The 52877-nt window shown below is 42.9% G+C and overlaps 1 protein-coding gene and 1 long non-coding RNA gene across 2 annotated transcripts; both read right to left on the reverse strand.

Moving 5' to 3' along the window:
- Window positions 1-2055: 2055 nt before the first annotated feature.
- Window positions 2056-37457, reverse strand: LOC127629616 (pannexin-1-like). The gene is made up of 6 exons (XM_052106741.1): window positions 36923-37457; window positions 30125-30249; window positions 7239-7447; window positions 5625-6126; window positions 5164-5317; window positions 2056-3173 (listed from the first exon to the last, which is right to left on the reverse strand). The coding sequence occupies exons 1-6, from the start codon at window positions 37104-37106 to the stop codon at window positions 3097-3099; spliced, it is 1251 nt and encodes a 416-aa protein (XP_051962701.1). The 5' UTR covers window positions 37107-37457; the 3' UTR covers window positions 2056-3096.
- Window positions 37458-41767: 4310 nt separating this feature from the next.
- Window positions 41768-42758, reverse strand: LOC127629618 (uncharacterized). Its single transcript, XR_007968786.1, has 5 exons — window positions 42664-42758; window positions 42361-42411; window positions 42238-42282; window positions 41914-41978; window positions 41768-41823 (listed from the first exon to the last, which is right to left on the reverse strand). It is a non-coding gene; the product is annotated as an uncharacterized LOC127629618 (long non-coding RNA).
- Window positions 42759-52877: the final 10119 nt, after the last annotated feature.

Below are 52877 nucleotides of genomic sequence, written 5' to 3' on the forward strand. Positions count from 1 at the left end.
ATCCACCAGGGGAGGTGCGGCTGTCGTCCATTAGAGGGTGGAGGAGTAGCCGAGGACCAAGCTATGTCCTATCGGAGAACGGCTAGTAAGTGTTTTTTCCTCTCTCTCTCTCCCACTGCCACTCCATGTTGGCCTTTCCCTCTCTTTTTAAAATGTTTTGTTAATTTGGCACGATCGGCGTTACGGCGTGTAGGTGCCACACTTTTTTGGGGTTTCCATCCCCTTGTCCCCTCCCTCATCCAGGTACACGGGGATTACCTGCCGGCTGACAGGACGGAAGGCACACCCCTGCCTAGGGAAAGGGGGGGGGGGGATGTACGTCATGTCGGGGGCTCCCCGGCCTGAGAGAACGAGGTAGGAATGTGGCAGAGCGGAGGGAGGGGCCGGGATATGATTCCGCACACCCGGCCCCTAATCAGGCTACTTAGCCCTCGAGAGGTATAAAGGCCAACCGAAGATGGCAGTGCGACAGATAGAGAGATTTACGGGCAGCTGTCTGACACCTGTTTGTGTGTTTTTGTCTTTTAGGTTGAGTTTTATATTAAACTTATTTATATTTATATTGTCAAGCCGGTTCTCACCTCCTCCTTTCCCTGTTTTCCCTGAGTTTTGGACATGTCACATGGCCCAGCTGAAATGTGTTAAAATGCATATGACCAGTATGTTTTGTGTTGTCATTCTGATTGCATTCACTTACAGAAAAAACTAATTTTCACCACCCATTCTCACTTCCAAGGAGTCAATTACGGATGCTTTTGCAAGAGACCTGCGCCTCAATATGTAGATGCAAAAGCAGCCTTCGGCATCTGTTTCCTGACACGGCCATCGAGCTCATTCCTCTAAATGAGAAACGTTTTCGTCAATAGACTGACATGAAGGGCATTGGAATTATTTAATCATGAAATTATATGTTGGTGTACAATTTTGCCATCATGACATAATATGAGTAGTGATTTTGTTTTTAATTGAACTCAGCAACATTCACTCATGGTGGATAAAGTTTAATCAACAACATTTATTAGTTTAATGGGTAACACTTTACTAAACTGTTCCGTAGTGTTAACATTACTCAATGCATTAGGTATCATGAACTAACAATGAACAAAATATTTTTACAGCATTTATTATAAATTAAAATTATTATATATAAAATGATGATATATTTATTACTAACATATTATCTTTGTTAATGTTAGTTTATAAAAATACAATTATTCATTGTTAGTTCTTGTTAGTTCATTGTGTATTAACTAATGTTAACAAAAGCAACTTTTGATTTTAAAAATGTATTACTACATGTTGAATTTAACATTAATCAAGATTAATTCATGCTGTAAAATATGATGTGGTGGTGGCGCAGTGGGCTAAAACATATGACTGGTAATCAGAAGGTTGCCGGTTCAATCCCCACAGCTACCACCATTGTGTCCTTGAGCAAGGCACTTAACTCCAGGTTGCTCCAGGGGGATTGTCCCTGTAATAAGTGCACTGTAAGTCACTTTGGATAAAAGCATCTGCCAAATGTAAAAGTAATGTTCACTATTAGTTCATCTTTTTTAATGTTGTTAACTAATGTTAACAAATGGAACCTTATTGTCAAGTGTAACCGGTTAATGTTTAATCCGTTGTTTTCTGTACATATTCTGCCATGCTGAAGTTTTGTTATGGGTGTATACCAAGTCTTCTGATTGCTTTTTAATTTAAGGCTACGTCCACATTTATCCGGATACATTTTTAAAAGGGGTTTCATTTTCGAAACATTTTCCATCCATACTGCCGTTTTCCAGCATTTTCCAAAAGTTGATTGTCCACACTAAAATGGAAGTTATTTTATAAAATTATAAGCTTCAAATTTCTTCATTTAAACCCCCCAAATTCTCTCCCATTTGCATCCATTGTAAGTGTCTCACTGTAACCTATATTTCTGCTTTTTTTTAAAGGAAAGGAGTTTACTTTTGTGGTGATCAAACATTATGCCACAAATGCTGTTGATTGATCTTAACTTGTATTGACCAGGAATATTCAAAGGATCTAAACATTTACACATGCGCACACAACTTTATCAACTTTAATTTCAGAGCACATAGAGACATACAAAGCACAATGTTTTCAGGCATCTTTGAAAAAAAATAAAAATACAAAAAATCAAAACAAAAATCAATGCAAACAAAATGACAACATCGATCTCTGCACCACATGAGACAGTTGATGTAGCTTTTCCCATGATTTTTGTCACACAATCTTCTAATGCTTATTCCTATTTTGTTGTTTACAACAGCTAAAACACTGAAACTGACAACTGTGACCCAAGTGAACCACAGCCCTGTGAATCCACATTCAATCACAGATGGCCAAGGTACATGAAAGCCAAATAACTCTTCTACTGAACATCCATTACAAGCATGACAGCATATCTCCTTCATGGATTTCATCATTCATGTACTACTGATTTATGTCCATTATTATCATAGAAACCACATCATGATATTCAGTTTTAAAAAGCTGTCCAAGTCAATGCAGCATTCTGTAGGTGCTTTTAACTGACGAGTTGAAATGATGTGCAAGAATGCACCTGAACATTTCACTAACTGTACATTTTTGTTACTAAGGTGATAAAATAATAACTGTTTAAGCCATATAGGTAATTATCTGCTGTGCAGTGTTACTATTAAAAAGTACCATAAAACTGAATTATAAATATAACCTCTCTGCTATAAATATAATTGAAGTACTATGAAACCCCAAAATACAATTTGTTGGCATTATGTTGTATCACTTCTGACGCTCTCTATACACATTCGTAACCTTGACTGTTATTACAGTACATGTGAGTTTTAGCTTTACGACATCAATTTCAATTAAAGCCAAAATCTGTTAACTCTGCATGCACACACCTAGGCATTCACGAATAGTTCTGAGTAAAGGTTGTGTCCTGAGAAACGTGATTATCCATTTATGCAGGGAAACTGCAAGAGGGTGATTCCTCTGTCCAGTCTATTCCTCTTCTTTTTCCCCCGAAATGTATTTCTTTGTCTTTTCCAGATATTGGGAGCCTCAGCAGGATGCTGGCAGTGTGGTCACCATAGAAACAGCAATTCAGATCACTCTCTGGCGAACAACCTTCTCATCTTCACACTTTCCAAAGCTGTTCTCCTCCAGAAGCGGCAAAACCTCTGGGAAAACACATGGACACAATCAGATACAAAATACATAGAAATAAATGGAATCAGATAAAGGACTAACACTTTCATTTCTTTATCTGAAACGCACCATTTCTCTGGTTTACATCATTAAGCAGTTCATTTTAAAAAAAATTTACAAACCAACCCTCTACGGACAAGTTGGAGAAAGAGTCACTATTTGCTCGAAAATATGTTTTTCCAAACCCCTGCATAGATGCTGTAAGAGCCTATTGTTCAATTCTTTAATGATACATTTTTTGTGCACTTAAGAAAATTGCTAATTCCAGGAATTTTGTAGAAAGTGGCATTCTGAAATGTCATGTAATAGAGAAAGCTGATTTCTCACACAGTTCAAGTGATTAAGAGAAAGCAGTTTAAAATACTAAGGTTTCTCTTATAGAATGCAATGTGGCCATGTAAATGCATTAGGAGCATTATTACAGGTTTTTGAGGAGCGCATATAAGACCAATTACAAATGTCATAGGATGGAACCCAACAACAAGTCAACATAGTGGTAAGAATTCAACATTTGTGTGAGTACAGTGGGAAAAGCACATACACTATAAACTGTACCCATTTATACACACCTATGTAAAATATTGTTGGTCCCTCATGTCCATGTATATGCGCTAGTATGTCGGGGGAATCCCAGAGTTTTTAGTAAGAGGGAAACTCCACTATTGCAGCGCAATTCCACTGCAGGTCACAATGAAAAGTGAAGGAAACAAACACAGAAACTACTCTGGAATATCTGGAAATGAAGCGACGCAACGGAGAATAAAATAGTAAAGTATTCCTCGGATGACATGTTTGTTATATATACACACACAAGCAACTGTGGAAAAAGCAACTAACTGAGCCACATATTTACAGGAGTAAAGAGTACACCACTTCTTTCTGAAAAGTTTTTACATTGAGTGTACATTGAAATATATGACAAGCATTATAAATATTGTTATAGTGTTATATTTCTGTCTTATTTACTTCACCTTCACCTGGATCCTTTATTTTAGTGTAACAATAAAAGTGCACTGCAGTGTCAGTGTATATGACAGTTCACCATGTTCCTCATTACAAAATCTGGTGAAACGATGTCATCTCCTCTATTTCTGTGATTTTTTTTATCTGTATAATAACTTGCATGAATGTGTGAACCTGCAGTACTTCTTTTTCAAAAAATGTTTATCATCAGCCTCACGCATGAACACAGAACAATGCGTCATCCTTCCACTCTGACATGCACACAGACACATTCATTACATTAAATCACAGCCTTTTTCGGTTTAATATTCACGTTTTGTTTTTCACCAAATCACAACATATTGTAATTATGATGTTATTGTTTATTTGTGCAGGCCTGTAGGATCATGAAATTAGTCTAATGACGTGCTCTTTAGAAAACATAGTGGAAAAATAAAAAGTGCATTAAAATCATTGGGAGCAAAATCATTGAGTTAGTATTCTATTTATCACCCAGCCCTAGTCACTACTAATGAATCGGAATAAATTCTGAATCGCAATGACCTTGTGCAGTTAAACCCCAAAGGACCACGATTAAATAAATTAAATAAATACTCTGCGCAACACATCCTCACGGAAAAATCAGTGTTGTTCAAATCATATGAAATCATATGAGCTGGGTCGTATGACTTTTGCAACAATCAATCAGGTGACTCTCGCTTGTCTCCTCCTAAAACCCAACAATTACTTTCTTCCATCATACAAAACATACTCTTTACACTTAAGATTATCCTTACACCTTTAATGTAAAAATAAGTTTCCAAATGTTGCCTACGATACATACATAAAATACAGCTAGGACAAAACTAAAGGATTTCAATGAAAACTCCTTGAGCGTTAGCACAGGTACCCTCAAGAACAAAGACAAACCAACCTCATGCTGTAAACTGTGATTAAAAAAATCTTATACATGTATCAAATAATAATTAACCAAACACACACACACATACACACACACACCTTTCAGCTCTGTGCCATTGCTGTTGGTGTTGGAGGTTTCCCGGTCTTCAGGCGATCTGCCATCCACCATGTCTGTTTTTACCTGTCCAAGAGTTTGCAACAACAGCATAATGTCCAACGGCTCTTCTCCATCCCCCTTCAACAGTTCTAACACCTACATACACGGACACACACATTAAAATATTTTTTTTCTTTGTTACTGTAACATTCTTACTTAATTGGTTGCACTTGCACATTCAAACCAGTTACACATTAGAACACAAAGACACACACACACACACACACACACACACACACACACACGTGTGTGTAAAGTAGGTACCTTTTGGCATTTTTAGACATAATTTAGTCTTTAAATTAAGCTGTTTTCGTGGAGGCCTCCTGAAAGTCCCTACAATGTAGGTAATATTTAAGATCTTTCCCCAAATGTCCCCAACAAAGACAGCAAACTGACAACACACCTTCAAGTACTTGTAACTCTTCAGCTCACTGAGGTTCTCCTCCAAAAACAGCAAATATAGAGAAAGATCATCCCAGGCCAGCCTCTCAAATTGCATCACCCCTATCGTGGGCAGCATCTCATAGGGCTTCAAGAACCCTGTGGCCCTTCTGAATGGAACCAACATGGCATACAAGCACAATGGCAACAGCAGCAAATACAGACACAGGTTAATGTAGCTCAGCAGCTGGAAGATGCCAACGGCAACTAACTTGCACTGCATGGCCGCTGGTACTGAGGAGTCGTTTATAACCACTCCAGACCGGATGTCGCATTGAAACTCGTCCGTGATCGAGAGCCGGATGTAATAGCAAAGGTAGATGCAGGCTAACATGAGGGCCAAGAAGGTGACTCCACGGCAACAAAGGTATCGGATCAGAAGTCCACGAGAGAAGCGTTTGGTCCTCAAGTACTGTTCCACCAGAGGATATCTAAAACAGCTCTCAGTAAGGTCCAGCACAGAGCTAAAGAACAAAACATAACAGTGTTAGCATAACGGTATTTAAATGTCATATGGTTAAGTAAGAAACACTTATGCATGCATTCAAAAACAGAAACAAGGAGTTATTGGATTACAAGTAATAAACTCAATAGACCGCATTTGTGGCATAATGTTGATTATCACAAAAATTAAGTCGGACTTGTACTTCTTTAAACAAAGCACAAATTGAGGTTACAGTGAGGCACCGACAATGGAAGTGGATGGGGCCAATTTATAGAGGTTTTAAAGGCAAAAATGTTAAAATGCATTATTTGAGACGTAAAGATGTTTAAATATTCTTATTTGTCGTCGTTTAAGGGTTTACAAGTCAGGCAACAAAGTTGTAAACTTAGATTTCCCATTACAAAGAAAAGGTTAGTAAGCGATTTTATCACATTAAATCATGTTAACACACATATTGTTTACATGTTGTGGCTATACTTTTGAAATAGTGAATATTTTAATGTTTACTGATTGGCCCATTTACTTCCATTGCAAGTGCCTCAATGGATCCCAGATTTTTGCTTTTTTTAAAAGAAAAGAAAGGACACATCAAAATACATTTTTTTGGTAATTGACATCATGCCACATATGCAGTCGACTGAGCTTCACTTGTATTGAACCCGGAACATTCCTTTCAACTCTTTTAACATTTATGTATGTTGGTAGCCTGTCAATTGAAAAAAAATTCCATCCAATAAGCTACAATATGATAACCCAAAACACAATGCAGTACACCAAAATTATTACTTTATTGAATTTAATTAAAGTTCAATAATAGAGTAATTATTGTAGATGCATTACTGTCCCATTGGTTAATTAATCTGGATTAGCCATAATGAGAGATGATGGTAAAAACAGAGGAATTGATGGTCTAAAAATGTGTTTTTGCTGAGAAAACTGGCAATGAGATATGTATGGACACATACTGGTGGCAGGTTATTTTGTAAGAGTCAATAACTTTTAAACTTTTAACAGCTATTTAACCACTTTGTGTAAGTATTTTATGTGGGTATGTAGCAAGTATATCTGTGCAAACCCAAACTCAAGTAGCACTGTTTGTCATTTGCAGAGCTCTGTGTGTGTGCTGTCCACCTTTGTGAGTCCACACGGGCTGACAGAGAATCCAGTGCTCCTGTAGTGTGAAGGCGTTTGGCCAATTTGATGGCTCTGTTGTAGGAACGGTCCAGTTCTTCCATTATAAAGGTCAGATCAGATGAAAGCTCAGGGGCTCCCGTGAATCGCCAAAACAAAGCTGGCACGTACGCCGATATTGCCACCAGCAACAGGATATAAGGGAAAAACTGCAGAAAGAGAGGGTTCATTTTACAGGAAATTAATGTGGTATGTCCTGCAACACATTTATTCTTTTCTTCCATTTTGTGAACAATTTTTAAATGAATGTGCATAATTTCTGTACCACTTGCGATTCCAAAGGGAAAATATGGCTGGAAGCAGCAATTAAGGGGCCAAGTACATCAACCATTATTAGGCACAACAATGGTAAAAATGATTTTAAGCAAAATGGCTGAAAAACCATGAATATTATCAATTGCAATGAGACATAAAAGCTTACTAATTTTGAAGAACAGGTGGCACTGTCACCAAATTGATATGGTGTGGTCAAGATGCGGTCATGATGACACAAATAACGTTTCATGTCAATATGGCAAAGCGTTGCCAAGATAGAGCCTAAAAACCATTCTGGCACCGTGCCATCAAATTCATTGTTGTATTAAAAACAGTTTGGTCCATTTACACGAAATCTATAACTTTTTGTCGGCATGGTCTGAAGGTGGTCTGATTCGATTTTAGTTCAAATCTGACAAACGCTCTAGGAAAGTTTGAAAAAGTATGTTTTTAACAGATTTCAAAATGGCGGACAGGAAGTTCGATCGCTCATGGCATAATTGGTATCCACATTCTCGGCATGACCCATGGAATCTACCAAGACTGATTTTATGACAACAGCACAAGTAATCAAAAGTTATTAGAATGCTATAAAAATTTGGTATAACTTTGTCCCAAAACTTTGAGTACCTTCAGGGCATTGTGCCAGTGACATAACGAGATTTGTAACGATATGTCAATGTGTTTGAAAAATAAAGCATTTCACAACAAAATTCAAAATGAGCAACACCTAAAATTATTTGGTATCATTTGACTCAGCACAGAATCTAACAAGACCAGATTTGTGATTTTAGGTGAAACAGTTCAGAAGTTATAACCAAAATATAATAATTTTTCATATCTCATAACCACTAGGTGGCGCTGTGCCGAAACTATGCAGGTACCCTCAGGTCATATTTGTCATAACACACACCAAGTTTGGTGTAAATACGCTAAAGCATTGCAGAGATATTGCCTCACGTCCGCTTTGGCGTGCTCGAAGTTGAATTTGTTTGTGTGTTATTCGAGAACTGTTTGACTAATCAACTTGAATTCCAAATTTTTTTGTCAGCCTGGTCTGTAGATGATCTGATTACATTTTCATGCAAATCGAACGAACGTCTAGGAGGAGTTCGAAAAAGTAGTTTTTCGAAAAATTCAAAATGGCAGAAAAATTTTCAAGATGGAAAATTCGAATTTTTATTCTAGCACTACGGTTCAAATGTTATTAGCATAAATGTGTGAAATTTTGGGCAGTTGGTGCTAGAGACTGAGTAAAAGATTCCAAATTTGCTCCAATTAATGCTCAGACTGTCCTCTATATGGGCGGCCATAGACTCAAATGGCGGAAGAAGAAGAATAAAAAAAACTCTAACGATTACAACAGGTGCCTACGCACTTTCAGTGCTTGGCCCCTAAATTTGGCAAAAATAATGACTGATGTTTTCAAAAATATTGAAGCCGGTGGAGGCCAAAACTGTATTGAGCTATTCAGGTTGAAGTTCAAAAACCCTGAAGAGAATTTGAAGTTTTGAGCCACAAATTCCCTTGGGAGTTTCCTATGGGTTTTTATAATATCGTTTTAAGTTGTATAGCGCTTCACAACGCACATCGTTTGAAACCAGCTTTACAGAAAAATATGCTATAACCGAAAATTAACCTGTAATGTCTGTAATGCTAAAGTCATCATTGTGCAGTTTGATGAAATACATTTTTGTAGATTAGGGCTGGGTGATTAATAAAATTTTATTTTCAAATTACGATTTTGGCTTCCAACGATTATGAAAACAAGATAATCGAGATAAAATAATTATTGTGCCACATTCCATTTCGCAATGAAACACGTTAAAATGAATATGAAGAGTTATAGCTTTAAAGCATCCTTTATTAAAGTTCAAATAATGAGGAAGCAGGTTAGGAAAATAAACTCTGAAACTGGCATTTCTCTGCGGTCATGAGTTGCGTGAAGTGACCGTGGAAGATATTGAATCTTCTCCCGTCTGATGCACACTCTGGTGCGGGGATGCTCATCGATTCGCGCACGTTTGCTGCAGCTAGATTATAACGTGATTGCTCGTGACAGAGTAAATCATAATATATGTGTCACATTCACTGTGTGTATCTTATCATGAAGAAAAGCATCAAAACGCAGCTCTATTAAGAAGAGAAATTCGTTTTTTGTGAGTTCAAGATGGATCGCAGTGAACAAAGGTGAGAGTGTTGCCCATTATACACTGGAAAAAAATTCATTTTTGATTAGTCTTTTTTGGCTTGTTTTCCAAAATAATATCTAAATCTCCTTTAAAACAATGTACATTTACTTTAGGAGCTATAGGCCTACTGCAGTTTGTTATCGGAGAATGTTGAAAAGGAATCGGTTACTAACGTAACCTCGGTTCTCTCTAGATGAGGGAACGAGTATTGCGTAAGCTAGCTTACGCTACGGGAAAGATTCATCTTTTCTGAGATATTGAAGCCAAAAAATTATCCTTAATTTTGTATCCATTGTCAACGCAGTGCGGCAGCTGCAGACCTTGAGCGGGCTAGCTAGTGAGCTCATTGGTTGCTCTGCGGCAACTGCTGCAGCCTATAGACGAGCTTGGGCGAACTCGCATCCAATGAGAGGCGTCCGCGCGCTCACTGCATCAAAGCCCGCCAAAAAGGGCATGACTAGAGTGCATATAAGCGTAGTTCGTAGGCTGGAACCCTGGTTTTCATTGAATGAAGCAAAAAATCGCTCGTGGCGCGAGCATGGCCGGTTACGCAACACTCGTTCCCTCATCTAGAGAGAACCGAGGTTACGTTAGTAACCTATTCGTTCTCTTACGAGAGGTTCTCTCGTATTGCGTAAGCTAGCTTACGTTACGGGAACCCTTTGTCAACGCCGTGCGCGCCAAGCATCCACTGCATGAGCCCCAGGGAATTAAGGGGGACCCGGGGGACCCCTTGTGAGTGGGGAATTAATATTTGGCCGGCAAGAGTGCAGGCCAGTGTGTGTGTAGTACATAAGCACATAGACAGAGCGGCGGTGCCGGTCTGTGTGGACTGTGTCCCATTAATGCAGCTCACCAGGGGAGCTGTAGCGTATTAAACCGCTAGCAGTTTAGCCTACAGAGCGGGTACTTACAGATTGTAAAATCTGACAAAGGTGGAGGGGGAAGCCCAGCCCGCTGCCACACATATGTCGTGAATGGAAATCCCGCTGGACCATGCCCACGAGGAGGCCATGCCTCTAGTGGAGTGAGCCTTAATGCCTAGCGGGCATGGTAGGTCTTTGGTGCGCCCTCCGAACGAAACGAAAAGCTGCTCGGAGCTTCTGAAAGATGCGGAGCGCGCAGTATACAATCTCAGTGCTCTGACTGGGCAAAGGAGATTGGCGTCGCGTTCGCTATCAGATGCTGGTAGCGCCGACAAGGAAATGATCTGTGCTCTGAAAGGAGTACCGACCACCTTGGGGACGTAGCCGTGTCTAGGCTTTAAAATGACCTTGGAGTCACTTGGTCCAAACTCAAGACACGCAGCGCTGACAGACAGCGCGTGAAGGTCTCCCACACGTTTAACTGATGATAGGGCAGTTAGAAAAACAGTTTTAAGTGAGAGGTGTTTCACATCCACGGATTGCAGCGGTTCGAAAGGGGGGGCTTTCATAGCTTCGAGAACTATAGAAAGGTCCCAGATAGGAACCGATGGGGGGCGCGGAGGGTTCATCCTTCTAGCTCCCCTGAGGAAGCGGATGACCAGCTCGCTTTTACCCTGTGACTGGCGCGCAGGGGTTCAGCGAACGCCGCGACGGCCGCCACGCACACTTTGAGCGTGGATGGGGATCTGCCCTTATCCAGCAGCTCTTGTAAAAACACGAGCAGCGGCGACACCCCACATGTCCGTGGGTCCAGGTCTCTGTCGGTGCACCATTTTGAAAACACAGACCATTTTGACGCATAGAGTCTTCTCGTGGAGGGGGCTCTAGCATGTATGATGGTGTTTATTACGCCTTCTGGCAAAGCGACGGGTAGTCGTTGATCACCCACGCTGTAGCGCCCAGCTCTGGGTGGGGATGCCAGATCGTTCCGCGAGCTTGCGAGAGGAGATCTGCTCTCACTGGGATGGGCCACGGCGCTGTCAGTGACAGCTGCGTAAGCTCCAGGAACCATGTTTGATTCTCCCAGCTGGGCTATGAGGAGCACCGAGTGGCGCTGCTTCCTGATCCTCTGCATTACCTGTGGCAATAGCGAGACGGGAGGGAAGGCGTAAAGCGGGCGGTTGGGCCAGTCCTGGGCCAGCTGCGCCTCGCTCGAGAAAAATATTGGGCAGTGAGAGTTCTCTTCTGACGCAAAGAGGTCTATCTCTGCTCTGCCGAATATGCGCCATAACGTCTGGACTGTTTGAGTGTGCAGGGACCATTCCCCTGGGGGAATATTGTCTCTGGACAGTCTGTCTGGGCCGTCGTTCAGGTGGCCTGGCACGTGCGTCGCCCTCAGCAAGCGCAGGTGGCGCTGGGACCAACTCAGTATGCGTTTCATCAGATGGAAGAGGTTCCTGGATCTCACACCGCCCTGACGGTTTAGATAGGATACCACAGACCTGTTGTCCGAGCGGACCAGGACGTGGTGACCCTGAATGATCGGGAGGAAGCGCACGAGCGCGTACTCGACCACTATCATTTCCAGACAATTTATGTGAAGGAGCTTTTCCTGAACTGACCATAGGCCAAAAACCGGAGAGCCCTCGCAGACCGCGCCCCAACCCGTGTTGGACGCGTCTGTCGAGATGACTTTTCGGCGAGACCCAAACTGTTCAGATGACTGAGGAGAACTGTCCTGTGGGACAGAAGCTCCGTATGTGACTGGGCCAAAATCAGCCAATCGTCCAAATAGTTCAGAATTCGCAAGCCCTGACTCCGCAGGGGTGCGAGCGCCGCATCCATGCACTTCGTGAAAGTACGGGGTGCTAAAGACAGGCCGAACGGAAGGACGGTGTATTGATAAACCTGGCCGTCAGGCTGAATCTCAAGAATGGCCTGTGACGGGATTTATCTGAATCTGAAAGTATGCATCTTTCAGATCGAGAGAAATAAACCAGTCCCCTGGCGCACATGCGCGAGGAGTTTGCTGGTTGTAAGCATTTTGAACGGTCTTTTGCAAGCGCTTTGTTCAAAACCCTGAGATCTAATATTGGTCTGAGGCCGCCGTCTTTCTTGGGGACAAGAAAATAACGGCTGTAAAACCCCGACTCGCTCAGGGAGGCGGCACTCTCTCTATGGCCCTTTTGCACAGAAGGTTTGCTATTTCTGAACGAAGCATGCACGCTGCTTCCGTGTTCACAGTAGTTTCGAGCCGCTCTGAAGCGAGGAGGACGGCGATCGAACTGTAGCAAATAGCCCTGTTTTATTGTGCTTAACACCCATTCGGATATCCCTGGAATATCTTCCCACGCTTTGAAGCGTAATGTTAGAGGGTGAGTGGCCAAATCGCTCTGATTGCTGCACACAGCCGCTGAACAGAATGTGTGCGCGCGCTTACTGTGCTTATGCTGGACTGCTCGCAGAGAGCATGGACAGGCTGTTCTGTGAGTGACTTCCCGATTGAGGTGAATGGGGAAAGAGTCACGTCTGTTAAGTGATACGCAAGCATAGTCACGGGCACGGGACTTACATACAGAGAAGTGTTTGCTGGCCGTGTGACAGAGCGGGCAGAGAATGGGCGCACGCACGTATTCGTGAGTGCATTTATTGACTCTAACACTCGAGTGGTTCGTAACCGCTTTTGAGTGTGCTCTGATGGGGACACGGAATGTGTAATGCTTGTGTGTAGAGGTGAACACTGGATTGTGGGCACATGTTCTACACATAAGACATGTTTGCTCTCTGGTATGGACACGGGATGTGTAATGCTTGTGTGTAGAGGTGAACACTGGGTTGTGGGCACATTTTCTACATATATGGCATGCTTGCTCTTTACCAGATTTATTTGGGTCGCCGTGAAAACGGCGTTTGAGCTGCTGAATCTACCACTGTAGTAGCCTGAAGGAAGGGGACTGACAGGGGGCGAAGCTTTGAAGGTGGTCCGGCCGCAGCGGGACTGATCCGTCGTTTTGTCAACAAAGCTAGGAGGACTTCGGTTGTTCAGGTTTCAGCGCAATTCTAGTCCGAGGCCCGCGGGGGGGTGGCGGTCTGCGGCGGCTGTCTGAGCGCGATCGAGGGCGGCCACCCTGTCGACGCTGAGAAGTCTGGCTTTGTTGAGCTGGGCGCTGTGAAGAGGCTCGTGCAGGAGGCTCACGTGGGTGGCCTGCAGAGGAGCTAGCGCGACGAGGCAGAAAGAGATTCATGGCTTGTGTGGCTTTTTGGACCTCTGAAAACCGGTCAATGATACCACTCACCACGGCGCCGAAGAGACCGGATGCAGAGAGCGGTGCGTTGAGGAACGTAGAGCGCTCTGCTTCTCCCATGTCGGCTAGCGTTAGCCACAGATGTCTCTCGGTCACAGTCAGCGCGGCCATGCACTTCCCTATAGCTTGGGCTGCAGCTTTGGTAGCGCGGAGGGCGAGGTCCGTAGCACTCCGTATGTCTGCAACCGCCTCTGGATGCCTGCTTTCCTCATCCCACTCCCGCAGAAGGTCTGCTTGGAGGATCTGTAGGACGGCCATAGAGTGCAGAGCAGATGCAGCTTTGCCGGCGGCGGAATAGGCGCAGCCAACACAGGCGGAAGTTGTTCTGCAGGCCTTAGACGGGAGCACTGGTTTAGACCGCCATCTCGCGGAGGGCGGGCAAAGGTGTGCTGCTACCGCATCCTCGACCGGAGGGATGGAAGCGTAGCCCTTCTCAGTGGCGCCGTCCACCGAAGCAAGAGAGGTGGAGACGTGGGATCGGACCCTGGCCGAGAAAGGCGCGTTCCATGATTTGGAAAGCTCGGCGTAGAGTTCCGGCAGGAAGGGAGTGGCCCGGGTAGCGGGTGCTGCGTGGCGGCGGCTCTGTAGAAAGCAGCCGTCAAGTCTGTTGGGTGCCTGCTCAAGGGGCAGTGACCACTCGAGCCCGAGGCAGTCGACGGCCTGTGTGAGGAGGCGTGTCCGGTGCGGGTCCTGCTGGATTCCTGGGCCGAGGAGGAGGCGTGTGAGCCTGACCACTCCTCGCTGTCTGAAGCCATGATGGAACAGCCCTTATCCTCCGCTTCATCGTCCGAGATGGCAGCAGAACAGCCGCTCGGCGGCAACTGCGCATCCCGGGTGGGCGGGGAGGGTGAAGGCGATGCTCGAGGGATGGGCTCCGGCGAGGCAATCGCTTCTACCACTGTTTCCGGCAGCCTTTGAGAGCGCCGCTTTTTTCTGCGCGGCTGAACGGAAGGCGGCGCGGCGGCTTTGGTCCTGAGCGCTTCGAGTCGAGCCCGCAGGGTCGACATCGGCAGCTCCTCGCAGAGATCGCATCCGCCTTCGGCGAGGGCGAGCTCTGCATGCCCCAGTCCCAGGCAGAGAGCGCAAATGGTGTGGCGGTCTCCGGTGCTGAGAGGAGCACGGCATGAGCCGCAAGTGGAGCGAGGCATCTTAAAAAAGACGCTCGTACTCTTTTGTGAAGTTCTTTAAGAACTAGCTTGCTTTTAAAAAGGATACGTCGCCGGATGGCGTAGCTTGCAGGACGGCTGAAGGTGGCGAAGACGGCCGGCTCCTTCGAGCGCTGTCCACGCTTGCTTGATGCCCCTCGAACGGCGACGCGGCTTCCGGTTCAGTGATGCGAAGAGCTTCGCTGAAGAGATGAAAATCAGGGTTCCAGCCTACGAACTACGCTTATATGCACTCTAGTCACGCCCTTTTTGGCGGGCTTTGATGCAGTGAGCGCGCGGACGCCTCTCATTGGATGCGAGTTCGCCCAAGCTCGTCTATAGGCTGCAGCAGTTGCCGCAGAGCAACCAATGAGCTCGCTAGCTAGCCCGCTCAAGGTCTGCAGCTGCCGCACTGTGTTGACAATGGATACAAAATTAAGGATAATTTTTTGGCTTCAATATCTCAGAAAAGATGAATCTTTCCCGTAGGCTAATAAAGAGAAATTAAGTTTGAATCAATGTGAAGAAATGAGTCACTACAGTATTTTAATTTGTTCATGTGGTTAATTGTGTTACTAGCTTACGCAATACGAGAGAACCTCTCGTAAGAGAACAATATTTAATCAGGGATCGACATTAACGCTTGTCTGCTTGTCCGAGAGAAGTGAAATTTGAAGAGGCAACTGAAAGAGAATTTTACTTGCCCGACCGGACAATAAGACTGATTAAAATGTCAATAACAGGCTATATTTGTGATAGCCTAGGCCTGTGTCTCTTATTAGAAAGTTAATATTATTATTCTGCTGTTGAAAATAATCCAGTGCTTGTAATTGTATAATTCATTAGTGATCTAATAACAGCTGTGCCCTGTTTGATTGACAGGCGGAGTATGTGGGAGTGCTGAACATGCGCGTGTTCCGAAAATGCTCACTCTAATGCTCTGAACAGTCAAATACATTTCAAAATTACACCAAAATGCCTGTCTTGGTGAGATATTCATGTAAACACAGAGAGTGACATCTAAAGTGAACAGAAACAGCAGAGAAAAAAGCAGATTTGTATTTAAAAGCTGGACTTGTAAGTATAAATGTAAACTAATAGACCTGCTGCTGTCTAGAGTATCATTATAATAATCAAAGAACCAGAAAACACTCACTGCTCTTGACTGAATAACTTTAGTAGCTTTAAAAAGGATGAATGTATTAGTTTTATGTTGCATTTCATTCTGAATGTTTCCTTGAATACTTGAAACTGCTGTTAAAAATGCACTGAATTTTCTTTAGGAGTCTTGAATAATTAAGAACTTGAAACCATTCATTCATAATTATCATATTAGTTATTGTTATTATTTTTTGTGGTTTTGAGAATCGTCAAATTTCACTACAGACAGAAATTTTGGTATTCTGATAATGTATCATCTTTATTGTACACGGTAGATCTTGCTGCAATAACATGATGAAAAAGTCGATCTCATTCAATAAAACTATGAGCACACCTGCTGTAAATGATGGTGATGGAGGCTTTCCTTTATTTGACTATCATACGTAACATAAAATAATGATCATATGATAATAACCTCCTCCCCTACCCAGCGCAGTTCACATTTAAAGTTCAAGGAAATCCACTGTTAAAAGATCAATAAATGCATGATGTTTCCAAAGTCAGTGATTAATCGTGTTAAATAATCGTGATCCAAATATTGACCAAAATATTAAGGATTATGATTTTTGCCATAATCGAGTAACCCTATTGTAGATTATGACTTAAAAATAGAGATGCACTGATTGCAATTTTTTGGCCGATTCCGATTTCCGATTTTTTGCAAGTGTGACCTGCCGATATCGATTTTTTCCGATTCCGATTTTCTTTCTAAGAACTATTATTGACCACATATAAAAACAAAATCTACCTTTCTTCAATGCTAAATTTTATTTTCATAATAAAATAAATTATTAAACATTAAAATTTCCCCCAAACTGCACTAAGTTACAGGATCTTCTCTCACTTAAACATCTCTCAAAATAAAGTGCTCTGTGACTAGAAAGAGGTAGAAATAACAATTAACTGCAAATGAGTTATATAACAGATGTCATTTTCCACAATTTTTATAAATGGACCTTTTTCTCTTTATTACTCGTCTAACAAAACAATTCCAAAGATCTGAAAAACTGAAGTGTCCAATACGCTCAACTTACGTTAGATGTCCAAATATTAGTTGTAAAACTGAGCACTGCTTCGGGAACGGCTTGTAACCATACCTGTCAACTCTCACGTTTTTCCCGGGAGTCTTCCGTTTTGTTATTTCTCCCAAAAAAACTCCCGTAATTTATATGGCCCAAACCACGTTATATGAATAATCACATCAATATATTATTCCAATGTGGTCCAGTTGCCAGATCTTGAATGAAACGCATCCTACTCACACAATCGACACATCATACACATTACAAATCATTTATGACCTCAATCTGGCAACCTACAACCCATTTGCACTGTTGATATCTGCGCAGGTAGTAGACGCGGGATGATAAATCAAGCATTACTGGTAGATGGGAGGAGGAGACTCAGCTGGTGCTGTGGTGAAAAAACTAAATGTACATGTAAATTTAACAACAGCTGGATGGAAGAATTTAATTTAATATCCGAAGCCATATCGACAATGCCTACGCCTTTTGCAATGTGTGTCGCACTGATTTTAATATCGGACACGGTGGGAAAAGCAGTGGTGGCTCAGTGGTTGAGGCTCAGGGTTACTGACCAGAAGGTCGGGGGTTCAAGCCCCAGCACCACCAAGATGCCACTGTTGGGCCCTTGAGGAAGGCACTTAACTCCAGGTTGCTCCAGGGGGATTGTCCCTGTAATAAGTGCACTTTAAGTCGCTTTGAATAAAAGCGTCTGCCAAATGCATAAATGTAAATTTAGCCTGCCTCTGCCATCCAGCACCTCTCCCGGATTTGTGTACCCAAAAGTTGACAGATAACAGGCTGCGTGTGTTACATGACACGAGATTAAACAACTCGGGCAACGCGACGTCGGAAAGTACCTCATACTCTGTATCGAGGAAATGTATCCGATTTCTGAACCCTCTGTCCTCAACTATGGAGAACAGCTGGTCATCCAGGACCATGAATTCCATAATTTTCCTCGTAATTGCTTTGGTATTTTCGCTGCTCATACCAAGGGATGATAGGAGAGGCTGCTGACTTGTGGCTGGCTCTGAGATCTGGCTAGCTTTAGCTGCTTTCCCTTTTTAGCTTCTTTTTTAAAATGGGCATTTTCAGCTGGATGATGGTGTTATAAATGTCTAATCAGGTTTGTTGTTCCGAAAGTTATTGTGGTGTTCCCCCACGGTTTACTTTGGCCTTACAATTATTACACATTTCAAACTTTTTGTATTCTTCACTCACAGTGAAGATCTTCCACGCCAATGACATGTTTACGTGCAGCTGTGACGTTATTGCCTGTGCCGCTGGCAACAAAACGGACCGGCTTGGAATCGGAAAGATGTGAGGCTGACCAGCTGGTCACCGGTCTGGCCAAGCATGCGGAAAATCGTCTAATTCCGGACCCTGGAATCTCTACTTAAATATATTATTTTTATTTAGAGCACCAGTGATCCAGCCAAAGTAACACAAAACTCGAAATATCCTTGAGGGAAACCAGGCTCACAGCGAGGACCAGTTCCCCTCTGGCAAAACAGCATGAATATAATGACAATATCAGTTATTTATGTTTAGCACAAGTCATGGTTTGAAACAAAATGATTTTGTATGAACTATAAGACCAATGACTAAAAGTCTTTGAAATCCATCCTTAATTAACCCCGGATGTGCACACAGATGCAGTGTCTTTTGTTATTTGGCTCAAGGCTTTAGTTGGCCATTAATTTATTGTCCATGTTTTCCATTTTAAGAGAGTGTAGTCCATCCTTTGACCAAGATGAAAGGAGTCAAATTACTTGAGACTTTCATGTTTGTTTTGTTCTAGAATATATATTACACAGAACATTACAGTCATACCACAAACATGATATTTAAGCCGCTGTTTGTATATAAAAAAAAAAACACATTGCTAAATAAGGACCAGATCAGATTACAGTTACTGACTTTCAATGAAGTTAAATTTACTTTGAATTACTTTACTTTTGGTTAAACATTTCTAAAATAATAATATACACTCACTGAGCACTTTATTAGGAAAACCTGTACACCTAAATATTCATGCAATTATCTAATCAGCCAATCATGTGGCTGCAGTGCAGAAAATCATGCCGGTGCGGGTCAGGAGCTTCAGTTAATGTTCACATGAACTATCACAATGGGGAAAAATTATCTTAGTGATTTGGAGTGTGGCATGATTGTTGGTGCCAGATGGGCCGGTTTGAGTATTTCTGTAACTGCTGGTCTCCTGGGATTTTCACACAAAACAGTCCCTAGAATTTACTTAAATCCAGTGAGCGGCAGTTCTGCAGATGGAAACACCTTGTTGATGAGAGAGGTCAACAGAGAATGGCCAGACTGGTTCAAGCAGACAAAGTCTATGGTAACTCAGATAACCGCTCTGTACAATTGTGGTGAGAAGAATATCATCTCAGAACACACAACACATCAAACCTTGAGGCGGATGGTCTACAACAGCAGAAGACCACGAATGGCACTTTATTAGGACAATAGTGTTCCTAATAAAGTGCTCAGTGAGTGTATATGTAGAATAAATTTAAAACATGAATTATGTTAATATTTGATTGCATTTTGTGACAGCTGAAGGGAATGGACCCCATTATGATCAATGAACAAAGAGGAAATATAGACATTATTTTGAATGCGTTTAGCAGAAAAACAAAAGCTTTTCTGTGAAGTGTTCTAGAAAGGAACTTAAAAGTAATTAATGCGATTACTTCTCTGATGAAGTAATCAGTAAATTCAGTCTGATTACAAGATCATGATCAGCCGATTACAATATTAGAGTAATACAGGCACCAACTTAGAAGACCTTGTAAAAACCTGAAATAAATTCATGAATAAATAGCATATAACGAGTATAGTGAAGTATTAGATCCTTTGTTACTGTGTTATCAATTCTTTATGCTAGACACATATTCATTTTTCTTTTAAAGACATTAGGATTTTGTGCAACATAGCGCACTGTTACGGCACTGTCCTATTCACAATGCGAGTTACGCATAGTGAACAACTTGTTCAAGTTCAGCTGTGGATTCATTTGATTGTCTGTGCAGATATGCACAGATTGATGACTACTATTATTCTATGTTAAGAGAAAAAATGATAATAAAATAAAATGAATGAGTGTGTTTCAAAGCTTTTGATCGGTAGTGGGGGTGTGTGTATATATATATATATATATATATACACACACACACATATACAGGTGAAACTCGAAAAATTAGAATATCGTGCAAACGTTCATTAATTTCAGTAATTCAACTTAAAAGGTGAAACTAATATATTATATAGACTCATTACAAGCAAAGTAAGATATTTCAAGCCTTTATTTGATATAATTTTGATGATTATGGCTTACAGCTTATGAAAACCCCAAATTCAGAATCTCAGAAAATTAGAATATTACATGAAATCAATAAAAAAAAGGATTTTAAATACAGAAATGTCGGCCCTCTGAAAAGTATAATCATGCATATGTACTCAGTACTTGGTTTGGGCCCCTTTTGCATTAATTACTGCCTCAATGCGGCGTGGCATGGATGCTATCAGCCTGTGGCACTGCTGAGGTGTTATGGAAGACCAAGATGCTTCAATAGCGGCCTTCAGCTCTTCTGCATTGTTTGGTCTCATGTCTCTCATCTTTCTCTTGGCAATGCCTCATAGATTCTCTATGGGGTTCAGGTCAGGCGAGTTTGCTGGCCAATCAAGCACAGTAATACCATGGTCATTGAACCAGGTTTTGGTACTTTTGGCAGTGTGGGCAGGTGCCAAGTCCTGCTGGAAAATGAAGTCAGCATCTCCATAAAGCTTGTCTGCTGAAGGAAGCATGAAGTGCTCTAAAATGTCCCGGTAGATGGCTGCGTTGACTCTGGACTTAATAAAGCACAGTGGACCAACACAAGCCGATGACATGGCTCCCCAAACCAACACAGACTGTGGAAACTTCACACTGGACTTCAAGCATCTTGGATTGTGTGCCTCTCCATTCTTCCTCCAGACTCTGGGACCTTGGTTTCCAAATGAGATGCAAAATTTGCTCTCAACAGAAAAGAGGACTTTGGACCACTGAGCAACAGACCAGTTCTTTTTTTCTTTAGCCCAGGTAAGACGTTTGACATTTGAAGCCCATGTCCAGGACCCGTCTGTGTGTGGTGGCTCTTGATGCAGTAACTCCAGCCTCAGTCCACTCCTTGTGAAGCTCCCCCACACATTTGAATGGCCTTTTCCTGACAATCCTCTCCAGGCTACGGTCATCCCTGCTGCTTGTGCACCTTTTTCTTCCACACATTTCCCTTCCACTTAACTTTCTATTAATGTGCTTTGATACAGCACTTTTGAGAACATCCAACTTCTTTTGCAATTACCTTTTGAGGCTTTCCCTCCTTGTGGAGGGTGTCAATGATGGTTTTCTGCACAACTGTCAGGTCAGCAGTCTTCCCCATGATTGTGAATTCAACTGAACCAGACTGAGAGACCATTTAAAGGCTCAGGAACCCTTTGCAGGTGTTTAGCTGATTAGAGTGTGAGCCTACAATACTGAACCTTTTCACAATATTCTAATTTTCTGAGATTCTGAATTTGGGGTTTTCATAAGCTGTAAGCCATAATCATCAAAATTATATCAAATAAAGGCTTGAAATATCTTACTTTGCTTGTAATGAGTCTATATAATATATTAGTTTCACCTTTTAAGTTGAATTACTGAAATTAATGAACTTTTGCACGATATTCTAATTTTGAGTTTCACCTGTATACACACACAAACACACACATACTGTACACACAACAGTTAGTTCCGGTCCTCAAATCTGATTGGATGAGACACGTTCCATGGCACTGATGGTCTCACACCATCAGCACTCGGACGCTTCACTGTGTGCATCACTCTGCTTGTGTTCGTCGTCTTAAACTAAAGTGTAAGAGCAGTGCATATGTGTTAAGAGCTAATGTTTTTTTGTTGTTTTTTTTACATTACACATGTTAGCCAGCAGGTGGTGGAAAAAGATAATTTTTGTGTGTAACATAAGCCAGTTAGGTGACGTGAAGTGAATCCACATCAGCTAGTGTTTATATAAAACAGCTCTTTGTGATTGCTTGAATTACTACTAAAGCTAGTAAATAGCATTAAAAGGCTTTAAACGAACAACTTCAGCATTACAGCTCATCACAGCTGAGAGACACAACAGACTGATTAATTACACAATGGGTGCTGTTTAAAATGGTGGAGGACATTGCGGTTTCTATAGTGATCGACTCTTGTGCACCGGCTACTGTGAAATAGGGAGAAATACCCCCGTTGGATGCTATTTTTTCATTGAGAAAGCTGACAGCATCTCTGCTTGGGAGTGGCAACAGATGATTGCACATGCTCCATCTCTCTCTCTCACACACACACTCACATACACCCTTGATTATCCAATAACTTGTTAGAAACAGCACAAGCTGTGATACTATTTCTGAAGTGACATTTTTGAATTACTAACGAAGGTTTGGACGCATCATTTGGTTTGAACCAGCAACGGTAGATTCTGATCAATCGCATAAGAAAGTAGTCCCATGCACAAATGCTTTTTTATGACTGTCCTCAGTTTTTCCTAATTTGTTTACATTTACTTGTTCACTGAACTGTTGTATATTAGCAATATCACACTTGCAATCATGCTATATTGCCCTAAATCAGCACTGCTGTGATTACCTATGGCACTCGGCCTGCAGCCTCGAACCTGCAGCCGAATCACAGCAGTGCTGATGTAGGGCCATATCGCACTGTTGCTCGTGTGATATTGCTTAAAAATATACATTTGAAGTCAGAAGTTTACATACACTTTGTCATTAAAACTAATTTTTGAACCACTTCACAGATTTCATATTAGCAAAATATAGTTTTGGCAAGACGTTTATTAGGACATCTGCTTTGTGCATGACAGAATCATTTTTCCAACAACTGTTCACAGAGAGATTGTTTCACTTTTAATTGACTATATCACAATTCTAGTGGGTCAGAACTAAGTTATCTATGCCTTTAAGCAGCTTGGAAAATTCCAGAAAATGATGACAAGCCTTTAGACAATTAGCTTCTGATAAGAGGTGCACTCAACTTGAGGTTTACCTGTGGATGTATTTTAATGCCTACCTTCAAACTCAGTGCCCCTTTGCTTGCCATCATGGGAAAATCAAAAGAAATCAACCAAGACCTCAGAAAGAAAATTGTGGACCTCCACAAATCTGGTTCATCCTTGGGAGCAATTTCCAAATGCCTGCAGGTATCACGTTCATTTGTACAAACAATAGTACACAAGTATATACACCATGGGACCACGCAGCCATCATCCCACTCAGGAAGGAGACACATTCTGTCTCCTAGAGATGAACATTGTTTGATGCAAAAAGTGTAAATCAATCCCAGAACAACAGCAAAGGACCTTTTGAAGATGTTGGAGGAAACAAGTAGACAAGTATCTATATCCACAGTAAAACGAGTCCTATATCGGCATAACCTGAAAGGCTACTCAACAAAGAACAAGCCAAAACCGCCAATAAAAAAGTCAGACTACAGTTTGTAAGTGCACATGGGGACAAAGAACTTGAGAACAAGAGAAATGTCCTCTGGTCTAATTAAACAAAAATTGGACTGTTTGGACATAATGACCATTGTTATATTTGGAGGAAAAAGGGTTAGGCTTGCAAGCCAAAGAACAACATCCCAACCGTGAAGCATGGGGGTGGCAGCATCATGTTGTGTGGGTGCTAATCTGACTCAGTAACACCAGTTCTGTCTGGAGGAATGGGCCAAACTAATTGTGAGAAGCTTGTGGAAGGCTACCCAAAATGTTTGACACAAGTTTTAAAGGCAATGCTACTAAATACTAACCAAGTGTATGTAAACTTCTGACCAACTGGGAATGTGATGAAAGTAATCAAAGCTGTAATAAATCGTTCTTTCTACTACTATTCTGATCAAATTGACATCCACATGAATGGCCAGACCCATGGTTTTCCAGCATAACATTGTCGTCTGGCTTGTCGTCTTCCAACAGTGCATCCTGTTGCCACCACTTCCCCAGGTGAACGGTGCACATGTACACAGCCTTTCATGTGATGTAAAAGAAAATGGGACTCATCGATGTGGGACCACCGCATTGATGAGCCTTGCACCCAGCACCCTGTCACTGGTTTGTGGTGTGTCCCTCCTTGGACCACTGTTGGTAGGTACTCACCACTGCTGACCAGGAGCACTCCACAAGCCTTGCCATTTCAGACATGCTCTAACGGCTTACCACCTAATCTACCAGACCTTGAGGTGGCCTTGTTAGGAGATATTAGGAGTTATTCGCGTCACCTGTGAATGGTCATAATGTTTTGGCTCATCAGTATATATAATATGTAGTATAATGTAATTATGGTTAAAATGTAATTGCTGTTATTAGTGGTCATGTGACCAACATTAATCTAATTTAAATTGGGATCCTCACAGAATAGCACTGATATGAGTGGCTGATGAGATATTGAGAGCACCTGGAGAGAACACCTGTTTGATTGACACAGCGTGTGAGCATATTGAAGGGAGTGAAGCTGAAAGTGCTCATGATCACTAAAATGGTCTCTATCGCTCAACACAACATCTGATTGTCACAACTTACGTCACGTATACTCGGATTTGTATAGGCATGATTATTTGTTGTTTAATTCGTTTTTATACCTGTTTGCAGTCTCTTTATCCTCTCCATGCTCACAGTGCAGCAAGTTTAAAATGACTACCGTAATGACAATAGAAAATGGGCAACTTAATATTCATACGTGTAATTCTTACACATTTTTAGAAACAAACCTGCAGATTCATCTGAATAACAGCATGTCTGAAAGTTTAAATTCATGAATCATTAGAATTGCCAACATTTTACCCTCCAGAGGTCACACGTCATGCTTCAAGGGCTGAGAAAGCGCTCATACATTAGAGTAGCAGTGTATGTGCAATTTCCTGCATGCTGCAAAAAAGATCGGCCAGGATTCTAGGCACGATCGGCCGACTGGCATTCACAGACATAAGACGAAGATCGGCCGATTTAGATCGGTGGCCAATCAATCGGTGCACCCCTAATTATGCATTTGATAAAAGGTGATTAACCCACTAAGCAAATCGGTTTATCAGTGTTCAGCTCTTTAGCTACCACAGCGCTGACAAGGCAATCCTCAAAATATTATAAATTGATTATTTGTTATTTTTAAACAAGATTTTAAAGGCTTAAATTACTATTCCACGTTCATTGGCACTTTTTAATGTTTGATCCACAATAAACATTTAATTTGTGCATGAATCTCCCCAACCAACGTACAACACCGTTCACAGGCGGTGGTTGGCTTTTAACCACAGCGGCCCTTACAAAAAAAAACGAAACTTGCCGCAAAGTTTCCACAAGTTTGTCGCTTGTTATGTTCACATGCAAATGAGCTTGTGATTTGCCGCAAATGTTTGACGGAAGTTTGCAGCTCTTCACGCCTAGTAGTGAACCTCCGGCAAACTTTTGGCAGCAATGGAAAATTTGCCGCAAGATTACCGCAAAACTCATTTGCATGTGAAAATTAGCGGCAAGTATGCAGGAAATGTTCCATGTACTCTCAGTTTTTGTAAGGGGGTGGTAAACATTTGCCAACGCAACAGCCCTATAACTTTCCCCACACTGATAAGGACAACAAATACAATGAAGATTTGTTTACATGCAAAGCAGACACAGTATCAAAACACAGTAGCTTCAAAATTCACCTTTGTTGTATGCTTTGCTATTTATGCAGTAGAACAAAATGTGAAAGGCTTTTCAAGTAAATTAAACAAAAAAAAATGCCATCGATTATAAAAATGTATAGGAAAGTTCAGAGCGAACCCATTACGAATTAGCCTCCCTCATTGGCCAACAAATTGACATCATGACATAGACCTGTTCACTACTGTGTCGGGCTGGTACGCATGCTTTATCGGGGGAAATCAAACAATGAATGGCTTAGTTATAGTTACTTCTGCATATTAAGCTGGAATAGTAATAGAAAGTAATTGGGACCAACATTTCCAAGCTCCAAAAAGGACATAAAGACCGCATAAAGGTAATAAATCCTCTAGACTCATGTGGTTTAATCCATGTCTTCTGAACCAATACGATCGGTTTTGGGTGAGAACAGACTTTTGTGACTCTTTTTCACTATAAATCTTGTAGTATACATCTGCAGTATCCTAAGTGCAAACATGATTAGAAGCTCAATTACACTTTCGACGCATGTGCAAAGCGCTATACATGCACTTTGCCAGATATTATTTTAGATAAGGAGATACCAACCTCTGCAGTTCTATCATAGAAGAGAGAGTAACTGGGTTTCCATTGATATATTTTGCATTTAAGCACATTTCTAAAAATTTGACTAAAGAAAATACATATCGTTGAATATTTCCATCCACTAAGTGATGTGCATTATCTTGAGGGAGCTGCCTTGTCATGATGGAGCAGCTGAATGTCCTCCTTGCTTCAGAGAGAGTTTTATTTGCAGGATTGGAGCAATTGTACCTTGTTTTATTAAATGCTGCCAGGAGACGCCACAGAATAAGTATAATATACAATATAATTAGGGCTAAAAACGCTCAAAACAGTTCTGGCGGATTGTCAGGACCACTGATCTTTATATATAACATAGATCAGTGGTCAGGACCCAGTTTAAAGACAAGCTGTGGGTTAAACACTTCGGAATGCTAAGGGCTATGATTGAAGAATTGTGTGCCAATGTTGGACCTTTCGTACACATCAAGCTATCGCACACTTATAACACGTGCACGAATGGTCAAAACACATAGTTTTGCGAATAATCTATTTCCGTGATGGCATTTATCTAATGAAAAACACTTCCACCTAGCACATTAAAGTGTTTCCATTCAGGATTTCTTTTGTACAATTTAATAATGTGCATAACAATTGTTGGATGGTAACCCAGCCAGTGTAACGGTCAACTTGGATCACTTGGATTGGTTCAGCATGTTACGACAGTTAATTACCTTTGTGGATAACATACAAATGAATGGGAAGAGGGAACCAACACCTACCTGTAGCAAAATGATCTGTGACTTCTCTTATAAAATAGCAATTTTATCATAGTAAACTCCACACATAATTCACTCCAAAAGGATTGTTTAATGTAAAGAATGTTGAAGATTAGTTGAAAGGTGGTAAATTCATGAAGTAATAAGCAGTTTCCTTCCCAAAGCAGTTTGTTCAGCACACTGAAGCATCTTCTTCATTGACATTCATTTAAACAGAATGGCCTCTGGTCTCCTTGCAAGTGCACAGCCACATTACACTTAGTTTTGGTAACCTTGAAGGCTCCGCCTAAGGGAGGGGCTCTGCTCAAAACCGATCATATCACTTCAAGGTTATGGATTAAACCATTGGAGTCGTATGGATTACCTTTATGCAGCCTATATGTCCTTTTTGGAGCTTGAAAGGACTCCATTGACTTGCATTGTATGGATAAATTCACATAATATTTCCATCACAATATCTTCGCTTGTGTTCTGCAAAAGAAAGTCATACGAGTTTGAGATGGCATAAGGGTGAGTAAATGATGACATAATTCTTATTTTTGGGTAAACTATTCCTTTAACATAAAAAATGACACACATTACCTTTCAAATACCTTTAAAAGTTTTAATGATACAGTTTGTTCTTATATTGCCTTTTGTATTTCCTCAAACAAACTTTAGAAAAGTTAAATGTGTACGCAACATTTATTGAAATTGACTGAAGTACCAACTGGCTTTAGTTCCTTTTCCAGCCATTTGTTGGAAGTTATCAATCAATTTTAATTCTTGAGCATGACCCAAAACCCCTTATTAGGGGGGATTTATACACATTTCAGTCCCTCATAGAGTCTTGAACTGCAGGTACTGACATATAAGACTATTTAGCAACTACTCTCGAAAGTGTACCATTTATCCTCGTCAGAAAATGTAGGATTTGTGACCGATGCTGCTCTTTGCTGAATTTGGTATATGCAGTAATTACACTGCTAGCAAAGCAGTGCTGTATTCATATTTCTCAAACATTGTGATTATGGATATTTTTAAAGTCTTAGATGTATGCAATTAATTCAGCCCAAACCACTTAAATGTACAGATTATTTAAATATTGGTTTTTATTTCAGCCTTAGGTGTGCCATCTATTTTTGGTATGAAACAGCAAATATGCGGTACATTTGGGACTTTATTAAGTAGCTTAAAAGAACTCTTAATCGCTGACACATACTACTAATAATCAATTAACTGTATGACACACATTTGTATCATGATTGTGACTGCTTCAAAAGGTAAACATGAGATTTTTCCTTCATTTTACATTCCCTGTATCAACCATGTATCTGTACTGCCCCCTACCGATATAAATATTCCTTGCAATTTAGCGGACAGAAGGACTTAAGAGTAGGCCTACACAAAAAAGCAATTATCCAAAATGGATGAGACTGGTTTAAGGGTACACTGTTATCTCACTAAAATGTCCAGTACTTGGGTCACACTCAGTAGGAAACGAACATGAGATTTTTAAGTTAAGCAGGTACACCACACACGCGCGCGCGCACACACGCACATACATACACACGCGCGCGTGCAAACACGCATACATACACACGCGCACGCACACATATGAATTAGCACAGGCAGGAGTGGACAGGCCATCTAGAACACCTGGTGAATTCCTGACAGAAGACTTAATGCTGACACCAGGTGTGCAGTACTTTTGCATATTTAATCCCTGCCTGACAATCTTACTTCACCACATGCACTGCAATTACAGTCAGTAATTGTGAAGCATACCCACATTTAATGTTTTTCCCAGCAAAATGTGAGACTCTATTGATCTATCTATCTGTCTGATACTATGTGCTTTTGGAGCTTGACAGTCCCAATCGCCTTTTATTGTGTGCAAAAGCAAAGTTTGGATATTCTACTAAAAATAATATGTCTTCCAGAAAACGAAAAAGAAATCCATGTTACGATGATGACTACATTTTCCTTTTCGAGTTAACGATACTGTTAATGTCTGGATCTGTTTTTCAGGTTTTTCTAGTGGGCACAGGTCAGGTGTCTAGAGCACTGGATTTCACCCGTAGTTTGGACAGCAAAGGCTCTATAGTGTTTCGGCACAAATTCATCTTGATAGAAGATAACCAATAGAATCTATACACACCCATGTCCATATTTGCCAAAAACAGTTTTACACGGTATGCGGCAAGTTTTGCTTCCAATCTTGCTGCCTCTCATATGTACAGGCTTTTTCCATTCATATAAGAAGCGGTGTAAAACACACCACTGGAAATGCCATGCTGCCACCTACTGCTTAAGCTAACTAAACTAAATCAAATGCCACCCATTTCTTAAAAAATGTACACAGAAAAGGTTAGTAAGTGATTTCATCACACTAAAACACTTTAACATGGAAATTGTTTATGTTTTGTAGCTATACTTTCGAAACGGTGAGTATTTACAGATTGGCCCCATTCACTTCCATTGTAAGTGCCTCACTTTTTCTTTTTTTAAAGGATTGACATGTTTAAATTATTTTGTGGTAATCAACATTATGCCACAAATTCTGTCGAATGAGCTTAACTTGTACAGAATCAGGAATTTTCCTTAAAGGTCCATATAAAGGATTGAGTTCCTTTACTTTGTTGCGATCAGTTTGTCACAGGAGACTGACTTAAGGGGAATGGAATTTGTGAAATTGAAATATTCGAAAGTTTATAACTCTTATAAATGAAGAAACTCTTTGACAGGTGAATAGGTCCACATTGCAAACCAACAGACAACCCATTTAGAGCGCAAGTTGTGAACATGTTTGTGTATGCTTACCTTATGCAGCCAGAGCGGAAGGCCTCCTGTGTCCTGTGTTTGTACTGCCGCCCAGCAGTACGAATCCACATAACCAGCCTGACGCCATGAGAACTTTGTGGGGGAGAAACAACTAATCTGCGTACCTGAAGAAATGGAAATCAGAATTTGTATATGGACAGTCAAATGTGTGTGGTGTTTTTCTTCAATATTTCAGCATTTTTATTTACAAGCTGCCGTTTCTATTTGTCTGCTAACCATAAAATCATACATATTATCTGTCTGTTTTGTCTTAATTGGAAAAGAGAACTAAAAGTATAATGCTGTTCTATCTTCTTTTAGATCATTATTTTTGGGAAGAACACAAGCAGGTCTATTTTAGTGTTTTAGGTTAGGTCATCATTCTAAATTTTAGCAGTGGACTTCACTGATTAAGACCAGCATCCTGCACCCAAGTCTCACCGCTAAGTGCCTGATTACTGGTGGGAGTGAAACTATTGGAAGTGAACTATTCCTTTAATAAACAGTAGGTTATTAACACTGTCTGTGGCTAAACTCAAGCACAATTAGTACAGATTCCAGTGTTTATATTTTAGAGCCTAATAAAAATGATAGCATAGTTATAAGTACAATCATTTTATGAACTTCATTGACATTTAAAAACATTAATAAAACATATTTAAATTTTACACAGTAAAATAAAGAAGAGCAGTTCAAGGCTATTTTTCATTAAAGGGGTCATGACATGAGAAACCAAATTTGCCTTGATCTTTTGGTATATAAGAGGTCTTTGTATCATTAAAACGTCCTGCAAGTTTAATATTTTAAGACGTCCTCCCCATTCTAAACGAATCATTTATTTAATCAAGCTCAAAATACAGCTCGTTCTGGATTCATGGTTAGAAGTGACGTGTCGGTTAGAAGTGACGTAACAGCGTTTGCATATGACCGCCTCCAGCACAAGATAACTACGATTTAAGCGCAAGACAACTACGCTCATTTCGTATCGCCGTGCGCCTCACAAGTGTTCAGTCGATGGACAGCGAGCTCTGACAGAGACTACTTGTCCACAGGAAAATCACGATGCCACACAGATGTGCTGTTCCTGGCTGTGGTCAAACAAAACCTCTGAATAAGCTGCCGAAAGATCCAGACGTCAGGGAAAAATGGATGCAGTTTATTTTTCATGGACGCTCCAGTCACGGCAGTGTTAACTTAAGCGCTTGTTCTGTACATTTTAAGGATGACTGTTTTGAGAACAAATCTCAATATGATGCTGGCTTTGCCAGAAAACTGTTGCTCAAAGATAAGTCCGAGCCGACTATTCTGGGAACAACGACGACGCAAACTGTAAGTAATCTATTTTAAACTTTAAACTACTTTTTAAAGCGCAATTTCATTCATTATGAATAATCACAGTGTTTTTACTTAGTTTACTTGCATATTGTTCTGGCTGGGGCGTCAATAATTGATACATAGGCACTGACGTTAGCCAATCATAACAGTGGGCGTTAACACTGAAGTCTTAAATGGAAAACGCCCCCAAAACAGACTGTTTGAATCAGAGGATGAGAAACAGGGTGGGAAAAGGTCATAAATCACTAGATTTTAAAAGTTTTTCTTAAAAAAAAATATATTAATACTATAATTGCACCTAAGGGAACATAATAATACAATAAAAAAAAACCATGTCATGACCCCTTTAAATCAAACTTTAGTGTATTGTTTAGATCTTGTTTTTCAGTGTCCAATATGTAGTGGACAGATAGTTCTCCCTCTAAACAAGAGAGAAGCACTCTTGAAAAAACAATTTAGACACAGTTCAACGATTGCTATAGAACGTACATGTCTCGGCATGCATTTTTGAAACCTGAAGCTCTTATTAACTTTACACAGTGTCTAAAAATGTGGCAATCCTCTGTGAGACATTGAAGAAACAGCAAGATGCGGTGCAGCAGGTATGGATGTTCGTCCAGCGCATTTACAGAGACAATGGCAAAACAGAGCAGATGCAGGAAAGACACGTTCGGTGTGAACAGCCCCTAACTCATCCGTTTGCATGTATCTGTGAGTGAGAGCGCATGTGTGAAACCTTTTGGACGGCCTACATATTTTTTCATAAATTACAAACCCGAACCCTACTTAAAAAACTCAGCTGTCTCGACCCCATTGGTTTCTAACGGTTTCTACTGATTATTGGACAAAAAAACTCTAAAAGACGCTAAAATATAATTTGACTCTCGTTAGATGTACCATCACATCATCTTCCACAGCAAAGAACTTAGATGTTATATTTGATAGCAATCTGTCCTTTGAAAACCGCATTTTTCCATCTCTGAAATAATGCTAAGTTACGACACATAGTCTTTTGTTTCTAATGCCGAAAAACGAATTGATGTGTTCATGACCTCAAGACTAGATTATTGTAATGCATTACATGGAGGTTATCCTGCAGGATCTATAAATAAACTTAATTTAGTTCAAATTGCAGCAGCTAGAGTGCTGACTTTAACCAATATATATGATCATATCAGCCCAATCTTAGCATCGCTACATTGCTACCTATTAAATTTTGTATTCATTTTTAAATACTTCTAGCTACTTACAAACTTTGAATGGCCTAGCTCCACAGTAATTATGTGACCTTCTATCATGCTATAGTTCAACATGTTCACTAAGATTGCAAAATTCTGGCCTGTTAATAATTAAATATCAAAATAAAAAAAAAACGAAGTAGATCCTTTTTCTATTTGGCTCCTAAACTATGGAATAGTCTTCCGAATATGGTTAGAGACTCTCAATTCTCTAACCTCTCAATTTAAGTCTAGACTAAAGACTCTTTTTTTTGTTTCAGCCAGGCATACACCTAATTTATCTATCAACTAATAGTTATGCTGTATTAGTTAGGTCTGCCGGAACCGGAAACTTCTCATATTCTATAATCCTGTTTTAAAGTAAATGGCATCTACGGTAATATTATTAAAAAAAAATCCCTGTATTAACCTCGGATACATATTCTGAGGTTACCAGAGCCTGTTAAATTCAGCTCTGGTCCTGCCTGATGTCCGACTTCAGTCCTGCCTGATATCCAACTCGAACTACTATGTGTTGATGAGTGATGACGACTAACTGCAGCCTGTGCCAGCCAGATATTACTTCAGTCTACTACAATAGACTTCACAGAGGATGGACTGATTTCAGCACCAACCATCAGACATGGGATACTTCAATGGACACTGCCTGGAACTTGGACTTAAGATGGAATCCAACTGAAATTAATCTGCCACAAGCTTACAGTCGAACTTCAGAGCACATTACTGACCTCTGCCAGCATCACTTTGGTCAAAGGAAGGACTACACTCTTAAAATGGAATACATAGATAATAAATTAATTGCAGCCTTCATCAGCCAAATGAGAAAGGACAATTCATGTCCACAGTTAAACAAGAATGTTGTCCTCTGGACAAGTAAATTGGTCATTCACGTGTCCGAGTAAAAAAGTTACTTGTCCAGACAGAAAAAAAGGACATTTAAGTTACATGCTCAAGTAACATGTCAAAGTTTATGTTGTATATTTTTCTAAAATTACAATCGATGCCCAAACTAATAGTGTACCTATTCAATCAACTAAATTCTCTGTGACAGAATTCAAACTGTGCTGGTAGGGGAGAAGGCTATTGTCATATGGTAATTATTTTATGTTACCTATGGTAGTCAAATAAAGGAAATCCTCCATCATCACCATTAACAGCAGGGGTCCTCATAGTTCTATGGAAAGAGATCGACTTTTTCCATTGCAGCAAGATCTGGCATGTACAATAAAGGCAACACATAATCACAATACAGGGCTCCAGACTGTGACTAAAATGGTCGCAAACGCTAATAAATTATTGCGACAATAATTTAAAATCTAGTCTCGATTGGCGACAGTCAGGTTGTGTGCGTTCATAGGCAGTCATCGTCAGATATCATCTTGTGAGTTATTGAATACATCTTTAGAGTGCCAGTGTGTCTCGCGATCCTTTTCACCCATTCTGTTGATGATATGAGCTCGCTGGCTGTACGCAACAACAAACACAGCATGAGCCATGATGTCCGATTCGTGAACAAATTACTCTTTTGAACCAGGTCTTTATAATGAATCACCCGACAAGAGCTCGTTTGAACTCAGGAGCTCAGGTTAGCGGTGTGAACTCAAGTCACTTTCTCAGCAAACCAGCCGTCATTGAGTTCACATCTGGGGGTGCTGACATTTCAAAATAGTAGTCCCATGTGTATTTTGGGCTTGTTTATAATTAAAAGTTCTGTATTATGTACCAAATATTTTTTTACTGGTTATTATTTATTGTGATCGGAGTAGTAGCACAATAAACTGCATCTGGGATTTTATTCAATTTGAATTTGGGCCATCTATTGTGTGTGTGTGTGTGTGTGTGTGTGTATAATTATTATTATACACACACACACACACACACACACACACAAACAGCCAAATGTTTGGAATAATGTACAGTTTTAGCTGTTTTGGAAGGAAATTGGTACTTTAATTCACTAAAGTGGCATTCATCTGATCACAAAATATAGTCAGGACATTACTGATGTAAAAAAAACAGCACCATCACTATTTTAAAAAAAGTAATTTTTTTATCAAATCTAGAATGGCCCCATTTCCAGCAGCCATCACTCCAACACCTTATCCTTGAGCAATCATGCTAAATTTGGTACTAAATAATCACTTCCCATTATATCAAACACTGCTGAAAGCTATTTGGGTTATAAATGAAGCTTAACATTGTCTTTGTGTTTGTTTTTGAGTTGCCAGCAACAGTATACAATAGACTGGCATGTCTTAAGATCAATATTAGGTCCAAAATGGCAACAGAAAAAAACTGACAGATGGATGGATAGACCCAACATTCACTTGTTTCATCCAAAATCACTCTGCATGTCCGGTCTGGCAAGTAACATTATTTTTCACTTGCCTCTTCAAAAATCCACTTGTCCCAGACAAGCATTAATGTTGAGCCCTGCTTTCAGTTAATACAAAAGCTTTTTTTTTGGTTTACTAATTTTACACCATGACCTGCACTGAACATAAATAACTAATATTTACATTATATTCATGATGTTAGCCAGAGGGGAACTGACCCCCACAGTGAGTCTGGTTTCTCCCAAGGTTATTTTTCTCCATTAACCAACATCTTATGGAGTTTTGTGTTCCTTGCCACAATCTAAGTTTAAGCTTGCAAACTGGGGGTCTAAATATAAATAATTATTTTCTATCATTTATTTAAGGTGCAATTTACAATATATATATATATATATATATATATATATATATATATATATATATATATATATATATATATTTAATAATTAAACTGCACTATTATGGCTCGAATACATTACTTCATTACAGCTTTTTCTGTTAAAGCATAATTTTCTGTAAAGCTGCTTTAAAATTATGAGTGTTGTGTCGCTATACAAATAAAAATTACTTGACAAGTGTTGAACTGATGTTGGCTAACGCGCTAAAGCTAGCAGCAACACATCACATGCGCTTGAAATGTCACTTCCGTCTGATGTTTAACGGTGATTGCTTCCGTGTAGTGAACTGTTAAATGTTCCATTTGGGATGATACTACACTTTGAAAATGCATCCACTACATGGCGGAGTGCTTAGAATATTTTGTAAGGGCATAGTGTCTCGTTTGGGACACAGCTATGGATTTAACCACTGGAGTCTTATGAATTACTTTTATGCTGCCTTTGTGTGCTTTTTGGACCTTCAAATTTCTAGACCCCATTCACTTGCATTGACTGGACCAACAAGATATTCTTCTAAAAATATTTATTTATATATTCACTTCCATTTTAAGTGACTCATTGTAATGCCGATTACTGCTTTTGTTCTAGAATAGGAGGAACAAGTCAAAATACGTTTTTGTTGCAATGTTGATTTAGCTTGACTTGTATAGAACCTGCAATAATCCTTTAATATATTGCTGATAAAACTTAAAGCAAGATGCGCCGTTGAGGAATGTGTAGACTTCAGTGCTCAGACTCATTGCATTTAGAGATTTGGAAGAATCATTTTTCACACAGTAATTTGTAAATAGGTCAAGGCCTTGGGAAACAATACCTGAGACAGCCACAGTTTAAACCCTCTGACACATGCCACACCTTTGCTGAAAGCAAAAACAAAGCAATGTGGGGAAGGAATGTTTTGCATTTATTTTACTAGCAGATATATGGATTCAGAAGACTGGATATATCTCAACATTTATACAATGTAGACTTGAACTGTGCAAACCGGTCCAGTAGGTTAGATAAGGATACAATATTGTTGTTTTTGTGCATTGAGTTAGTAAGGATGAGAGTTCTATCTTGTGGGAATTGTTAGACTGGAATGTTTCTGTAATCAGTGGAATACTTTATTGCCATGCAGGTACAATGTCATTCTTATGGAAGCTGGTTGTTTTCGTACAAATAGAAAAACAGCTAGCAAAAGGTAGCTACAATAAACATACTGCAAGTACAATACAAATACAGAAGAAACATGATGACTAATGCTTTTCTTGACCATTCCAAGTGACATTTGTCAATCACGGTGCTTTCCTGGAGTCATTAATTGCCTTGTTTACAGCTCAATCATGTCATGTGCCTTATCTGTTCCCGACAATTAATAGATTAACATACATTAAGGTAGAAAATAGTTTCTGTGAAGCTTCAAACACTAAAAGCACTTAGGTACTAGTAAACAGAAGAGAACAGTGTGACTCGTGTTCTTGATCTCAAGAGAGTGCGTAAATAACATACCGACAGACACTTCCTGGGCAAAGGCGAGAGATATGAGAAGCAGCGGCAGACCGACCGCGATACAGGTGACCATCTTATCCAGCGCCAGATCTAACCGAATGCCCTTATACCGGTTCTCTGACGCGGGCTCCTTCAGCACGAAATCCGTGAACACGTACTCCGTAGCGGCATGCGCTATCGCCATGACTTCTACTTACAAACTCTGATTACACTGATCCAACTTTCGATTGCTCAAAAAAGAAAGCAGCTGAAATCTCAAGTTCGCATCCTCCCAAATGATTTAGAATGGTTAAACGAAAGGCTTTAAAGTGTCAACCGATGCCGTATGTAGTTACGCAGATGTGGTTAGGCAAATTAATATAAATTATTAAACATTTCTGCCATTATCATCTTCTTATAGATTTTATTGGCGGTTGGCGAACTAGTTCTCCCATTATGATTCGCATTCCTCTTCTATGCAAACAAACACCTAAAGCAGCCAATCAGGGGCAGTCTGTTATGAGTTCTGAGCAAATACTATTAATACCAGGACGGACCAGTTGTATTAAACTTAGTTAGATCATATGTCGGATGTAGAAAAAAAAAACTCCCGTCTTTCAGGTGAAAGAGCCAATCACCTTTTAGAGAAAGACATCACCTGTCAGTCAACTCGAGAATGCGCATGGGCATAATCTGGACCCGCCTGAAAAATAGCTTTTTATTTTATCTAAATTAAACACAATTTCTGATACCAATGTTGTCAGATTTAACTGCTGAATTGAAATTATCCTTTGATCGTAATCTTGACCAACCGTTTTGGAGACTGGAGATTTATCCTTTTTTGGGGGGGGGACAGCTATCCAGAAATGTTTCAAAAAGGACCGCCTTGAAAGTGACATTTGTCGGAGCCGGCTCCGAGTGCCTGCCCACTTTTTCAGCCGTCTGGGTTCAGGAAGTATTTTTCTCAATAATTGTTTCTTTAGAATTTTCATAAAATCCTATAAAAAATTATTTATACACTTAGGCCTATGAATAGTAAAATGTATAAATTTCAAAATGGCCATAAGATATAGGCCTAATACAACAACATAACCATCTTTCTAAACGTTGTTGAGCAAACGGCTATTTTACTCTTGTGAACAGTATACAAATACACAAAAATGCAATCTTCAAATAAAATTCCAATAATCTAAGGAAACTTTCCATTGAGGCCCACAGGTCGTAGAATAATCCGGTCGCTGTGAAGCAGTGAAAACGGAGAAGAGGCTTGTCTGTCCGCTGTCAAACATGATGAAAAAAATGCAATCTGGATAACTCCATATTAAACAGCTACAGACCAATCTCAAATAGGCCTATAGATAATTGAAAAGGTCTAGTTTAACAAATTCTAGAAAACTAGAATGGGTATTTGGACAATTTCCAGTCTTGTTTCCATCCACATCACAGCACAGAGACGGCGCACATAAAGATACTTAATGATATTCGGATAAATACTGATTAAGGCAAAATATAAATAATATAATATATATTACTACTAGATCTCAGTGTTGGCTTTATCACTGTCGACTACAAAATACGTCCCAGACAGACTGAAATGGGTAGAAATGGGATGGTCATCAGCTGGTTCAGGTCATATCTAGATGGGAGGGGTAAGGGTTGCTATTTGAACATATGCAACTATGAATCTGAGTGGACATCCATGACATGAATGTTGCAACACATTCTCACCCCGACTCGTCACATACGGACGCTTCGGGCAGTTTCGTCACATATTGACACGCCGGGTATACCTTTGGCGTAATTTTTCGACGCGCAGGGCAGTCCCATAGACTTCTATTTATCTCCGCGAACCGGAGCGTGTAGCGTTGAAATGTCACGTCTCGGGTAAGCTGACGCCGCGAACGGGTGGAGAGTCGAGACCGCGATAAATAACAATCAAAAGGAATAGGCTACAATGGGCCGCCAACTGTTTTTTGATGTTTAAAACCCCGGCCACGTCGTAAAATGACGCCGTTCTATCCGAACCGGAGCGTGCAGCGTTGAAATGTCACGTCTCGGGTAAGCTCCCGCCGCGAATGGGTCGAGAGTCGAGACCGCGATAAATAAAAATCAAAAGGAATAGGCTATTGCCCTCCAACTGGTTTTTTATGTGTTAGTTTAAGTTAAATTGTGCACGTTTGGTTCATCATATTGAGAACTGTAGCTTAGAATCTGTCAGACGTGGATATGGATGGAAATTCGACAGGTGAGTCATGTACAACGGAAGAAATGGAAGTGGTTACCATCAAAGATAAAAGAGTGATTCAAGACACATACAGTCAGGTCCATAAATATTGGGACATCGACACAATTCTGATATTTTTGGCTCTATACACCACCACAATGGATTTGAAATGAAACGAACAAGATGTGCTTTAACTGCAGACTTTCAGCTTTAATTTGAGGGTATTTACATCCAAATCAGGTGAACGGTGTAGGAATTACAACAGTTTGTATATGTGCCTCACACTTTTTAAGGGACCAAAAGTAATGGGACAATTGGCTGCTCAGCTGTTCCATGGCCAGGTGTGTGTTATTCCCTCATTATCCCATTTACAAGGAGCAGATAAAAGGTCCAGAGTTCATTTCAAGTGTGCTATTTGCATTTGGAATCTGTTGCTGTCAACTCTCAATATGAGATCCAAAGAGCTCAAATCAAAAGAAACCCATCAGAGAGATAGCAAAAACATTAGGTGTGGCCAAATCAACTGTTTGGAACATTCTTAAAAAGAAAGAACGCACCGGTGAGCTCAGCAACACCAAAAGACCCGGAAGACCACGGAAAACAACCGTGGTTGATGACTGAAGAATTGTTTCCCTGGTGAAGAAAACACCCTTCACAACAGTTGGCCAGATCAAGAACACTCTCCAGGAGGTAGGTGTATGTGTGTCAAAGTCAACAATCAAGAGAAGACTTCACCAGAGTGAATACAGAGGGTTCACCACAAGATGTAAACCATTGGTGAGCTTCAAAAACAGGAAGGCCAGATTAGAGTTTGCCAAACAACATCTAAAAAAGCCTTCACAGTTCTGGAACAACATCCTATGGACAGATGAGACAAAGATCAACTTGTACCAGAGTGATGGGAAGAGAAGAGTATGGAGAAGGAAAGGAACTGCTCATGATCCAAAGCATACCACCTCATCAGTGAAGCATGGTGGTGGTAGTGTCATGGCGTGGGCATGTATGGCTGCCAATGGAACTTGTTCTCTTGTATTTATTAATGATGTGACTGCTGACAAAAGCAGCAGGATGAATTCTGAAGTGTTTCGGGCAATATTATCTGCTCATATTCACAATAACATCCAACTGCGGCCACAAATGGGTGTTCTCGTGCTGATGGGGGTTCCCGTTTTCGCAGACTGAAACGCCCCCTTCTTCTTCGCCTCTTCTGCTGAACTGCAAACTGTCAACATCCGGGTAAATATAACAACATTCTCCAGTTATTCGGGATAATATAACAACATTCGCTAGTTAGTTTTTCTCAAACAGAAGTTTCAAAATAAGATCAGTAGTCTGTAATGTTGCGGTTAGCATAAAACTAACGTTAGCAAGCTAAGTCATCTACAGAACGTTAGTCCAATTACATCTTAATAAAATTACATTTACGTGTAGGACAAGTTTATATCTCAGTCCTAACTTTAAGCATAGGCAGACGTCAGCTAGCATCTAACTAGATGACTAAACCAGCTTTTGAGCGGCTTGATTAGGTTTAATTTACTGTTATTACAACACAATCATTTTAGGGAGGCTCCATAGTAGCTAAATATGAGAATGTTGTGGTTGTGCAGTACATATTCATTATCTTCTACGAGTTGAGGACACAGCTCTCTCTATGGCCCTCCCCTAGATACAAGTTAGTTGCTTCAAATAAAGGAACCCTTTGAGATCCAGTCCGAAACCAATACAGTTGTCTAAGAATATGTCTGAATTTAATAGGCTAATGAATAGATTAAAATAACACTTGGGACATTGTGCAGTTCCAGTCCAGTTACCAGACGCACTTTATGAAGGCTCAAGGATTCACTTACTCTTCCCACAGGCACTTTTCAAAAAGTTTTCAAAAAGACTTTTTTTTTTGAACAATTTACTTTTGAACATTGTAGTACGTAAAGTATAAAACAGATTTATTGGCATGCAAAAATGAAAGGGATTACACAATAAAACATGTCACAAATAAAACAAAAGAAAGGAGTAATAAAAGTGTTGACGACGTTGTTCTAACCACACGGACTCAGAGAACAACACTATGGTAGGCAGACATCTTCAATCAGATACCTGCCATAAGCCATGTGCCTCAGCATCAGGCGTGCGCTCGGCCAATTTCTTCTTTTGGAAAAGCCTTTGAGGCGTAGTGCAAGGCCACTGCCACGACCTGCAGTCTTATAAATTTTTCGAACAGTTATATGCATCAGACTGTCTTTAAGTTTGAGGTCCCCTGCCAAACTCTCATTAATATAAACGGAGGGGTGGAATGGCTTTGCGAGTTCCTGGAAAGTTTTAGAAACTCTGTTGAACACGCCAAGCATAGCCATGTCTAAACTCAGCGTCTCTTCAGTAATACGCTGAAGGACTACAGGTGGTAGGAATGGACTGTCCTCTGTTGAAATGGGTGTGCCTGATGGACAGCTTAGGGATTGGAAGGGGTGGCTGATATAGGAAGATGGAGAGAGTGAGATGGGTGTGTCAGCTAGTCCTGCAGGGCTAGAGAAAGAAATGAGAGATCAGTATATTGGCTACCATCTTAATGAGCACCAAATAAAAGGAAATAGCAATATATGAACACAGTATATAATACCTTTCACTGCTTGGAGATTGGAAGGGGTGGCTGATATGGGGAGATGGAGAGGGTGAGATGGGTGTGTCAGCTAGTCTTGCAGGGCTAGAGCAAGAAATGAGATCAGTATAGGCTTCCATCTTCATGAGCACCAAATATAATTAAATAGCAAAATATGGACGCAGTATGTAACACCTTTCAAGCGTAAAGGTCTCCAGCAGTTGCCCACACCACCACCTCCTGATAGAGAGCATGTCCACCTTAAAGTAAAGTTATGCTTTAAATGTCTTCATAGCCTGATACAAATCCATGTTACAGTACTGTTTACTCATTGATGGGAACTATGGCAGTGTACATTTTTACAGATGTAGCCATCTCCTCCAGTGAGTACAGTACCTGCAGACAAAGTTAAGTGTATGGCCTATTGGTGCATGTTAACTGTAGCCTCCAGATTGGACTAAATTATTAAAAGCCTTATATTTCACACTACAAATCTGATTGAGATTTGAACGAACTCACCTCAATGAAATCATATGGCTTTTGGAGGGTAGAATACATTGCATACTGAAATGAACATACAAATGTGTTAGTTGTTCTGCAAACTAGTAATCAGTTATCACTTCTGAAAATATTGCATCTCACCATCAGCATAAACACCCCACAGCTGTTGCTCTGATGCTGGGGAGATGTGCCCTGTGATGGTAAAAGGGGTGTGTGATTTATTATCAATGATTCTTATTATATGATGCCTACTGATATCTACGCTCATTTTGTAGCTTTAATCATACAAAAAGTGTGACACCATTTAGCAGCAACTAGGGTCCATCTGCGTCACTTTATCAAATCATAATTTAAAACAAATCAATAAAAAAAAAAATCAAGAGGCCTGCCTATGTACGCTACTCTACTAAATGAAATGAATCGTGCTACAGCCACACATTTTACCTCGTCAGCCAAGTAAAATGACTTCCATGGTCCATTGGACACAGCATGTGCCAGGTTACTGAAAAGGTTTGGAAGACGTGTTAGTTGCAATTCATGTCTTTCAAATGTAACATTGAACCCCGTTTAGGAATTGCTGAATCTCTACCATGACTTGATACCCACCTTGAGCCCAAAGAGCATAGTTTAAAAATGGAACTACACCTTCCCATGCTAAAAAGTGACCTGGGAGTAGCAGCAATTCCTAGTAGGGACTTGGAACATATGAACAGGAACAATAAATGCAGAACGAAACAAAAAGGAAGTATAGTCCAAAACAGAACTACCATACTTCCAAAAAACATAAAACATGATCATACTGTATCTAAGTTCTTGGGTTCTCAAAGCAGTATTTGGGAGGTCTAAATAAACAAATTCTAAAGTAAAGATGCAGTTGAGGTTTCTAGTGAACCAATGAATAACCACTTTAAGGGTGTAAACATGGAAATTGCTTTGAATAGAAAAATAGTTACTGCTGCAAGACCCAGAGTTAGATATGAACATAGGGAACCAGTAGTCAGCTTTCTATGAAAAACCTGAAGATTTCTAGGTAGCGGCCATCTCCAAAGCCACTGGGGTGTCTTGAATCAAAATATTGCATAATCCTCAGTCTTGGTTTGAGAACCTGTTAAGAGTTTTATTTCATGGAATGGCAAGATAAGGGTTGGTTAAAGACCCAAATCTTACTTCAAACAAAATTACAGTTATAGTAAATAGTAGGGCTGTGTATTGGCAAGAATCTGGCGATATGATACGTATCACGATACAATATATTGCAATATATTTCGATACTGTGCATAAGGCGATATATTGGGATTTTTTTTTAAAGTAGGACTATCATTTTAGAAAAAGTAATATTTAAAAAAAAGAAATGATGTGCATAAAAGTCAAACAAGTTTACTTTAAGTAAACAATTCAGTACACAGAAAATCAAACTGCCAGTTTGGGATTGTGTTTCACAGGTTCTGAGCAAATTTCCATTGTTTGCATTTGCACCATAGAACGGAAACCTTCGTTTTTAACCACACTGAGCGGGCGCATGTCTTTACAAATGAAATAAACAACAGAGTGGGTTATTTTGGTTGCACGAGTTGAAGTCGTTGGTAATTTGTGCGTTTGAACTTGAGCAAGGGTGAGTTGTGAGTAGGGATGGGAATTGATAAGATTTTATCAATATCAATGCCACTGACGATTCTGCTTATCGATCCGATTCTTTAACGATTCTCTTATCGATTCCTGATAGCACTGTGTGGAAAAAAGTAGTCATATGCTTTTTCGGGAAAAAAACCCAAGTGGTTTTATTTTTTTTAAAGCTTACACTTGAGTAAGAAAACTGTACTTTATGTAATTTATGTAATAAATGAAACCTTATTGTAAAGGGTTACCGATTAGTTATACACCGATTCAGACGTCTCGTGAGTTCAGTGTTGGAAAGATTGTCATGAACCCCGCTCCTCTGCCCCATCCCCGCTTCCTCGAGCACACACACGCGCTCCCCTTCGTCCAGCTCACGCGCACGCTCGGCTTCACCGAGCACACACACACGCACTCCGCGAGCATACTCGCTCGCTTCCCGCTCCCTCGCTCCGCCCCCTCGAGCTTCTACGCTCGTTTTGCTCGCTCGAGCTTGCACGCTCGTTTTTGCTCCTACGAGCTCACATGCTCGTACACTATCTCCCCCCTCGGGCTCACATGCCCGCTCCCAATCGCCAGAACATTATGTACACCTGCACTCGTCTCAATCATCCCTTTATTCGTTACACCTGCACCGCTCGTTAGTTCCCCTATTTATATCACAGCACATTCGTTTCACACCCATTAGTTATTGTATTTAGTTTCCCGTGTCCTTGCCCCCCGCTAGTCTCGCCTAGTTTTGAACTCCTCTTGTTTACCCCTTAGCTTGCCAGCTCCCCTTGTTCCCCTGTCGTTGATCCCGCTAGTCCCGTCTTGTTCTACGCCATAGTTGTTAACTGTTTTCCCAGCTTCGACCTCCCGCTCTCGTTGACCACTCTCTCCCGGATTTGCCCCTTCCTTCTATTCTGATTCCCCGGCTCCGACATCACGCTCCCCTTTGACGCCTCTTCACTGGATTTGCCCTTTTTTGTACTTTGCACGCTTTGTGTTTAATAAAGCTGTTTTGTATTCGACATTGTGACTGTCTCTTCTTGTGCGGGTTACAAAGATCAGTTGTTTTAACCATTCATTAAAACAAATCGGTTCACGGGAGTCATTAGTTCGCGAATTGGACGTGTCATTATCGGACGTGTGTGCGTTTGTGTCATTATCGGACGTGTGCGCGTTTGTGTGATTATCCCGGCGGTTAGGACATCCCACAAGATTTGTGTCATCACAAAACAATTTATCACTGGATAGTTTTTTTTTCCGTTTATTTAAAGTGTGGTTTATGTCAGCTGAATGTGCGGAACGCTTTTCAGAGAAAATAAGGCAACGTATTTCAGCAAAATTCACACCCAGCCGGTAATTCAGAAAAAAAAAAAAATCTCTGAATGCTCCACATGAAACTTTAGTCTTCCGACCTTACCATCGTGTCGATTTATTTTGATTAATATGTGCGAGGAAGAGAGAGCAAAACAGCGCTTAGTTTTGAGACGGTATGCTTTCGCCTGGCTCCGCAGAGAGAGAGTGCCCGCGCGACCGGGCCTCCGTATGAGTACCGCATGAAATGTACCAACAAAGCATGAATGAGGATTCAATAATAACAGCACAGTATTTCAGATAGAAAAAAAGCCAAGTCAAACGTCTAGGTTACGTATGTAACCTCAGTTCCCCGATGGAGGGAACGAGACGTTGTGTCCCCCTTGCCACGTCGCTGAGCCGAGCCCCTGTTGTGGCCGGACCATTTCCGGCTCCTCAGAAAAATCCGGAATGAACTCCCGTATTTGCGCCGCTTAAATACCCGTATATCCGGGGGCGGGACATGTAAATACTGGCTGCCAACTCTCATTGGCCTTTTTTCATAGTACAGAGGTGAATATCGGCGCTCAAGAGAGACCCCTAGTGTCGTTCTCTGACACAACGTCTCGTTCCCTCCATCGGGGAACTGAGGTTACATACGTAACCTAGACGTTCCCCTTCTGTCGCTCTCTTACGTTGTGTCAGAGAACGACACTAGGGGTCCACTTAAAAAGCGCCATGCGCTGAGCCGTGTACGTGATCCGCTGATACAGGAGCGAGCAGGTATTCCTACGTGCAGAACGACCAACTGTATCAGGCCGCACGTACCCTTCCCCAATGCCCCATTTAAGCCATCAGGATTCCTTATCGTTACCCCGGAGGGGGGAACAAGGTGACGGCCGCCAACATGGGAACGGGCCAGCCTGGCTGGGCCTCTTTTCTCTCTATGTTTCTCGCATAGAGCAACTACGGCCGGGGCCCTTACACGCATTGAGGGAAGGGGGTCTTAGCCCTTGGTAGGGCGGGGAAGACCCTGCGGAGGCCACACCTACCCGGAGGGGAGGCAAATTTGAGTGGCACATACATCGCATGGCCTATACCTAGGCCTTATGCGGAACAGTAGTGCGGTGGTAGCACCAGCCTCAGAGAGGGGGAGCACACAGCACGGCACCTGAGGTAGCTGTGACTGCCTAAGGGAAACACGGCGTCAACTCACGTGAGGGGACAGAACCGTGGTTTTACACACAGGGGGAGTCCGAGCAGGAGGCCTTACCTGTGGGGCCCCTATACCAGTACAGGGTAGCTAGCGGTACCCGCAGTGGTTTGGGTCGGCGAGTCCCTCCGCAGAACTGCGACCCGCAAGGGCTAGGGGAGGAGCCAACCAGTGTCCCAAGCCTGGGATCTCCTGGGAAGAAGGCGCACTGTTTCCCCTGGTTAGGGGGAAGGGCGCTGGGTGCAAGCCGGTCAGATCGTCGGCGTGCCACCGAGTTCTACGGGCTCGGTACCTGAGAGAACACGGGACGAAACTGACTCAACTCGGAGATTGTAGAATCTCGCAAAAGTGTTAGGTGTTGCCCAGCCCGCAGCTCTACAAATGTCTGCTAGGGCAGTGCCCCTAGCCAGTGCCCATGAGGACGCAACACTCCTGGTGGAGTGGGCTCGTACCCGCAAAGGGGGGGCACGGCCTGGGTGTGATAAGCCAGGGAAATGGCATCGACAACCCAGTGGGCGAGTCTCTGCTTGGAGACAGCGTTCCCTTTCTGCTGTCCCCCAAAGCAGACGAAGAGCTGCTCAGAGCATCTGGTGCTCTGTGTGCGGTCCAGGTAAATACGTAAGGCACGTACCGGACACAGCAGTGAGAGGGCTGGGTCTGCCTCCTCCCGGAGGAACCTTGGGCACGTAGCCCGGTCGCGGTCTTAGGATCACGAAAGTGTCTGCCAGACCGAACTCCAGGCAAGCGTCGCTAACAGAGAACGCATGCAGGTCCCCGACCCTCTTGATGGAGGCGAGCGCGATCAGCAGGGCAGTCTTGAGAGAGAGGGCCCTGAGTCCAACTGAGTCAAGCGGCTCGAAGGGGGGTCTCCGGAGTCCCATCAGGACGACCGAGAGATCCCAGGAGGGAAATAGGTTAGGCCGGGAGGGAATCATCCTCCGGGCACCTTTTAGGAACCTGACGATTAAGTCGTGCTTGCCAAGAGACTTGCCGTCTACCGTGTCATGGTGGGCCGCGATAGCAGCAACATACACCTTGAGGGTGGAGGGGGACAGCCTCCTCTCCAGCCTCTCCTGAAGAAACACGAGCACTGACCTAACTGCGCACTTCTGCGGGTCTTCGGCTCGGGAAGAACACCAGTTCGTGAACAGACGCCACTTCAGGGCGTAAAGATGCCTGGTCGAAGGGGCTCTGGCTTGGTTAATAGTGTCTATGACGGCTAAAGGTAGGCCGGCTAGACCCTCCGCGTCCCGTCCAGGGACCAGACGTGGAGTTTCCAGAGGTCTGGGCGCGGGTGCCAGAGCGTGCCCCGTCCCTGAGAAAGAAGGTCCTTCCTCAGGGGAATTCGCCAGGGAGGGGCTGACATAAGGAGCGTGAGATCCGAAAACCACGTCCGGTTGGGCCAGTAGGGGGCCACCAGAGTGACTTGCTCCTTGTCCTCCCTGACCTTGCATAGCACCTGTGCAAGAAGGCTCACTGGGGGAAAAGCGTACTTGCGCAGCCCCACGGGCCAGCTGTGTGCCAGAGCATCTGTCCCCAGGGGAGCCTCTGTGAGGGCATACCAGAGCGGACAGTGGGAGGTTTCCTGGGAGGCAAACAGGTCTACCTGGGCCTTGCCGAACCTGTCCCAAATCAGCTGGACCGATTGGGGGTGGAGCCTCCACTCTCCGCCAGGCAAGGTTTGTCTTGACAGCGCGTCCGCTATCACATTGAGGTTGCCGGGGATGTGAGTGGCGCGCAGCTGACTCCAAAGGAGGAGACGACGGGCGAGCTGTGACATGTGGGGGGAGCGTACTCCGCCTTGGCGGTTTATGTAAGCCACCACCGTGGTGCTGTCTGTCCTGACCAGGACATGTTTGCCACGAATCATCGGAAGAAATTTCTTCAGGGCAAGACGAACGGCCAGCAGCTCTAGGCAGTTGATGTGCCAGCGCAGCGGGCCTTGGTTCCACCGGCCTGCGGCTGCGCGCCCGTTGCACACGGCGCCCCAACCCAATTTGGAGGTGTCGGTTGTAACCAGAACGCGACAGGACACCTGCTGCAAGGGTACCCCTGCCCGAAGAAAGCAGAGGTCTGTCCAGGGTTTGAAGGTTTGGAGGCAGGCAGTGGTAATTTCCACGCCGTGCGTGCCGTGGCGCCATGCTCGTCTCGGGACTCGAGTCTGGAGCCAATGCTGAAGTGGTCTCATATGCATCAACCCTAGTGGCGCGACCGCCGCGGAGGATGCCATATGCCCCAGGAGCTGTTGGAAACGTTTCAACGGGACCACGGTGCCTGGCTTGAAGGAAGCGAGGCATTCCAGCACTGACTGAGCATGCTCGTTGGAGAGACGTGCTGTCATTGAGACTGAGTCTAACTCCAAACCGAGAAAAGAGATGCTCTGGACTGGGGTGAGCTTGCTCTTCTCCCAGTTGACCTGAAGCCCCAAGCGGCGGAGGTGCTCGAGCACCTGGTCTCTGTGTGCGCATAGTAATTCCTGCGAGGGGGCCAGAATGAGCCAATCGTCGAGGTAATTGAGTGTGCGTATGCCCGCTCCTCGTATCGGGGCAAGAGCCGCCTCTGCGACCTTCGTGAAGACGCGAGGGGACAGAGACAGGCCGAAGGGGAGGACCTTGTACTGATACGCCTGGCCGTCGAATGCGAACCGTAGAAAGGGTCGGTGTCGAGGGTGAATTGAGACGTGAAAGTACGCGTCCTTCAGGTCTACCGCTGCGAACCAATCTAGATGCCGAACACCAGATAGGATTTGTTTCTGGGTGAGCATTTTGAACGGGAGTTTGGACAGGGTCCGATTGAAAACTCGCAGGTCCAAGATCGGTCGTATGCCACCGCCTTTCTTGGGTACAACGAAGTAAGGGCTGTAGAAACCCTTCTTCGTTTCGGTTGGAGGGACAGGCTCTATCGCGTCCTTGATTAGAAGGGAGGCGATTTCCTCGCGCAGGAAGAGGGCATGTTCGCCGTGCACTGCGGAGGAACGAACGCCCAGGAAGGGGGGCGGAGACCTGGCAAACTGAATTGCGTAACCGAGTCGAATGGTCCGGTGCAGCCAGCGTGACGAGCTGGGCAGAGAAAGCCATGCCTCTGCGCTCTGTGCTAGGGGCACCAAGGGGACAAGTATTTTGGACGTACCCGGCGGGGCTTCGCAGCGGTGCGGAACAGGTAACGCAGCGTCGGGAGGCTCTGTGGCGTCCCGAGGCTCTGGTGCTGAGAATAAGCTCAAAGCACTTACCTTGTTCCACGCACCCGGCAGGGGGCGGGTTCGTGACAGTGGAGGAGGTCTGATGTCGGCGTCCTCTGGACTCATCTGAACCGGCCGGCCGGGGAACAGTCGTGGGGCTGAGGGCGGGAGCACCGCATCCTGGGCGCCGGGACTGTTGAGGCCTGAAACAAAAGTGCCGTGAGAATGGCATTTGCGGGCCATGTGACCCAGAGGTAAAGGAAATAGCTCCTTTATTGAGAATTTGGGTACCGCAGCCCCCGTCAGGGGGTGCGGCAAATGAAAAAACACAAGATTCTCCTCCCGGCCCTCCACCGGGGGATGGAGCGGTCTCACCATCTCCGGAGCTAACTTCTCGTGCTCTGGGTCCGCTGTCTCAGGGACGTTTGGGAGCCTTCCGGGTCCTCGACGGGGTCCGTGAGGCAGGGGGCGTACGCTTCCTGCGGTTTGCTCGACGCTGGGGCTGAGAGCTGGGCCCAGGTTGGGGCGGAGCAGAAGGTCTTCTGGCCGCAGGAGGACGCCCTCGGCGAGCAGATGGGGCCTGGGCCGTGGCGGCAGGCTTGCGGCGCGGCATGATGTGAGAAATGGCCTCCGTCTGCTTCTTCACCAGGGAGAACTGCTGGGCAAAGTCCTCCACGGTGTCGCCGAAGAGGCCGAACTGGGAGACAGGGGCGTTGAGGAAGCGAGTCTTGTCGGCTTCACGCATCTCAACCAAGTCCAGCCATTGCTGACGTTCCTGGACCACCAGAGTGGCCATCGCCTGCCCGAGTGCCCGCGCTGTGACCTTCGTCGCTCTCAGGGCGAGGTCGGTCGCTGAGCGCAGTTCCTGCAGCGTGTCGGGATCAGGGCCACCCCCGTGCATGTTGCGGAGTGCCTTGGCTTGATGGACCTGCAGGAGAGCCATGGCATGCAGGGTGGAAGCGGCACGTCAGGTAGCGCTGTAGGCCTTCGCGGTGAGCGAGGATGTTGCTCTACAGGACCGGAAAGGGAGTACAGGGCGGCCCCGCCAGGTGGTAGTGCTTCCGGGGCATAGATGGATCGCAACAGCTCTATCCACCTGGGGGATCTCCGTGTACCCGTGGCGCGCTCCGCCGTCGAGGGTGGCGAGGGCGGATGAGCAGGTGGCACGACGAGTGGAGAGGGGTGCTCTCCACGAAGACGTCAGCTCATCATGCACCTCCGGGAAGAAAGGTACTGGGGGGGGCGAGGCTGTGAGCGGCGCCCCACGCCCAAAAACCAATCGTCTAGCCGTGATGGCTGCGGGGAGGATGGAGGGTTCCAATCCAGGCCCACGCTATTGGCTGCCCGGGAAAGCATATCGGACATCTGCGCGTCGGCCTCCTGCTGGGCGTGCAAGCCCGAAGGCGGCAGCCCAGAGGAGCCCTCAGCGTCAGAGCCCACGCCCTCCGATGTCGCGGCGAACTCATCTGCTTCCATCGCCTGAGGGTAGGCAGACTGGCTGTGAGGCGAGTCGCCGCCACCTCGAGTGAGGACGGGAGTCAACGAGCGTGCCGGGGCGCGGGTGGTCCGAGGGGGCGTACCCGGCGGAGCTGCACCCGCTGCCATCCCCAAATCGCCTCCATCGCCAGCCGCATCGTCCTCAATCCCATGGGAAGAAGGAGCGACACGGGGGGCGGCTGGAGTGGCTTGCTTACGATTGTAAGCAAGCCGCGACCGCAACGTTGTCATGGTCATGTTCTCGCAGTGAGAACATGAACCATCCACAAACGCAGCCTCGGTGTGATCACTGCCCAGACACACGAGACAACGCCTGTGGCCGTCGGAAGCGGAGAGTACTCTACCGCATCCAGGAACAACACAGGGGCGGAAGGGCATCTTTAAAAAGACGCGTCCTTAAAAGGACGTTCACGCCGCTGTGTTTTTGCTCTTTTAGAGAAATTACTCTTTTAGAAGGAAATAACTCTTTTATGAAAGAAAGACTCGTGAGAGATCTTTCTTATTTCTGCAACTGTCGATGCGCTCAGGGGCAGGAAGTGCACAGCCGTGCAACCAGGAGAAAGCCGCTGTTGTGCGCCGCAGAATCCAACAGCATGCAGCAGAGGATAGCAGGAACTCGGTGTGTAGTCACGCAGCAAACTGCAAACACGACCATCGGCTCCGAAGAAATTTTCTGAATGAACTCCCGTATTTGCGCCGCTTAAATACCCGTATGTCCGGGGGCGGGACATGCAAATACTGGCTGCCAACTCTCATTGGCCTTTTTTCATAGTACAGAGGTGAATATCGGCGCTCAAGAGAGACCCCTAGTGTCGTTCTCTGACACAACGTAAGAGAGCGACAGAAGGGGAAGTGGGTTTACTCACACACAATGTCCAGTGCCCAGGCTGCCAGGCAGGGAGAAGCACCACGTCTTTGGATGCAAAGTCACACTGAGGAAAATAAAAAGAGTTCAAAGAGGAACTTGAACATGAGGTTAAAGCTGAGGTACAAGTTCTGTTACATTACTACTCACAATCATTTTAGCAATTGGAGAAGCCTCATATGGAGGAAGCCAGGTGACCACCACATAGGCATCCACAGCCACGGTTGCAATGCCCTTTATTTGAAAACAGATGCATAACACTTTGTGTAGGCAACAAAAGAATACAGTCAGGAAACATGAATACACAGATTATGTTAAATGTAATAAATGTAACTTACATGTGCATTTGCAGCCTTGACGATAATGTTGAAACAACAATTTGCAATCTAAAAAAACAATGATTAATTAGTAAGACAATTAATAAGCTCACACCATAGGAAATACAGTTAAACAGAAGTTTCTCAGAATACAATAGTGGTCAAATACGGAACCTTGAGTCGACTCTTATATCTTTTAATGATGTATAGTTTGTCAAGGTAATAACATTAAATCTGATAGTAACTTTGAACTATTTAAAAAAAAAAACACTTTAGTGCGCCGACGCTCTGGCAACGGTTAACAGGTTAAAGGCTTTTTGTGTACAGTTTGACATAAATGAGAATACTTCCCAGTCAATGTTGTAGAAATAAACAATAGCCTACTTACTGACATAATCTCTCATCGAATGACCGCTTGACTACTACTTCTCCCGGGAAAATTACCACGAGGTAAAATTGCCAATACAGAAAGGGAAATGACATCATACCCAGTGTGCCTTGCGAAACTCTTCATGATTGGATGATGAAACGCTATCAGGAACGCCCGATGGGCTTTCTTGTGTCATTAGGGGAACGCCCAAGCCGCAGTTGGACCCTCCTCCATATTCAGCCAAATGCTTCAGAACTCATTGGACAGCGCTTCACAGTACAGATGGACAATGACCCGAAGCATACTGCGAAAGCAACCAAAGA

The sequence above is a fragment of the Xyrauchen texanus genome, chromosome 36 (assembly GCF_025860055.1).
Source record: "Xyrauchen texanus isolate HMW12.3.18 chromosome 36, RBS_HiC_50CHRs, whole genome shotgun sequence".
NCBI classification, from domain to species: domain Eukaryota; kingdom Metazoa; phylum Chordata; class Actinopteri; order Cypriniformes; family Catostomidae; genus Xyrauchen; species Xyrauchen texanus.

Coding starts and splice junctions, on each gene's coding strand:
- LOC127629616 (XM_052106741.1), bottom strand. CDS start 37,106: ATGGCGATAGCGCATGCCGCTACGGAGTACGTGTTCACGGATTTCGTG. Junction 30,250..36,922: donor TGCCCAGGAAGTGTCTGTCG/GTATGTTATTTA, acceptor CCATTTCTTCAG/GTACGCAGATTAGTTGTTTC. Junction 6,127..7,238: donor GCCCGTGTGGACTCACAAAG/GTGGACAGCACA, acceptor TTTGTTCTTTAG/CTCTGTGCTGGACCTTACTG.